Genomic DNA, 60,948 nt, shown 5'->3' on the forward strand with positions numbered 1-60,948 from the left:
AACCACAATGAGGTATCACCTCACACCTGTTAGAATGGCTACTATCAAAATAACAAGAAATAGCAAGTGTTGGGAAGGATGTAGAGAAAAGGGAACGCTTGTACACTGTTGGTGGGAATGTAAATTGGTGCAGCCACTATGGAAAACAATATGGAGATTCTTCAAAAAATTAAAAGTAGAACTACCAATATGACCCAGCAATCCCACTCTGGGCATTTATCTGAAGAAAATGAAAAACTAATTTAAAAAGATATCTGCAGAACTACCCTGGTGGTGCAGTGGTTAAGAATCCGCCTGCCAATGCAGGGGACATGGGTTCGAGCCCTGATCCGGGAAGGTCCCACATGCCGCAGAGCAACTGAGCCCATGTGCCACAACTACTGAAGCCCGCACGCCTAGAGCCCATGCTCCACAAAAAGAGAAGCCACCACAATGAGAAGCCCGCGCACTGCAACAAAGAGTAGCCCCTGCTCACGGCAACTAGAGAAAGCCAGCTCACAGCAGCAAAAACCCAACGCAGCCAAAAAAAAAAAAAACCCCCCCCCACACACATATCTGCACCCCCATGTTCACTGTAGCAGTGTTTATAATAGCCAAGACATACAAACAATCTGAGTGCCCACCAAAAGGTGAATGGGTAAAGAAAATATTATTCAGCCATAGAAAAGAATGAAATCTTGCCATTTGTGACAACGTGGATGGTCCTTGAGGGCATTATGCTAAGTGAAATAAGTCAGACAAAGACAAATACTGTATGATCTCACTTATATGTGGAATCTTAAAAAAGAAATAAGAACTCATAGATACAGAGAACAGGTGGTTTCGGGGGGTGGGAGTGTGGAGGGCAGGAAAAATGGGTGAAGAGGGTCAAAAAGTACAAACTTCCAGTTGTAAAATAAATTAGTCCTGGGGTTCTGATGCACAGCACCATGACTCTGGTTAATAATACTGTGTCGCATATTTGAAAGTTGCTAAGAGTAAATTCTAAAAGTTTTCATGAGACAAAAAAATTAGTAACTGTGTGTTGAAAGATGTGAACTAGACTTAAGAGTGGTGATCATTTTGCAATATATACTAATATCAAATCATTATGTTGTACACCTGAAAATAATGTTATGTGTCAATTACACCTCAATTTTTAAAAAATAGAAAAAAATGGATATGATAATAGTACTACCTCATAGAATGATCAGGAGGGTTAGAGACTGCATTTAGCACGGTCCCAAACAGCAAGAGATCAATTAATGCTCTTTCACTACTATAATGATGATTATAGTTCCCTGCTCTTTATTTCATAGACATGATATTTTTCTATATTGCAGCAATGACCATTGTTCTGGTGTAAATTAAATGTTTCAAATAATATTATCTGACTCTGCTTTGATGATACTAGAGACAGATAAGGAACTTCTACGTAATCTGAGAGCCCAGGTACCAGGTGGAGTCAGCCTTATCCCTCTGCCAGATTCTGTTCACCTGCTCCTGATTGTTCCCAAGTCTATTCTCCAGTCAGATCCTCCACACCTGGCCAGCCTTGGCGTTTCACCCACCAATTCTGCTTTCCTCCACCAAGCTCTGGGCCTGCGACCCGCCTAATCCGGCGGTTTCACCGTCCAGTCCTGAGGCCTCTGCCTGGCAAATGCCCTGAGTAAGCAAAAACTCACCTCCAACCAGCGCACCCCACCCTGGACCAGAGGGTCGGAGTCAAGGATTATCCTTGGAACGCAGTGTCCACATAAATGCCCCCCAAAATATACTTAAAACTTCCAGCAGCGACCCTTAACAATACAGTACTCACGGCCTTTGAACAAGGCCATTCCAGCTGGCTTTGAAGCCTCAAGGTGACAGATGAGGAAGGACCGGGGCCACAGCGAGCCAGCGCGGCCAGCACAGCAGCGGTGGGAACCGCTCCCCCGACGGCCGCCCCCTCCATCATTTGGGCCGGGAGGCGCTCGCATCCCATGTCACGAAGGAGGAAGGCGAGACGCGAGGGACAAACGCTTGCCCAGCAAGGAGCGGCAGGGCGGGGACAAGCCCAGATCCCGAAGCCTGGGTCCCTCCCGCCCCACCGCGGGCGCCTGCAAGCGGGAACCTTCCACGGGAGAGGTGTGTCCGAGGAACACAGGTTTGGGCAGAGAGAAAGAAACTAGCACCGAGGAGAAAGAAGATTTTTAAAAAGGAAAAAAGTTCCAGCCGGGGTCCACCTGCCAAACCAGAACACACAAAGCGCTCCTGTTTGGGTCTGCGGCGGTCCGGCTGCCTCACCTGACACCGGACGATTCCGCCGAATGGGTCACCTCCCGGGGCCGGATGAGCGCGGCCGCCGCACAAAGCCGGCTGTTCCCTGCGGCCCGCGGCCCCGCGGCCCCGCGCCTGCCGCCCGCACCGCCCTCTCAGCGCTGGCCCGCCTGCCCAGCCCCGCGAGGTCCAGGTGGAACCTCTTCAAGGAGAAGCCTCTGGACGCTGGCACCCGAGGAGGCCGGTTTAAGCACCGCAAAGCCGTCCCACCTGCCCTTCCCCGGAGTTGCAGAGCCCGACTTGCCCGTCTCCTAGCCCACCTTAGCCACAGGTGGGCCTTCTGGAGGATTCCCCAGGCTGATGCCCCCTCCCCCCGACTGTGAATAACAAGTGCCGTCTTCAAAAACCAAGCCTTCTGCAACTAACACAACATTGTTAATCACCTATACTCCAATATAAAATAAAAAAAGCTTTAAAAAAAAGGATGAGGTAATCTCTATATATTGACTAAGATTCCCAAGATGTATTAAGCTAAAAATAAATAAATATTGCAAATAAAAGAAGCAACACACACACGCCTCCGCAGGAGTCTTGGAAGAAACACTGGGAAAATATTTCAATGGATCTTTTCCTCTTTCAAGCTGGAAAAAAATGTTAAGAAACCTGCAGCTTCTTTGCAGAAGGCCAGGACGCTCTGGTTTCTTAGATAAAGTCCCTTTTCAGGGTCATTTCGGGTTGGGGGAATCCCATTTAGATCAGCTATAGGGGTTATTATGGTGTTATCTACACCATGTGGGAATTTGTTTACTCAGCCTTTTTTTTTTTAATTGAATGAAAGTCTTTAAATTCTATAGTGCTTTACAATTTTCAAAAGTTTCACACACATGATTTCATATAATCACATAATAACCCGTTTTTAATCCCCTATCCCTATATTGCCCCTCCCCCTTCCCTCTCCCCACTGGTAACCACTAGTTCGTTCTCTATATCTGTGAGTCTGCTTCTTTTTTGTTTAATTCACTAGTTTGTTGTGTTTTTTAGATTCCATATATAAGCGATATCATACAGTTTGTCACTCAGCCTCTTTTATTCTAACTAGTTGAGCTGGCTGCAAGGAAGGAACGAGATTCCTAATTCTTATGTAAGCAGCACTATAATACTATCTAGTAAATATAGATATATAGATATAACAAAGGAAAATCAGACACTGTCCCAGTAGATCACACTTTCGATTTTCAGTTTTCTTTGCTTATTCCCATATAATTCTCCAATAGGTGTGAGCACAGTATGGTTTTGTTTTGTTCTCCTGCTGAACTGTATGTGTAAGTTTCCTTTGTACTACTCAGTCTTAATAATTCTCTGTTTTAAATCTGCATAACTTTCCATCTCTCAAATAGATGTATACAAATATACTTAAAACATTTCCTATTCTTGGGTGTGCTCTGGGGGAATAAGGGTTTCTATGACTGGCAGGAAGGGGTAATTTTGGGCACTGCTTCCCAAGGGCAGCTCTGGGTGGGACAAGGGGATGTAGAAGAGAGTGGAGATAAGGATGGAGGAAGTAGACAAACGTGTCCTGGTTTTGCAGTTAGCCATCTGCATTCCTCAGGTTTAGATCAGACTTTCTTAACCTGGGTTCATGATTGGGCTTGGAGATCCATAACACCGTGACATTGTACACAGAATGTTTGTACATATGCAAATATGTGCAATTTTGTGGACACAGATGCATAACTTTCATCAGAGTCCCAAATAACATAATGATTTTTAAAAGATTTTAAGAACCACTGGTTTTGAGAGAAAAGATTCAAAGGGCCAAGCTCCTTTGAATCGCTAAGCTTCTGCCATCCCCAAAGATGCATCTGAAGGAGAGCATTGGGGGATGACACGTTGGTGTGTGCCTTGGGGACTGGACATCACAGGCAGCTTGTAATAATAATACACCTCCATAATTATGACACATTTAAGAAACTGAAAAGTGCTATGACTGGGGCATGTGAATAAAATTAGATTGGCATTCAGAGGAGAAAAGATTCCTTCAGATAGAGGGGAAAAGAGAAACAAGGGAGGCAGTCTTGCTGGGAGAGATGAAGCCTCAAAGATACTTTTAGGGAAGCATGTGGGGTGTGGTTTGATGTGGTGAGATGTGGAGGGCAGATCAAGTAAATGGGGGAGTGTGGAATAAAGAGGGGAGGTAGGTCGGGGCCAGGGAGTTTAAGATGTATCACTTAAAAACAAAACCCCAATGAAGGACTTCCCTGGTGGTGCAGTGGTTGAGAATCTGCCTGCCAGTGTAGGGGACACGGGTTTGAGCCCTGGTCGGGGAAGATCCCACATGCCGCAGAGCAGCTAAGTCCGTGCGCCACAACTACTGATCCTGAGCTCTACAGCCTGTGAGCCACAACTACTGAGCCCACGTGCCACAACTACTGAAGCCCGTGCCTAGATCCTGTGCTCCGCACTAAGAGAAGCCACCACAGTGAGAAGCTCACACATCACAAAGACCCAATGCAGCCCAAAAAACAAAAAATACCCACGACATTGTAAATCAACTATATTTCCAAAAAATTATTAAAAAAAAAAAAAGAACGAAACTGCTACCTCTGTGGCTTCACCTGTAGCTTCATCACCTCCTGCGTGATTGTTGTTTACGTAGTCGTGTTCTCCTCCTGCATTTTAGAAGAGACATCTGTTTATATCCTGCGCACAGAGATTTTTAGAGAGAGGAATCATATCGGAGAACTGCTTAGACGGAGCTGGCTAAAAATGCTTTTGGCCACAGAAAGATTCCGCTTAAATAATGGTCTCCTTCCCTTCCCTGCCTTAGACGGCTGTAGTTATAAATCAGGCTGAAAGGGAGAGGGGAGGGCACAGAGCCACGAGCAGTTCTTGGGTCTGGTTGGAGAGCAGAGGTCTTGGGCCTTGGGGTGGGGGCGGCTCATGCCTGTGGAAGACAGACCCCAGAGAAATTAGGGAATTTAAACGTCATCAAAGGCAGCGGGGTGCCATGGAATGGTTTCCAGCATATTCTGAAGAAAAGCACAGGTTAGCACATGAAAAAAAGGGTTCTTCACTGGGAGCCCTGTGACCAAATGGCACATCTTCCTAAAGAATTGCTATTTTTCCAAGCAGGTCATAGCACAGCTGTGAAACAGATTAATCGTGACGTCTGTCCCTCCCACCTCCTCTTCAGACCTCCTTTCTGGCTGCCCCCTGGTTCTTATCAGTGCTCACCTCCAGCCCCAGCAGCATCTCCTGGATGAAGTTTTAGGACCTTGACCTCACCATCTGTTAAATGCCTACTGAAGTTACATATATTCCTCATCTCAGCCATTTGAAACTCACTTCCTGGGTTTTGTGAAATTCAAGTATCACTTTAATGGTTATTTACACAATATTTTTCTTTAAATAAATTAATTTGTTTTACATAGATACTTCTTTATTTTTTATCTTTATTGAGGTATAATTTGTATACAGTAAGATGCACCCATTTTAATCGTGCTGTTCAAGGAGTTTTGACAAATGTATACATATATGAAATCACAACCAAGATGTAGAATTGTCCCATCACCACATAAAGTTCCTTCATGGCCCTTTGCACAGTCCCCCTTCCTTAACCCCCATTCTGTGCAACTGCAGATCTGCTTCTATTATCATAGATTAGTTTTCTCTTTTCTAGAATTTCATGTAAATGAAATCATACTTTTTGTACACTGCTGTATCTGGATTCTTTTTTTCATCATTGTTCTTGAGATTCATTCATGTTGTTGCGTCTATTAGTAGTTTTTCCCTTTTATTCCCAAGTAACTTTCCAAAAATACATTCTTCAAGAAAACTTTACATCTCCAGTAAAATTGGAAAATCAATATCAATTTCCATAAGTAAAAGGAACCATAAATATGAATACTATGGAAACAAAGTAATGTTTTAAAATTCTAGTGAGATACTGTTGCAGCAAGAGGTACTTTCCTTTTGCTTAAAAAATAAGCTTAGCAAATGCGAGGTATTAGTGACATATCATCAGACGAAGATTTTCCCTCCTTGATGTAATCATAAGGATTGAAAGAAAGTTGGAAAGAAATAACTTTTCTCATTAGAGGGGTCAGTGCTATTTAAGTCCGTGTACAGTGCTACCTAAAGTTTCTCATACCTCACCATGATCTGGTGATATATATCCCATGCTTTGGGTATCCTGTTTCTACCAGTTAGGAATGTGTTGAGCTGCATGTAACAGGAAAGCCAAATAACAGTGGCTTGAACCCATGCAGACTTATTGTCGTCAGATCACAAGAAGTGTGGAGCTAGGCAGTGTCCAGGGCTGGAGCAATGCCCCACCATGTCATCAATACTCCAAGATCTTTTCTCTTTATCTTATGCCATCCTTTGGGAGGGCCTCTGTACTCAAGGTTTCAGGATGGCTTTTCCCACTCCAGATACCAGTCCCCATTCCAGGCAAGAGGAAGGGGTGAAGTGTGTCTTCTCTCTCTTCTCTTTCCCCCTTTTCTGTTGTTTCACGCTAGTTTTAGTGGGATTAGAGAAGGAATTCAGACAAATGCATGTGTTCAGGCTACCATGTTAAATAGAAGTTGAATGCTTATATGTTGGTAAGAGATGTCTGAGACCAGAATGACCTTCCATCCAAATGAACTGAAGAATCTTTCAAATGTGGGAGAGATGAAAGTAATTTTGGACTGGTCAGGCTTCCAGGAAATCCCAACTAGCCTACTTTGGCAAGTGGTCCCAATCACAGCCTGAGAGATTATAAAGACGAGGATAGAGACTGTATCTTCTCTCTATTCTTCATCCTCCAGAAGGCTCAGCCCTTCACTTCTCTCAGCCCCAGATCCCAAGGAAATTTCATAATTCTTATTCCAATTACTTAAAAGAGCTTTCTGTTACTGACTAAGCTCAATGAAGATGAAGTCAGCAAATGTTATGCCTTACAAAGTGGCATTTCCTAAGCATCCATATTAATCATAATCTTCACACGTTTTCTTCCATCCCTGAAAATTTCAATTCATTTTAACATTTAATATTTTAAACTACAAATGATTTAAAGCAGGAAAATTAAGATTTGACAGGCAAAGATAATAACTAAGATTTATTGATCATTTTCTAATCATTTTCATTCATTTTCTTCTGATTAATGTGGAATTTCTTACCTGGATTTTGGTGAGGGTGCTTATATCTAATCATCGAGTGGGATTTGGCCCCAACAACAAAACCATTGGCAAAAGACCATTTTCAGCATTTTATGGCAACTTCTACATCACAGCAGCAGTCTTTCTTAAAGGTGAAGGATATGGTCATATTAAACTTGGCCTAACTATTTAACTTATTATAACTATAAGGGATTATTAAGAAAAGAAGAAGTCTAGAATATAACAAGTATGAACATTAAATGTATTCGTGGACAAACTGGGAGATTGGGATTGACATGTATACACTAATATGTATAAAATGGATAACAAATAAGAACCTGCTGTCTAAAAAAATAAATAAAATAAAATTAAAAAATTAAAAAAAAACAATATGTATTCGTGGACGAGAAGTTCTCTAGTCAAAGCTCTAGATGGAAAGTGAATCTTCTGTGTAGTACTGCCCTCTGCTGCTGCCCTGAGTCAGGAAGGCATTTTGCAGATCATAGACAGAAAGACGATTAAAAAAAAAAAAATCAAAGCTCATTTTGTTGACATTAATTTTTTTTTTTGACTAAACATTTGGCACAAATATGTTCATTATTCTTTTTTTCTGTGATCCCTGGATGTCCTAAAATATTTGTGAAGGACAAGAGGCTTCCATCTGGTAATTTGTTTCTATTTCCCATCATGCAACTATATTCATTTTGAATATCAGTTTGTGTTAAGCTGTTTAAAATCTAGGGAAAATCATCAGGAAATGCATTGCTTTCTGTAGCACTATATTGTATGGCTCATATAACATTAAAACTTTTTGAAAATTATTAAAACAACTCATCCTAAGTTATTTAGAGTAGCTACTTAAGAGATTTATATAATGAAAGTGAAAGTGGTTCTCTTGGCTGGTCCGATGGTAGTGGGTTACCAGAACTTATTAACGTTAGTGTCACTAAAGTTGGTATACAACCCCCCACTGCTAAATTTGACTAGCTTTTTACCTTTTGAGTTTGTATCCAATTAAAAAAAATAACTTTGCAAAATATTCATTTTTGAGGAAAAACAATCTTTAAAAAGTGCACTTATAACAACTAGGAACAATACCGTTCTTTTTCTAAGTTTCATAACAAGTGCATTTTTTTTTTTTTTTTTACCGGAAATGGACTTTTGCAGGTTTGAGCCTTTCATTTGTACTTAACCTGAATGGCAGTTTCCTATGGCTTTTGGGTCGGAGCACACTTCTCGTGTAGTAGCCCGTGGAGATGGGGCAGGTGCAGTGTTACTGCCAAGGGTTAAGCTTCCCTGGCAGCATGTCCAGGGTGCCTTTTTGCTCAGAAGGGAGGAGTTTTCAAGGGACCCGGTACAATCAGATCTGATTGTCTCCTCTGAGGACCAAGGCTCTCCTTGCCGTCATGGTTATCTATTGTTTGAGCTGCAAACCCTTGTCAACGATGAAGCTCTGTAAGCATCTCTCAGTAGCTCAGGCCTAACCACTGTGTTCAGAGGAATTTAGGGATAAGAGCTAAGGTGCAGGGCAAAAAGGAGAAATCCACAATTCTTTCCTTGACCCTTTCTATTATATTTGCTTTAGTTCAAAATAGTAATGATCATTTTTTTAAAATAATAAAACCAGCATAATCTGTCCTTTCTAGAGAATGAGACTGGCCATCAGAGCAAAGCGAAGAAAATAACAAGGGTGATATCATTCCCCAAAGCTCCTGATTATGGAGGAAATAGTACATATATCTTTTTCTTTTTTCTGCAGTGGGGAAGAAGGGCGATGGTTGGCGGTTGAGTCACTGAAACAGAAATAGCCTGAGTCTCCAGAAACACCCCTTTAGATGATCTCTAGTCCAAACCCCATCATGATTTCAACTGATAGACAAAGTTACAGGAAACAAAGAATTAAAGCAAATACGGATAATTGAGGCAGCTTTCCCATTGCTCCCCCAACCCTTTGCCCCTTGTATCCGACTAGTGTTTTCTCAGTTGCCTGGATCATGGCCTCTGCTCCTGGGTGTGTGGGTGTGTGTGTAGGATGAGCGTCCCAGAGACCAGCGCAGCAAGAGCGGTGTGCATGCCTCCGGGACCTGGGGTGAAGTGTGACCGTAGCAGCCACAGTGCTTCTCCTCTGCATGGTCCATTGAGGACTAATAATTGTGTTGACCTGGATATCAAATGTCTTGCTCTCCAGGGGCAGAATGGAAATTGATCCCTTGGAGAGACTATGCCTGTAGGGCCCACCTCTCTGATTCCCCTGCCCCATCTCTAAGCCCCTACCCACTGCCTTTGGCAAAAAACGCCCTACCTTCCCCTCCAGGCAGAGTCCCCCATGCTGCCTTCATGCAGCTACTATTGCCTCGTATTCTCATTTTCCATCCCCTTTTCTGGCTCCCCAACTAGAGAGGGAGAGTGTCCTGAGTTCTTTCATCCGTGCCTTCCTTCTGCCTAGCACACAAGCCCCCTCTTCACAGGTACACAATGAGTGTTTTGGGAATGACTGAAAAGTTGAGTGAATAAGCATTTATTTAAAATTACTGACTGTAATATACAAAATTTTCCAGGCCTTGGTCTAGAAGTCAGTTTATTCCTAATGGGTGGGCGAAGTAAGTGGAAGGGCCCCTCTGGGAGCTGGAGCAGGTGGTAGAAGGTGTTGGCGAATAATGAGATTTAGGGGCTGGCAAGGAAAGGACAGAACGGAAACTGATGCTGCTGAAGACAACGCACTGGGGATGCCTGGTGCTCTCTCCCCAGGCTTTGGGGCTGTAGCGATCAGAGGTGTGTTCACAAAGCCCTCCTCCTGACCCCACGCTAATCAACAGCAGTGCAGAAGCACCTTCACCGGTTCTTCCCACCTTCTGGAAGCGGGTGGCAGGCCCCGACACTGTTTCCTATCGGCCCAGAGCCTCAGTCAGGGGCCATTTCCAGAAAGACGCCCCTGTTCACGCTGTGAGCTGCACCTTTCCACAGAGGGGTTCATTCAACAGCCCTGTGTCCACCGCTCTCACATTTACTCATTATATGCATTGCACTTTATCTCCAGAATAAAAGCCACTCAGAAAGTTTGTGTGTGTTTTAATTTTCAGCTCTGCTGTTCCATGGAGGCTCTGCAGGACACTTCTCAGTTAAGCTCTCAACAGCCTTCTTTCAGAATCAGTTCTTTTCCTTCTTTGCTTCTGTCTCTACAGAACGGAATCGTTTGCTTCCCAGCGCACCAAGGAGTTAACAACAGAGGTTGCACTGGAAAGAGATAAAGGTGGCTCCAGAAAGCTGGATTCTTCTGTCCCGGCCCCAGGGGACAGAGGACACCTCCCCAGGAGCTGGGAGCAGGCCCAATCATGGTCACCACTAAAAAAGATCCCGAGACAGTAGCCTGAAGAACATTTGATTGGCTCTGTGTAGCCGCGACCAGCCCCCTAGCCCCACCCCACAGCAGACCAATCCTGTTTCATCCATTCATCCATCCCAGGATTTCATCCAATACTGTTTCATCCATTCCCTCCTCGGATTATTTTGAAGCAAATCCCAGACATCATATTTTCTTCAACTGCAAATATTTCAACATAAAATTACAAAGGAAAATGACTCTTTCGAAAACTCTTTTTAAAAACATAACCACAATACTATCACTTACCTAAAAACTTAACAATAATTCCTTAATGTCATCAAATATGCAGCCTTGGTATTTTCCTGATTGTCTCATAATTTTTTCCAGCTTGTATTTTGAATTTGGATCCAAATAAGATCCATACACCTTAATGGGTTAGCATGTCTCTTAATTCTCTGTAAAATTTTTTTTTAATTAAGATATAATTCACATAAGATTCAACTTCCTAAAGTACACAATTGAGTCCTTTTTAGCATATTCACAAGGTTATGCAACCATCACTGCTATCAAATACCAGAACATTTTCTTCACCCCATATCCATGAACAAACACTCCCATTTTTCCCCTCCCACCTCGGTCCCCGGCAACCACTCATCTACCTTCTGTCTCTTAATTCTCTTTTAATCTGTAGGTTTCTCCTCTTTCCATCTTATGCAATTTACTTGTTGAGGAAACTGGGTCATTCGACTTCAGAGTTTGCACAGGTTGGATTTCCCAGACTGCCTCCCTGGGGTGTAGTTTACAGAGTTCCTTTGTTCTGTATCTCCTGTAAATGGATAGTGAGGTCTGGAGTCTTGATCAGATTTAAGTCGGATTGGGGAGGCATTCCTGGTGTTGTGAACGTCTGTAAAGAAGCACATCATGTAGGATTCTCTCTTTTCGCGGCGTTAACAGCTGTTGGTAACTGTTGCCCAGATCCATTGATTCATCCGAGGTCGCACAACGGTGCGGTTTTAACTCAATCTTCCCTTCTCTTCTGTGAGTTGGCATGACTCTACGAAGAGAAACTTTCCTTCAGCAACTATGAGTTACTCTGAGGTGCAGCGTATTGAGTAAAAGCAGGATAAATGTTTGAGTCTTTTCCTCTATTTACAGTTTTGAAAATAATGAGTTTGTTCGCAAGCGTTCTCCATTCTGATCAGTGAGAGTTGGTTGGTTGGGTTTTTTTTTCTTTTTTGTTTTTTGTTTTTGTAGCATAATTATAAACTATGCATTTAAAAATCTACTATAAATGTGGGAAAGGTAGAATGGGTCCAGATTCTGGAGGACCTTAAAATCTGGCAGAAGGGCATAAATTATGGCATTCAGAGAGCATTGTTAATTTCTGATTGAGGTGTTATTTGGTGAAATGGTGTTGAAGGAATAAGATTAGAAACGGCAACAGAGGAGAGGATGTGGAGAAAACCGAACTCTCCTACACTGTGGGTGGGAATGTAAGTTGGTGCAGCCACTATGGAAAACAGTATGGAAGTTCCTCAGAAAACTAAAAATAGAATTACCATATGATCCAGTAATCCCACTCCTGGGCATATAGCCAGACAAAACTCTAATTCAAAAAGATACATGCACCCCTGTGTTCATAGCAGCACTATTCACAATAGCAAAGTCATGGAAACAACCTAAAAGTCCATCGACAGATGAATGGATAAAGATGTGATACATATATACAATGGAATACTACTCGGCCATAAAAAGGAACAAACTAATGCCATTTGCAGCAACATGGATGCAACTAGAGATTATCATACTAAGTGAAGTAAGTCAGAAAGAGGACAAATTCCATATGATATCACTTATATGTGGAATCTAAAATATGACACAAATAAACCTATCTATGAAACAGAAACAGACCCACGGGCATAGAGAACAGACTTGTGGCTGCCAAGGGGGAGGGGGTCAGGGGAGGGATGGAGTGGGAGGTCGGGGTTAGCAGATGTAAGCTTTTATATGTAGGATGGATAAACAACAAGGTCCTACTGTACAGCACAGTGAACTATATTCAATACCTATGATAAACCATAATGGAAAAGAGTATGAAAAAGAATATATATATATATGTATAACTGAATCACTTTGCTGTACAGCAGAAGGTAACACAACATGGTAAGTCAACTCTACTTCAATTAAAAAAAAAGATATTGAGAAGGCAGCAGATGTCAGGACAGACTCAGGGTGAGGGCAGGGGATAAATAAACAAGAGTCACAAAGATCAGAAAGGATCTGTGGCTACAATTTGATGAGAGAGAATCAGCTGAACATGATTAGAAATGAGGAATAAAGGACACATTTTGAAGAACAATTCAGATACTGCAAGTGATTGACAGGGTGTGGGAAACATGAACTCTCAAGGTTCAAACCAGGGGCAGAGAGAATGGTCATTCCTTGGCTAAAAACAGGGAAGCTGGATGAGGGAGACAGTTCTGAAGAGAGAAGATCAGGATGAGGGGGTGGGGGCCGGGAAGGTTGTTTGAGGTTAGAGTGAGACCTCTGTGTGGGAGTATCCAGGCATCGCAGGCGGGCATGGCTGAAGCCGGGAGTATGAAGAGAAGGATGTGAAGAGATTTGTCAGGGGAGAGACAGATACTCAAAGGGCTGGAGGAGGGAATAGGAAAGGATGGAGGGGGAGTTAAGGCAGGCAGCCCAGAGCCAGGGAGGATGAGGAGGGAGTCCCGGCTAAAGGTGCCACACAAGTGGGTTGGGTTACAGAGAGTAAGAATTGAGACAGCCATTGGATTTGTCAAGACAAGGAACTGGAGACCCCAGAGAGAGGAGGGGGGTTTGGAGAAAGTTAAGGAGGGAATCTGTCCTGGATTTTATCTAGTGACGGGCAGTCAGTGCACATTTCCATCCCTCTTCTATCTCACTCCAGTACCACCAAGGCTGGGCACCTGGAAAGCGCACTTCACAGCCTCCTATGCCAGCAGTGGTCCAGGTGTAGTTTGGTTTCTGCCTGAGATGGACTGGAATGGGATCTGGAAATCATACAGGAGGTAGAAGCTCTTTTCCTCCTGCAAAGGGGGTAGCAAACGCCAAGTTGGACGGCTGTGCTTTGAGCAGCCACGCCCTGACCTCTAGGTAGCTTGGCATTCCTGGCTTTCTGGATCACGGCTATGGCCGTGAACCTGAAGGCAGCAGTGGTCCCACTCCCTTCCTGTGCTGTCCAGACCTTCCCAGCTCCCTCGGCTAAAGTCCTTCTGCTTGAAATTCCTAGTGTGGCCTGTCTCCAAGTGTCAGAGGTTAGGCGGTGAGGTGAGGGATTTAGGAATCAGCCTGTGGAGTTGGGAGGACCCAAGGCGATCGTCATTTTTCAAGATGGGGAAGACCATGCGTGTCTGCCGGTGGCAGGGGTGGGGGGAGGTTGAGGACGCACACAGGTGGGGGGTAAGTGGGGGGACCCATGGAGTCAGGGACCACCTCGCTACAAATGCAAGGGAAATACACTTGAAACATACCTCCCACCAAGAAATAAGATATTTGTGGGAGTTTTCTGATTACAAAAACAATACACATACATTATAGAAAAAAAAATAAACTGGAAAGGTGTTTGTTTTAAGTAAAAACAAACAAAAAATCATGCACAATCAAGCTCAAAGTCTTTGGCATCTTTCATCCTGGTTTCTTTTCTTGGCACGTTACTCCTGGTTGGGGCTGAGTGAAAGCACTGGTGAGGCTGCTGTGTTGGCGGAAAAGCTCAGGTTTTCCTCTTGACTTCACCACAGCCCAGGGCTGTTTTTCATCCTCACAGGTTCAGGAACATTTTTGTCAGTCCCCGGAGAGGAAAGCAATAACGGTGCTCCCTGAGCCGGGCCTGTGAGCCAGAATGCCAAGAGTTCCATCAACCATGGGAACTCCAGAGGTCACTCGGACCAGAACGCCATTAACTATCACAGCAACACCAAAATGATACACTCGTGGTGAGTGCACTAGTCTCCTAGGGCTGCCATCAAAGTGCCACACACGGGGTGCACTAAAACAACAGAAATTTACTGTCTCAAAAGTTCTGGAGACTGGAAGTCCAGAAGATGTCAGCAGGGCTGGGCTCCCGATAAGTCCCATAGAGGAGGGTCCTTCCTCGCCTCTTCCTGGCTTCTGGTGCTGGTTGGTCAGCTGACCTTGGCCTTCCCTGCCTGCAGCTGCCCCTCTCCAGTCTCTGCCTGTCATTGCATGGTGGCCGCCCCGTGTGTGTCTGGTCTTCATAGGGTGTTGTCCCCACTTCTTATCAGGACACCAGTCAAATTGGATTAAGGGCCAACCCAACTCCAGTTCGACCTCATCTTAACTTGACTAATTACATCTTCAATGACCCTGTTTGCAAATAAGGTCACATTCACAGGTACTGGGGTTAGGACTTCAACATATTATTTGTGGGGGGGACACATTTCAACCCATAACGGGGAGCCAGGAGCCCCAAGCAAGTAAAGTTGCTGAATGACAAATACAGAGGTCTGGTGGCCAGGCGTCCTCTGCTGGTCAGCCCTTGGAGATTCACTGCCCACTCTGGGCTCCTCTGTTAGGCTCTGATCCAATCACAGTCTTTCCCCAAACAAGGAAGAGGACAGAGGCACAAGATTCCACTCAGCTCATTATAACCACAGCCTGGTTCTGCTGCCCTAAGTGGACACTCGAATTTTTCCATCATACTATAAGATAGTTCCTTAGTTTATGCTAATTGATGGGTTAATTTCTAATTGGGTGATTTTCTCTGACTTCCCTCCTTCCAAGAGTTTAGAAGACACCTCACTGTTACCCCTAGGTACCACTGACATCCATAACTCTAGAATACAGTTGACAGACGGAAGATCAGTGTCAATGTCACATGCATGGCGAATGGCTGGCTTTTTCAAGGAAACCAGCTTTGCAGCCAGGACCCTGCGGACAACGAGCTTTATCGTCTTTGTTCCGGTTGAAACTCTGAGCAAATCCCTTATTCAAAATGCCTTGGTTTCTTAACTGCAAGAGGATGACTTGTGCGATACGCACTCACAAGTCATTTTATACCGAAAGTGGTCAACTTTGAGTGGGCCTGTTTTTTTGTTTGTTTCTTTGTTTTAAATAAAGAGATGAACTTTTTAGAACAGTTTGAGATTTACAGACCTATTGTGAAGATAGTACAGAGAGTTTCCAGATACCCCGCACCCAGGGTCCCCTATTATTAACATCTTACATTGGTAGGGTACAGGTGTCACAATTAGTGAACCAATATTGATACATTCTTATCGACTAAAGCTCCTACATTACTCAGTTTTCCCCTAACACCCTTCTTCTGGTCCGGGGTTCCATCCAGGACACCCCATTACATGTAATCGTCATGTCTCCTTAGGCTTCCCTTGGCTGTAACAGTTTCTCAGTGTCCCTGTTTTTGATGACCTCAGCAGATTTGAGGATTGCTGAGCAGGTGTTTTGTAGAATGTCCCTTCATTGGGATTTGTCTGATGTTTTTCTCATAATTAGATCAGGGTTACGAGTTTTTGGAGAAAGACCTCAGAAGTGATGTGCCGTCATTACATTGTATCACGGTCACGTACTATCACTATGACTTATCACTGTTGATTTAACCTTGATCACTTGATGGAGGTCAGGTTTGTCAGGTGTCTCCATGGGAAAGTTACTCTTTCTTCCTCTCCCTTTCCATACTGTCCTCTCCGGTGGAAAATCGAGTGGGCACATTTCTGAATGCTGTTTATATTTTAATCCTTGCATCGCCCTGGCAGCCTGACTTCCCTTGGTGATAACAACCCACGTCTGCACACACAGAGCACCTCCCACCCACACCCTCTCTGTTTGATGCCGCAGACACCTCTTCCATGCTCTTTCTCCTTTCCTGTGCACAGCTTGCTCTTGCGTCTTGCCAGTAAGTCTGTATTGCACTTTCAATGAATATCCTCATGACGCAAGGTCATGGCAAGTTTCCGCGACCTGGGGTCATGAGGCTGTGAGTTGCTGAGGAAGGTTTGTTTGGTTTGTTTAGTGCTATCAGCTGTGACACATGTAGCAGCTAATTAGCACATCAATCGTCTGCAGCGTAATTATCACCTCAGTTAAAACATCAGAGCCTGCTAGCAAGTATCATTAAGTTTAAATTGGATCCCTGGGCAATGTTCTAATTACAATATTTGAATTTTTTAAATGAACTTGTAGAAAGATTAGTTTCATGCTGTACTTAGTGATTTCCTCCTTTTGGACAGGAATATGTTCAATGTACCCTTGAAGTAAATGATCATTCTTTCCTTGTAGCACTAAGGGGGGCTTATGAGTATGATTAATTAAAGTAATTACATCTTGCTTCTTACTAGAATATATTAGATTCTAATTATTATGTAGTATAATACATATAATATCTAATATATAATAATATATTCATAAATATATTTAAATATTTATACATTTATAGATAAGTATATTATATAGAATATATTTTGTTATGTTTCATATTATATCTTATATTCTATATAATCTATTATAACATTCTATATTCTATATTATATTATACATTCTTAGTGGAAAATATATATACATGCATATACATATATACAATATCGTCTTGGTTGAAAATCTGAAAGTGAGGAATGGCAAGATGTCATTTCAGAGCAAGGTTAGATTACACTATGCAAAGGAGCAAAGGTACATAGGATATGAAAGAAATCAGACTACAGGGAAGTCATATTTTAATTAAAATACAAAATGTAACCCTTGGTATTGGCCCTATGCTTTTTAGGTTCTTGCTGTGCAGGCATGGCAAACAGGGAGAGCCCATTGAGAATGCGAGCCTTTCCAGGATGACCTTCCCCATGGCCACAGTGTATGGCTGGGCAGGCTGTGCACTGCACAACTCCAGGGGGTGCCATTCATACAGAGACTATAGTATAGACTATACTGAGATGCTCCAGGAGTTATACTATGAGGCTCTGGATCTCCCATAAATTGTGCATGAAACAGGGAGTTTTTCTGAACACTTTCCTCATTCTCTCTTCCTTTTTTCGATTCATGGTACTCATGGGTTATTAAATTTTAATGATTTACCCATCTGGTATGGACTCTATTTGGATCATCCACACCTGAGGAGGGCAGTCTGACCATTTACCATCATTTGATTCTTTTGCACTACATCTTTGTTTTCAATCAGTCAACAAATAGGTATCAGTATTTCAGTCTATGCCTCCCCGTGGGCTATCCTTCTCTTATTTTGAAGAGCAGACGTGGAGAATCTTTTATCTCCTGCAATCTACTGACCCACAAAGCATATCAAGGTCTGCCAAAATAAAGAACCACTTAAATTCACACTGGAAACTTCTACGTAGGTGTTCACAGCAGTATTAGTATAACAGTAAAACCCAAATGTCCATCAACTGCTGAATACAGAAACAAAATGCGGTATGTCCATACAGTGGAATATCATTCTGCCATAGAAAGGAACGGATTGCCAATGCCTGATACAGCATGGCAGAGCCCTGAAAACAGTGAAAGAAGCCAGACACAAAAGCCTACATATTGTATTATTACATTTATATGAATGTTCAGAATAGGCAAATCTATAGAGACAGTAGATTCATGGTTGCCAGGGAGTAGGGGGAAGGGGATGAGGAGTGACCACTAGTAAATATGGGGGGTTTTGGAGGGAGGGTGGATAATGATGTGTTCTAAAATTAGATAGTGGCGATGTTGCATAACTCCATGAATACACTACAATGGCCTGAATGTACACGTTAAAAGGATGAATTTTATGGTGTGCGAATATGTCAGTAAAGCCATAATGAAGACTTTTAAATCATATCGGAATCACATAACTTTAGAGATGCATTTTAGAGGGCTCTAGACCAATTCCTCCTTTTACATTTAGAGGAAAATAAGGTTCTAAAGCAGTTGATTGATTGCCAACAGTCACAATATGTTGATTGCTGCCTTGTGATTAAATTGTTAGGGAGAAGGTGTTTTTGTGAGGGTCCCAATTACATATAAGTGGCTACCGGTGTATCCCGGAGATGGTCCTCACAGCAAATTACATTTCACAATTTAAAGTGCAGTTTTAATATACTCTTGAAGTTCGCCATATTTATCACAGTTATATACCCCCATCTCCCAGGAAGTTAGGATATTAAGTTGTTAGAATGTAAAACCCATCAGCTGGCTCCCTTCCGATATTCTCTCCAGTAACTACACCGGCTCACTGGTTAGAGATAAATGTAAGACCTTCAGCTCATGCACTTTAAAAAGAATAAATCGTCAGAAACACAGAACTGTATTAAATTAATCAATACCATAAACATGTTAAAGGATACTTTAATCCCATTTCTAGGCCAGTAAAGACAAAGTTACAGAAAAAGGAGAGGCCGAAGGAGGGAAATGAGGAGACAAGAAAGACCACCAGGCGCAGTGGTTAAGAATCTGCCTGCCAGTACAGGGAACGTGGGTTCGAGCCTCGGTCCGGGAAGATCCCACATGCGGGAGCAACTAAGCCCCTGCGCCACAACTACTGAGCCTGCACTCTAAAGCCCGCGAGCCACAACTACTGAAGCCTGTGCTCCAAAGCCCGTGCTCCACAAACAAGAGATGCCACCGCAAGGAAGAGCAGCCCCCGCTCGCCGCAACTAGAGAAAGTGCGCGCAGCAACCAACGCAGCCAAAAATAAATAAATTCATTAAAAAAAAAAAACCCACCAAAGATGGGGATAAAGAAAAGGGTCTCCTGCCTTTCAAAACCTCCTCCCCCTTCTGTTGAAGGAGCAACAGCTTTGAAACCCCTGCAGTGGCCCACCCCTCACCCCATGACACGGGAGGTCTGGCCCAAGGTCACCTGGACCAATCCTCCTCCGCAGACCCAGGGGCCGTGACCTGCACCTTTGGCGATTTCTCTACTGTTGCTGCTGGGAGCATCGGAAGCTGAGCTGGAATGCCAGGGGAATCACTGAGGCAATTAACCCTGGAAATTGGGATTTATGGAGAGAACGCTCTTCCAGCTAAAATGGCACTGATTTTGTTAACCTTGGAGCAATCTTCTCCAAGGCCTCCCCAGTTCTAAAATTCCTTTCATCTAGAATCTTAAGAGTGGAAGGCAAGAGCAAACCACCACTTCATTGAGGAAAACTTGCTACAGGTTAGATAAGATTACAAGGCTCCCTGAGGACCTGAGGACCTTATCTCCACAAGGGCATAACATTTGTTTTTGGCATTGTTTTTTTTAACTTTTTATTTCATATTGGAGTATAGATGATTAACAATGTTGTGATAGTTTCAGGTGTACAGCAAAGTGATTCAGTTATATGTATACATGTATCTATTAAGGGCCTAACATTTGAGTCCAATAATCAAGGAGTCTATACTGGACACCTGCTGCGGGCCAGGCGGGGAAACTCATTGTTTACACTGATTTCAAAATATCTGAATAAACAAAAGGCTGGCATAGGGTGGGGTGTAGGGGAGAGAAGATGTTCCTATTAGGATTGTGAGGTGGTTTTGTGGATGCCCCAGGTTATCAGTTTCGCCTCCCCCACCCCTGCCCTTGTCCCTAACAGAGACCTCACTCAGCTCTCCATGTCTCCCTCACTGGAGCCCACTCACCTGGGGAAAGCAGCGCCCTCCCAGCTTTAGGGTTGACTTTATTTAGACCACTCCAATATGGTAATTCCAACTCCCTTACCAGGAACTGGTTCAGGGTCTCAGACCATCAGTGCGTGGCCTTGACCTGGGTCTGGTGTTGATTGTGAGCTGGGCCCATGATCCCATCCTATTGACAAGAAAGATTTCTGCCCCATGGCCAGGGGAGGCACCTCCCTCCTGCCGGATGGGAACAAGTAAGCCTGTTGTCCCAGTAGCCAAAGAGGGAAGCCTGCCTGAGGACAAGGCCGACACATGAAGCAGAACTAAGAAAATTCCAGAGAAACTGAGCAAGGGCCCTGCCCAGACCATACCTGGAACCTATTCTAGTCTCTAGACATCCTGTCACACGCATTTCTTTACTTCTTTGTTTTTTGTTTTTTTTTAAATTGTGGTAAGATATACATAGGTTAACTATTTTTAAGTGTACAGTTGAGTAGTGTTACCTATATTCACATTGTTGTGCAACCAATCGTGCAAAACTGAAACTCCATACCCATTAAACAACAACCTCTCATTTCCCTCTCCCCCAAGCCCCTGGCAACCACCATTCTACTTTCTGTCTCTATGATTTTGACGACTCTAGGGACCTCGTGTAAGTGGAATCATACAGTATCATCCTTTTGTGACTGGCTTATTTCACTCAGCAGATTGTCCTCAAGGTTCATGCATATTGTAACGTGTCAGAATTTCCTTCCTTTCTGATCATTATTCCGCTGTACATATATACCACATTTTGTTTATCCATTCATCCATCAAAGGATACTTGAGGGGTTTCCACCCTCTGGCTATTGCGAATAATGCAGCTATGAACAGGGTGTACAAATATCTATTCAAGTATTCCTTTACTTTTAAAGATTTAATATTAGTTTGACTCTGATGGGCACGATTTGCTCCAGAGCTCAGTACTTGCTTGCTGGCTGTTGGGTCTGTATTGTAGTTCAAGTTCTCCCTCTACCCAATCCTGTTCTCTCCCTTTCCTTTCACGAGTATTGATTCCTAATAAATATCTCACACCCCAACTTCTTTGGAAATGCCCCAGATGAACATTTCCCTGCCTCTGTCCACCTCCCCCAATCTTACGCTGGCACTATGTTTGTGGGCATTGCGCACACGGGGCTTTCGTCAATTCTCCATCTGAAGCTTCCAGGGACTGTCTCCTATGACTTTCTCAGAGTCTCTGAGAGAGGCAGGTGTTGGCACAACCAAGGCCAGCCCACAGCTTGTTTTGGCTGAATCAGCTCCTGTAGACCAGGGGTCCCCAATCCCCGGTCCACCTGGTCCGAGGCCTGTTAGGAACCGGACCATACAGCAGGAGGTGAGTAGCGGGAGAGCGAGCTCTGCCGCTCTCCATTGCTCCCCATCACTTACATTACTGCCTGAACCACCCCCTCCCCCATCCATGGAAAAACTGTCTTCCATGAAACCGGTCCCTGGTGCCAAAAAGGTTGGGGACTGCTGCTGTAGACTTCCCATGTGAGAGCCAAAGCTTTTGACTCTACTTCCAACAGATGACATTAGAGGTCAAGAGGTCATTCCATCCATCCTTCTAGTCCACTGATGGCTGCCATGGCCCTTGTTTTAAGTGGTTTTTTTTTTAAGCTTTTATTTATTTATTTTGGCCACCTCACAGGCCAGGTGGGAGCTTAGGTGAGACGGAGGGAAAGCAGTGTTTAGAGGGAAATTTATAGCATTGAATGTATATATTAGAAAAGAAGAAAGATCTAAAATCAATCAACTAAGCTTCCACCTTAGGAAACTAAAAAAAGAAGAGTAAATTAAATCCAAAGTAAGCAAAAGAAAAGAAATAATAAATACTAAAGCAGAAATCACTGAAATTGAAAATAGGAAATCAATAGAGAATATCAGCAAAACCAAAAGCTGGTTCTTTGAAAAGATCAATAAAATCAATAAGCCTTTAGCAAGGCTAACTAAGAAAAAAAGAGAGGAGATGTAAATTACTTGTATCAAAAATGAAACAGGGGACATCATTACAGAGCCTACGGACATTAAAAGGAGTATTGTAAACAACTCTATGTCCACAGTTTGATAACCTAGATGAAATGGACCAATTCCTTCAAAGACACAATCTGCCAAAACTCATACAAGAAACAGACAATCTGAATAGGCCTATATCTTTTAAAGAAATTGAATCAATAATTAGTAACCTTTTGAAACAGAAAGCACCAGGCCCAAATGGGTTCACTGGTGAATTCTACCAAACATTTAAAGAAGAAATTACACCAATTCTCTATAATCTCTTCCAGAAGATAGAAGTAGAGAGAATACTTTGTAAGTCATTCTATGAGACCAGCATTGCCCTAATACCAAAACCAAAGATATCACAAGAAGAGAAAACTACAAACCAACATCTCTTATGAACACAGATACAAAATACTTCAACAAAATATTAGCAGACTGAATCCAACAATGTATAAAAATAATTAAACACCATGACCAAGTGGGATTTATTCTATGTATGAGAGGCTGGTTCAACATTTGAAAATCAGTTAACGTAATCTTAGGCTAAAGAAGAAAAGTCACATGATTATATCAATAGATGCAGAAAAAGCATTTAACAAAATCCATCATCGATTCATGATAAAAACTTTCAGCAATCTAGAAATAGAGGGGGATTTCATCAACTTGATAAAGAACAGCTACAAGAAACGTACAGTTAACATCATACTTAATGGTGAGAAACTTGAAGCTTTCCTGCTAAGATCAGGAACAAAACAAGGATGTTACCTCTCACTAGTCCTTTTTTTTTTTTTTAATTTATTTATTTTCATTATTTTTGGTTGTGTTGGGTCTTTGTTGCTGTGCCTGCTGTGCCCGGGCTTTCTCTAGTTGTAGGCAGCGGGGGCTTCTCACTGCGGTGCCTCCTTTTGTTGCGGAGCACGGGCTCAAGGCGCGCGGGCTCAGTAACTGTGGCTCGGGGGCTCTAAAGCACAGGCTCAGTAGTTGTGGCACACGGCCTTAGTTGCTCCGCGGCACGTGGGATTTTCCTGGACCAGGGCTCGAACCCGTGTCCCCTGCATTGGCAGGCGGATTCTTAATCACTGGACCACTAGGGAAGCCCTCATTAGTCCTTTTAAATATTATAGTGGGAGTCCTAATACAATAAGACAAGAAAAGAAATAAAACATACAGATTGGGAAAAAAGAAATAAAATTGCCTTTGTTCACAGATTATATGATCATCTATGTAGAAAATCTGAAAGAATCAACAAAAAAACTCCTGGAACAAATAAGCAATTTTAGAAAGGTTGCAGGATACCAAGTTAATATACAGAAGTCAATCACTTTCCTATTTATCAGCAATGAATAAGTGGAATTTGAAATTAAAAACATAATACCATTTACATTAGCACCCCCCAAAATTAAATACTTAGTTATAAATATAACAAAGTATGTACAATATCTATATGAAGAAAACTATAAAACTCTGATGAAAGAAATCAAAGAACTAAATAAATGGAAAGATATTTTATGTTCATGGATAGGAAGACCCAGTATTGCCAAGATGTCAGTTCTTTACAACTTGATATACAGATTTAACACAATCCCATGAAAATTGCAGCCAGTTATTTTGTGGATATAAACAAACTAACTCTAAAGTTTATTTAGAGAGGCAGAAGACCCAGAATAGCCAACATAATATTAAAGGAGGAGAACAAAGTCAGAACTGACACTACCTGACTTCAAGACTTACTATAAAGCTGTAGTAATCAAGATAGTGTGATAGTGGCAAAAGAATAAACAAATAGATCAATGGAACAGAATAGAGAGCCCAGAAATAGATCCACATAAATATAGTCAACAGATTTTTGAATAAGGAGCAAAGGCAATACAATAGAGAAAAACAGCCTTTTTAACAAACGGTACTGGGACAACTGGACATCCATCCATATGCGAAAAAATAAATCTAGACACAGTTTATGCCCTTCACAAAAATTAGCACAAAATGGATCCTAGATGGACCTAGAGATGATCATACTAAGTGAAGACAGAGAAAGACAAATATCATATGATATCACTTATATGTGGAGCCTAAAAAAACTGATACAAATGAACTATTTACAAAACAGAAACAGACTCACAGACATAGAAAACAAACTTATGGTTACCAAAGGGGAAAGTGGGGTGAGGGACAAATAAGGAGTTTGGGATTAGCAGATACATACTACTATATATAAAAGATAAACAACAAGGTCCTACTGTATAGCACAGGGAACTGTATTCAATACCTTGTAATAAATAATAATGGAAAAGAATCTAATATATATATGAATCACTTTGCTGTATACCAGAAACTAACACAACATTGTAAATCAACTACACTTCAATTTTTTAAAGAAAGGATCATAGAGCTAAATGTAAAATGCAAAACTATAAAACTCCTAGAAGATAACACAGGAAAAAAATCTAGGTGACCTTAAGGATGGTGATGACTTTTTAGACACAACATCAAAGGCATGATCCATGAAACAAATCATTGATAAGCTGGACTTCATTAAAATTAAAAACTTCTGCTCTGGGAAAGACACTATCAAGAGAATGAGGAGACCAACCATAGGCTAGGAGAAAATATTTGCAAAAGACATTCATCTGAGAAAGGACTGCTATCCAAAGTCCAACTCTTAAAGTGCAACAATAAGAAAGCAAACAATTCAATTTTTAAATGGGCAAAAGACCCAAACAGACACCTCACCAAAGAAGATATACACATGGCAAATAAGCATATATGAAAAGATGTTCAACATCATACGTCATTAGAGAACTGCAAATTAAAACAGCAAGACACTACTACACACCTGTTAGAATGGTCCAAATCCAAAACACTGACAACACCAAATGCTGGTGAGGATGTGAAGCAACGGGAACTCTCATTCACTGCTGGTGGGAATGCAAAATGGTACATCAACTTTGGAAGAGTTTGGCAATTTCTTACAAAAATAAACTTACTCTAATTATGTGACCCAACATCATGTTCCTTGGTATTTACCCAAAGGAGCTGAAAACTTATGTCCACACAAAAACCTGCACACAGAAGTTTATAGCAGCTTTATTCATAATTGCCAAAACTTGGAAAACGTCCCTCTGTAGGTAAATGGATAAACTGTGGCATATTCAAACAATGAAATATTAGTCAGCACTAAAAAGAAATAAGCTATCAAGCCATGAAAAGCCATGGAAGAAACTTAAAGGCATATTACTAAGTGAGAGAAGCCAATGTGAAAGTCTATATGCTGTATAATTCCAACTATATGTCATTCTGGAAAGGCAAGACTATGGAGACAGTAAAAGGATCACTGGTTGCCAGGAGTTAGGCGGGAGGGAGGGATGAATACTGGAGCACAGAGGATTTTTAGGGCAGTGAAACGACTCTGTATATTATAATGATTGATACATGTCATTAAACATTTATCCCAACCCATAGAACATACAACACCCAGACTGAACCCTAATGCAAACTATGGACCATGGGCGATAATGATGTGTAAATTTGTGGGTTGTAACAAATGTACCACTCTGGTGCAGGATGTTGATAGTGCTGGGAGGCTGTACCTATGTGGTCGCAGCCAGTCCATGGGAAATCTCTGTATATACTGCTCAATGTTGCTGTGAACTTAAAACTGCCCTAAAAATAGAGTCTATTTTAAAAAGGGGGAAAAAACCCCAAAACACCAGAGAACAGTGATTCTTCAGAAAAAAATACATTACTTGAGTTACTTCATTGTATATCACCACTTGGAATTTTCATTTATTTAAAGTTTAATTGAAAATTAAATTAATTTAAATAAATTTTAAAGTTTAATTTCAAATAAATTGATTTAAATTGGTTTTAAATTTGAATTTGTTTAATATAAAATTTTAAACACACTATTTAAAACAGGGACACAGCGGGAACTGCACCGTATAATATTTGCATTTGGTAAGTGCAAATGTTAATTCATACATGAACTTATCTTACTGAATTTGGCAAAATCTTTAAAATGGACATTTCTTCCTTTTTTCAAATTGTTAATTGCTTGTTTTACAACTAAAGGACGAATAGAGGAAACAGTGATTAATACTGATTATTACATGAGTATTACTGAAAATAATTTTGACGCACAGAGAGAAGTGTTCAAAATGACCCGCTCCGGGGGGTCCAGTAGTTGGTCCCTGATACTGAACCTGACAGTGACTTGCCCCAAAGCTGCCCTGCGCGCCCAGCTCTCACTGTGCGCTTCTGTACGACAAGACCCCCTCCCGCCCTCCTCAAAGCTACGGGGAAAAGGACTTGCACTTTGAAAAGACCGTGCAGCCAGTGGTGCGGGGCTGGAGGTCCAGGACCCTGGGGCCGCTCTGCGGGAGAAAAGCCAGGCAAGTTCCCAGCCCCGGTCTTCCGCCCGCAGTTACCACGCGCCGTATTTCTCCCAGGCATCATTTTTTAAAACTCACTGCTAATTAAACACATTTTTTGTTTTAGCCGCCAGGGACGAAATTCACTGTTGCCCTTTCTGTGAGGACAGGGAGGACCCTCCTCTCCCTCCAGGAGAGCAGACAGTCCCCAGTTCTAAAAACAAAAGCGCTTGCGGAGAACAGGAGGCAATGACCACGGAGACTGCGGGGCGCAGCGCGCCGGGAGCTCCCCGCCGCCCGGGCAGGAGGTCGGGAGCCCGGGGCGGCTCGGCTTCCTGGCCGAAGACCCCGGCTCGGGAGGGTGAAGCCCCGCAGCGCGTCCCGGGCGATTTCCCTGTATCCCAGCCCGAGACGCCGGGCGTGGGGTCCGGGAAGAGGACCGGGTCCGCGGCGTGGGGTCCGGGAACCCCACGCGAGGCCGCCCCACGCAAACGCCCCGGCCCTTTGAGACTTAAGACAAACCGGGGAGCTCCCCACGCTTCACAGACCCGCCAGGACCCACCTTCGCGGTTCGGCGCCTTGGCCGCGGCTCGTTTTGCATGCAAATCACCCACAATGCTCTAGCAGGGCCGCCTGGAGCTGTTTGCATTCCACTGAAGAGGAAAAGCCTCCTTTCTTGACAAAGTTCATATGCTTAATGGTTTTATATTTTAAATATACGGTTGATATATGAGGTGTATGTTTGTGCGTTTAAAAAGAAACCCCCGCCTATAGGTAATCACCGTAAGCGTAGAAGAGATGGAATTCTAGAGCTTTATATAAGCAGCGGTGTGGTGTTTTACTTCGGCTGGTCCGCGTGCAGTGGTGTTTACAATTAATTGATCACAGCCAGTTACAGATTTCTTTGTTCCTTCTCCACTCCCACTGCTTCACTTGACTAGCCTTTTACCGCCTGGGGGAAATGGAGAATTCGTCTTAAAAGATTTTCTTTTTCTCTTTGTTTTTTTACCCTACAAGACAGCTAAGTACTAAGTCCGTTTCTTAAACACACCAGAAAATGCACTGTGCACGCCCCCCTGCCGGCGAGGATGACTACTGGACCGCAGCAGATGCCCCGTTCATGAGTCTGCACGGAGGACGCCGGAAAGGAGGTCCCCTTGTCTCCGGATTGTTCCTTGAGAAAAAGGAGAGCCAGAGGTTTGGGTGCCCTAGGTGTGAAGGAGAGAGAGCAAGAGGTTCATTGTACGGGCTTAAGCCCTGGCTCCACTAAGCTTTGCTTTTCTAATAAAACGTAAAGATTTGGGTATTGTGGGGGGGGGGGAAATGCGGGCTTTTGCAAATCAAGGATATTTTGGCTTCAAACTGTGGTGTCTGCAATGATAGCAGGATATACCTTGCAATACTGGGGGTATACTTATATACTAAGACCTGTTATCTGAAATTCAAATTTGACTAGGCATCTTGTATTTTATCTGGCAACCCTATCTTAGTCACACAAGTCTTACGAAAGAACTAACCCCAAACTCTTTCTTTTCTCGAGTTATTGTATGAATCTAGGCTGGCCTCATTGTTTTGTTGGCCATTCATTATTGCTTTGCAGTTATTATCACCTGGTTAGGAATCTCCTGGAGACAGGATACATATGTCATCAAGACTGATGGGATTGTGGAGTCCCCTCACCTGTGGAATGAGAGCTTCCTAAGGTCGGAGGAACTGACTCTGCTCTTAAGTTTCTTAGTTTCTCAATGTCCATGTCACACTATTCCATCAAGTACTTATCTCTCTCCCTCTCTCCTCGTCCGTCTGTCTCATTTATCATCTGTCCATCTATCTACCTATCTTTTTTTTAATTTTTCATTTTTTTGCAGTGCTTCTATTGACCAGGACACCACAGCAATTGGTTTCATGGATTTATTGCCATTGTTTTGTTGTCCGTTTTTCATCATGCGGTAGCGGGGAGAACTCTTGAAGAAGAAAGATAGGATTTTCTGGTCCTGCAAGTCATGAACTATGAACTCTGGCTGACCTTGAGCTGCCCGTGTGACCGCTCAGAAATTCAGTTTCCTCATTTGTAAAATGATAATGTCTGCCATCCTCTCCTGACTGGGTTGAAAAGAATATTAAATAAAACAAATAATATTTGAAAATACCTTGCACCTTATAAAATACAAAACAAACGTAAGGGTTTTCTTTGGCACATACAGAACATTGACTGTGGCCAACGGCTGTTATTCTCTTGCAGGATCGCTTATTATCATTATTCCTCAGATACAACAGTCGTGTGTCAACTTCTGGTGTATGATCATAGAATCATCAATTGGCTTGAACAGTCCACTGTGATGAAGGTGGTTCGCCTTCTAAGGGTATGCCCATTACCGAGGAAGCAGTCGGGTGCACAAGAAAGGGCACAGGATACAGACTGAGAACCCACACAGGGAACCCTGGCTTCCTGACGGTGGTACTCCTAACACCGCCTTATCTCTCTGTGAGGTCAACTAAACAAGACGGTTTTAGTGGACGCGCCAGGGAAATCCAAGGTGTTCTCAAAGCACCTTGGGTCGCCTGCACCTATAAGGACAAACCAAATAGTCTCCTTTATTATACACACATCTGTGACAGTTACACAGTACTACGCCTTGCTTCCGATGCTGTTAGGAATTTACATTTCCATCTAGCAAAGGGCTAGGAAGATCACTGTTATGACCCCCAGTTTCAGATGCAAGAAGCTGGCTGAATGGCTTTCTCAAGGTTACACGAGAGAGTAAAGACAGAACCAAGATGAGAAAGTGGCTCCAAGGCCCCACCCAGGAGTCCCACAATATACTCTGCCCTTCTCCCATTCTCTTCTCTATTTCCAGACTCTTGGACTTGGTTTTTCCTCCTCCAACATGTTTTGAGAATGTTCATATCTCTATCTTCAGAACTTAAAAGTATTGTTGACTTTGAAATGTCTCCTAATTTTGTCTATTAAGTGTTGTATTATCAAATATTAATCTCTCATCCTGTTGATATTCAAAACATTTAAAAATCCTTACATATCTTTAAAGATGATTTCCTTTTTTTTTTTGCAAATGATTTAAAGAATGTAAAAATTAAATAAAACCCCACCCCACTAAAAAGTGGGAAAAATAAAATCCTTATTCACTCCCCACCCCATTACCCCATTTCCTTTCCTTGACCTCTTAGAATATATACTATCTTTACCATATCTATATATGTGTGTGTGTTGGGGCAGAGGAGGATTCTGTGATGGGTTTCCCCAAATTTATTGTTAGCTTCTGGAGAGAAAGGGCTATTCTAAAATTCTTTTTTTTGTATTTGTAGCTCTTATCTCAGTGATAGGATAGTGTTAACTTTCAAATTTTTCACATTAAGATAAAAACAAGAGCAACGTATTTAATACCTATAAGGGGGGCAGCTCTACAAAAGACTAGTCAAGTGCAGTAGTGAGAAGGGGGGAAAGAGTAGAACGAGGAGTTCGATCTGTAACTGACTGTGAACAATCAATTGAGATAACTCACTACCTTCGGACCAGCCAAGACTAAAAGCAGCTGCGTACAGTATTTATAGCTCACGTATTTGTTCATTTTTACCTTACAGTGATATTCCACTTGGCGTTTATGAATGACAACATTTACAGTATGTATGACATGCATCCTCTAACGATTCCCCCCCAGGCATCTATTTATCAATAAATAGCATAAATGTATTTAACAAGAATCAGAAGCACTGCTGAGCATCCTGGGAAAGGGACATGCAAAATTAGCAACTCGTCACTAGGGCGTCTCTCCTCAGTCCGGTTTGTCTGGAGAGGCTCCGCAGGGGCAGGATCCGGGAGAGCTGTCCGTTCAGCGCTGACCTCCTTTGTCTATTTACCACATGTGACCCTCGAGACAGCTCAGTGAGGTCTGGAGAAAACCCTGTGAGCTAGAGCAGATAAAGTCTTGTGCTTCTCCACATCTGTAAACCCCGGCAGAGCCCCACACCCTGGAAGCTGCGCTCTCACATCTTGGAGTCTGCTCCCTTCAGAAGGGCAGAGGTGCCTCCTCATTGCTCAAGATCTTCTCCTCCTCCTTAAATCCCAACTGATAAAAAACAGAACCCACCACAGGAACGGGAAGATGAGTCATCTGAAACACTCAAACATCTTGGATGCTTCTGAGAATTTCAAAATTTAAAGAGACAAAAGACAGAAGCCGGAAGTCAGAAAGGAAGGTGACTTTAAGTGAAGGCAAGAGGAACAGATTTCTGTAAAAGCATCAGAGAGACAAAGCTCAGAGAGACCTGAGGTTCACCCCCAATGCAAAGAATAGCAAAAGGACTGCAGGGCTGTGTCTGGGGCAGCCAGGTCAGGAATATTCCGGGGCAGAGGGGCAGCAGAGTTCTCAGCAGGAAGTCCACAGCAGGAGGGCAGGCAGCTGCCCCTTTGGGAGTTCACATCTCCAGGCGCAGACCAAACACACCTGTTACCCGTGATGTGAAAGCAGAATTGCTGGCTGCCTGACTCCCCCTCGTGCCTAGCCCAGTGCCTGGCACATGGCAGGTGCTCAATAAATGTGTTGAGTGAATGAGTGAGTGAGTGAGTGAAAGAGATGAAGGAAAATGAACAATCCCAGAAAACCAGACACAAGCAAATGTCCTAATTTTCAAGAGGGGAAAAATGAGAGTAAAATGTTCATAAATTACAATCTCTAAATAGATGTTGCTCTCCAGTAAAATTCTAGAATGGGTTATTTAGGAGGTGGATGTATACTGGGAGCCAATTTGAAATTAACAAGAAAAAGTCACACATCAAAATAATTTAATTTCTTTTTGTTTCTAATTGCAGGGCTTGACTTGACTAAATTGTTCCCATCTCTTCTTCTGCCTTTACGTGGGCTGGAAGTCCACTCAACAACAGGCTCAGAGGCTGCTGCCGGGGACTGAGGCCATCCTGGGAGAGGGGGGGGTCTCTGGTGCTGTCCCATGGGGCTGTTTCTTGGCCAGACCCTGTCTAACCTGTTTTCATCATTCACATGAATGAAACACCAAAGGAAGCTATTCAGCTTTACTGAGGACACATTAGGTGATATGCTGTAAGAATCAGGAAGGCACCAGAGATTGACAGCGTGGGCTCATATCACATTATCTGGGCTTGAGTCCTAGTTTTCACCACCTACTAGCCATGTGTCTTTGGGCAAGTTGCTTACCTTGCTTGAGCATCAGTTTCTCCACCTTTAAAATGGGCATAATCAGAGTATCTGTCTTGTAGGAGGTTGGGAGGATAAGTGAGAAGCCATGGAGAGAGTTCACTCTGGCACATTAAAAAGTCCTGTAAGAAGGTTAGCTCTCAGTGTTCAGAAACATTTTCCCAGGCTGAACAGATACAATCTAATGAGAAACTAATAGATACAAACTAACAAGACAACAGATACAAATTAACAGATGAAGTTTCCCTTTTCAGTTAAAAACGAAAAGAAAATCTGAGCAGGTACCAGATAAGAGAATCTCACATGGTAAAAATGCAAATCAGAGTGTCCCCCTGAGGTATGCTCTGGTCAGGTGGTACCCAGAGCCTAGGGCTCATTTTTTTTTAACTTAATTTTTATTGTTTAAATTGAAGTATATTTGATGTACAATATTATATGTTACAGGTGTACAGTATAGTGATTCACAATTTTTAAAGGTTATACTCCATTGATATTTATTATAAAATATTGGCTATATTCCCCCTGTTGTACAGTATATCCTTGTAGCTTATTTTATACCTAATAATTTGTACCTCTTAATCCCAGGGCTCTGTTTTTAAAAAGACATTGGCAAACTAGAGTGTACCCAGGGGAAAGTGACCGAGGTGGTGACATACATTTCCTCACACTTTCTTGACTTTGCAAAAATGCTTTCAACTAACAGTATCCCATTAGCTTTGGTCTTCGTGACAATCCTGTGAAGGGAGTAGGATTGACAATATTTTTCCTAGTTTTATAGCTGAGAAAAATGGGGCTGGAAGTGGATAGGGAGTTTGCCCTGTTAGTAAGCTCAGTGGTCCCACACAAGTCTGGAGAGGGGGAGTCTCCGATTCCAGGGCCAGCTCGACCCCCAATGTCCATCGTACTCCCTGCTTCCTGTCACCCCAGTGTCGAGGGGACCCTGGCTCCCCTGGCCCAGCTGGCTCAGAACCCTCCCCTGGGGCTCCCGTGGCCCTGGCGGACAGCCCTGCAGAAGGCGGAGGCGGCTTGGGGGCTGTCTGCCAAGGTTCGTGCCCCCTTAACCCTGGGACTTGTGGGCCTGGTCAACCACATGAGGTGCACACAATGCAGCCTGCAGGCCCTTCCTTCCCAGGAGGCCGTGTCCACGGGCTGGACCAGGGAGGGCCCACCTGCAGGGGCGCATCCGCGAGGGTGATGCAGGGTTGCTTCTTAATGTTAAAGTAGACAATGGAGGTACTTTGTTGAAAACCTTTTTGACTGTGTCTGTCTTGAAGTTCTAATCAATTAAGTTATGGCAAAGAGAAGAGAGTTTGCCCTGATTTTATCAGAGATGCCTCTCCAAACAGTCCTAAAGTGCTTTATGAAAGCAGGATTTTCCCTTTTTCCTGTCTTTTTTTCTTTTCTTTTTTTCCCCATCTGTGTGCCCTCCCAGGCCAGGTGAATTCTCTCAAACTTTTCTTCCCTCCCTTCACTCAAAATCTATCTGTGGTGGGTCCCATCTTTGCCACATCTCTTTCCCTCCCCCCTCATTTCCCAAGATGGGGCCCAACATCCAGAAAGATTATTTGTCCCAACAGGCAAGTAGTCGGGAGCCTGTGGTCACCACCACACACCTTCCCAGGTTCCTGGTTTTTCAAAGCCCCAAACCTGGGGCACGGAGGTCAGGAGACCTCCCTCACCGGGCCTCAGAGTTCAGGGAGGGCACAGCATCGACCCTCGTGTCTGAGCTGCTCTCACCCTGCTCACATGTTACAGCCCTGGATCATAGGGAAATAGACAGGGAACCAGAACAAACAAACAAACAAACAAACCTGTGGAAATGACACAAAATTGTATGAATACCAGAAACTTGAGTAGAGAGAAATCATGTGTCTCCTGACTCACCGATATTCACCTGGGGAGTTAGCTGAAAATCAAACGTCTCCCTTCTTTAGCCCCTCCTGCCTTTGAATTGTGAAAATAAAACTAAATAACAATTTTTAAAAAATGAAATAGAAGACACCCCAGGCAGGGTTTCCACAGTCCCATGGGGGGGTCCGTCTGACTTTGCACCCATCTGATGAGCTCCTGGGGTCTGAGTGGCCCACTGCACGAGGATTGTGCACAGTCAGACCAATAATACTGGTTGTCTTAGTTGGCTCAGGAGCTATAAGAAAACACCACAGCCTGGGTGCTTAAACAACAGACAGGTATGACTCACAGTCTGGAGGCTGGAGGTCCAAGATCAAAGTGCTAACCAATTCAGTTCTTGGTGAGGACTCCCTTCCTGGCTTGTAGACGGCCACCTTCTTGCTATGTCCTTACGTGGCCTTTCCTTGGTGAGCGCACATGGAGAGGAGGCTCTGGCCTCTCTTTCTCTTCTTATGAGGACACTAATCCCACCATGGAGGCCACACCCTCAGGACCACATCTAAACCTAATTACCTCCCAAAGGCCCCACTCCCAAATGCCATCACATTGGGAGGTAGGGTTTCAACATATAGATGTCGGTGGGAAACATTCAATCCGTAACACCGGTATCCGCTTGGATTTGCTTTTTCTGTCCAGATAGCTGTAAAGGCTGGCGTGGTCCCAGGAGTGGGGATGGGCCCATCCGGGTGCTCCCTGCTCAGGCCCCTGAGATTGCAACCCTCAGCCCCTCAGGGCACGTAACTGACACTCCCAGGCTAGAGCTGGAGCACTGGGTCCCCACCAGGGGGCCCTTCCTCCCCGAGAATCTGTGTCCATGGCTTGGCAGCTTTCCTCTTAATCCCTCAAAACATGAAGGGCCTGCTTTCCCCCCAGTCCTACTCAAGGTGCTGCCACCTGCCAACCTGGTGACACTGGTGCGCATGGGGATAGGAATTTTCAGCGACTTCAGTGACTCCCTGGTGCTCCCTAGGACGCTGTACCCCCCCCCCCTCCATCTCAGGCAGCCCTTCCTAACTCACACCGGAGAATTAAAAACCCATAAAAATAGCCCTCCTTAGACTTCTCCGGGATTTGAATGGACTCGGGCTGGCCTTAAACACCTCCTTTTCACAACCCCGGCTTCTGAGTCTTCTCTCCCTCACCCGTTTCATCCTTTTCATAGGAAGGCCCTCTCCTTTGTCCCCGCATGTCTTCCTTAAAAACAGAGCCTCATAAGCCGGAGGGAAGGGCCACAGGTGCCAGCCTGGATGAACAGGGCCCCCTTGAGAGGTTCATGGGAGGTCACTGCCCTCCCTCCAGCCTGGCCCTGCCCATACCATCTCGCCTCCATTGGGGAAGTTTTCTCAAAGCCTTTCCGAAGAGCCAGGCCCACCTTTCTCTGACCTCCTATGTGGCAAGTGTGATTGTAAAAGCCCCTTTCTGAAAGCAACAGGCTCCTTCTTCACACCTGTGGTTTTCAAACCCAGAGGAGGGGAGCCAGGAAGGAGGGGCTGAGGGGGAGGCGGAGACCCCAGTCTGATCAGATCCTTCAGTCTGCAGGGCCCCATGAGGGGGCGGAGCCTGGCAGCCACGAGGTCAGAGCATCCGGAGCCTGAGACTGTGCTAATTCAGCGATGACATCGCAAGGCGTTGAAACAGAATCACTGACGGTAGCTCCGGACCCTTCGCAGTTTTGAATGATTGGAAGTGCCCTAGGCCAGGCCCGCCTCTTCTCTGGGCCTCAGTTTCCTAAAAAGGCAGGAGTTAGAAGTGCCAAGGCTCTGGTAGGAACAGCAGTTGTGGGTGGGCTTGCCTCCAGCTAACCCCGCCCCCAGGGACCTTCCCTGACCTCAATCAGCCTTGGGGTGACCAAAAGGCAGTCGGATGTGCTCCCAGGGCGGGTCAGAGAAATAATAGGAAGGACTTTGACAAGTACAGCTGCACTGGGCACGTGCTGAGGTAACCCATGAAAGGGAGCACTTCTGCCCGGCCAGGTGGCCACTCTCATGTTCAAATGCCGTTGAAGCACAGACCATGTTGTGCGCCTGGCAATCCACCCAAACCCTAAGAACTCGGCCCAAATTCCAACACCAGACTCAACTCTTCAGCTTTTCTAAAAGAACTCAATTTTTAAGGCTTTGTTACACTCAGGGCATCCTCCGTGCTAGTGATTTCTTGTGATTATAAAACAATCAGGAAAAAAAAAGTGTGTGGGGGGTAGGATTTATTTAGATCTGCAGTTTCTAACCAAGCCCAGCCCTCAGATGCCTTTTCTTTGGCCCACACAGTATTGATACAATAATCTGAATTAGATTCGACACTTAAAAATTAGGGGATTTCACGTTTAAAATGTCTGGCTTTTCTTGAAAAATCAGAATAGCAACACCAGGCCCAGAGTCCTACAGGCAGCAAGTGCCCCCTTCAGGTGAGACACAGGCTCTCAGGTGTGCCCTGATCACCACCACTCCCTATCGCCCGCATCCAGCCGCTTCATGCACGTAACTTATCACCCAGGGCCCTTGAACACTGGACTTTTCAACCTCTGAGCTTGAAGGCCTTTTAAGTCTCTAGAGGCATCAGTTTTCAATCCAGCCTGAGCTGAGCTCACACTTCTTTTTTTGAGAAAAGCCAGAAGGAAGAGACAGAAGCTCGTTTTCCACATTTCTTCTCCAAGCCACAGCCCCTGCTTTCTAAAAGGCCCTCTCTCAGTCTTTGCCAACAAGTGGTCCTTTGTCCTCCTCTCTCTGCCCCAGTATCTCCGTAACCTTAGGTGGGAACACGACGAATGTGAGAACCGTGCTCATTCTGTCTGGGGCTGAGCCACGTGAAGAGTGCAGTGAGTGGTGGCAGCTGAGGGGGACTCCGAAGGGGGAGGTAAGGGCAGCGGAGCCCTTCCCTGCCCGGCCCTCAAGCCTGTGGACCCAAGGATCTGAGGTTCTCCACCGGTTCATTCAAATGGTGTTTCATTCTGTGCTCGGCCCTGGGGGCTCCCAAATCTCACTTCAGCTTTCCCAAGTCCGGCGCTTAGCACAGCTGGCCAAGTGCCATGTGGGTAACAGGACAGACTTACAGTAGGAGTGATGTTTTACCTTAGTACAGGTGCCAGAGAATGCATTTTCAATACCTCTGATTCATCATAATAGGAATCAAGGAGTCACAGTAACGTGCCCCTCAGGGTTTAATTCCTTTGCTCCAGCTGAAGGCTCTTCTGAAGACGGGAGAAATACACCTGTAACGTTGCTACTGAAGTGCACCGAGATGGGCTCAAGGATCAGGCTTGTCCTTGGGCTCCTGGAGCACTTCCTGGCCCACATCCCCCACCCTAGGGCGGGTCCACATTGAGGGGGATGGATACAGAAGAGAAGGAAGGCACCAGTACTTCCTCGGGGCCTGGGGAAGGAGCCAAGGGCTCATGTGTTCTTCCAAAATGCACTAACGAGGCTTGGCACCAGGAGAGCGCGTCATGGTGGGGCCCTGAGGATGCGCGCAGGAGAGAAGCCAGGGCAAGTCCCGTCTGCTCCTGGAGTCTCCAGCACGCTGGTGCCTTACAGGCTCCAAGCTTCTTCAACAAGAACCCCATTGAAGCATCTTTTAGTTCCAGTATTTCCCAAGCCAAATTACCAACAGAATCCAATGTTAATGAAGCATGTATTAGTCTCCTTTATGAGTGTTCTGCCAACACATCTTGAGGGATGCTGGTGCTGTAGAAACAACACTGGTTCTGAGTTCTCATTCTGGCTTCTCAATTTACTGTGTGACTTTGGGCAAATCATTGTCTCTCTGATCTCCACTTCCTTTATTATGTGATCGAGGTCGTAATACCTGACCTGCCTATACTTCAGGTGAAATGTGATCATATTTGGAAGTTTTTGAAATCAGAAAGTATGCAGCAACCCTGCCGATCTGATTCCCTAGGCCAGAATTAGGGTTCAGGAGTCTGTTTTATACACACACAGATCCACACCCTCCATTTGGGGTCTACCTGTGTCTGATCTATGGCTCCATCCTGGCCCATCAGAATAGGCGGGAGAGACAAAGAGATAAGCAGTCGCAACAAAAAGGGGAGAGGCCTCAGATTCAGCATTTCAGGGTGGCTGATATTCTGTGCGGAAACCCGTGCACACATTATGGCATTGGATCCTTACGAATACCCTGCGAAGGAGGCTGTGTCTCTACCTTACAGTCAGGAAAACAAACTCTGAGAGGAGTTAAGTAACTTATGCAAAGCCACACAGCCTGAGAGTAGAGTCAGCCTGGGTTGCAGCTTTGATGACTCAGAATGGATGCTGGGTCCCGGGCACCTAGCAGGCACACGGCGAAGGCACCGATCATCAGTCTTATAAGACTTGCTACTGTTTCCTCTGTCCGGACCTCGCCAGTTTCCACACCTACTACACACACCACCAAGACAGCGACCATCGAACATTCCTCAAACTCGTGCAAAACACAAGTGACCCAAGAGATCTCTCGTTTTTTTTTTTTTTTTCCTGAAACTGGGACAGTTGTGGGGGAAAAAGAGGTGACAGAACTGCTCTAGCTGAGATTTAAGAGACAAAACTAAAAGGCAGGCAGTGCTGATGATTCAAACGGACCAACTGCAAAATGATGTTTGAGAAAGTTGGGGGATCTGGACTGGGTACTAGATGAATTACGGCTTATTTTGGTGGCTGTGAAAAGGCACTGAGGCCCTGTAGGACAATGCGTTCTCCAGGCAGGGGTGAAACGACATCTTGGCTGTCATTGTGGGGGGGGCGGGACATGAGGGACTTCCCCAGCGGTCCAGTGTTTTAAGACTCTGTGCTTCTAATGCAGGGGACACAGGTTCGATCCCTGGTTGGGGAACTAAGACCCCACATGCAGTGGGTGTGGCCAAAAAAGGGGGGGATACGAAAATGTAGCAAAATTTTGGTAATTGTTTTCGGTAAATGATGAGTAAAGGGCATCGAGTAGCCAATTCTCTCCGTTTTTGTGGATGCTTGAGATGTTTCATAATTAAATAACAAAAAGTTGATTCAGACACTGGATGTGATGATACCAGTCTTCTTGCATCCACTCACCCACCCCCAACCTCCCATCAGCACCGGCTGCTGCAGACCCCTTAACTGCTAAAGCCCACTCAGTACTCAAAATGCAGCCCACCCTCCTTGCAGCCAGCCCTGGCTCCCCTGCTTCTAGACTGGGTTGTCTACAAGGGAGATGCAATGGCACAACTGGGGTGGGGGGGAAGCACACCCCAGCTTCGCATTTGCAGACACGTGCCCCCTTCCTTTCTTCAGCTGTAAAGTGAGCACGAGAGCACCTACCTTGCAGATCACTTACACTGGGATAATCGGGCAAACTGCTGGACACAGGGTCTGGCTTTTGCTAAATGCCCAATAAATGTTACCTGTTACTCCCATTATTAATCTTTCAATCTGATCACAGCACTTCCCTGCTTAAAACCGTCAGTGGTTCCCTGCAAAGTTCTAGAACAAGGTCAAACTCCTGACTCAGGGCACCCACCTCTTCCAGCCCCTGCTCCACCTCCTTTCGCATCACTGCTTCCCTCCCTCGCCTCTGTCCCTTTGCACCTGCTATGCCTCAACCTGGAAAGTTCACCTCCTCCTTGTGGCTCCCAGGTCAGCCTCTCTGAAGGGCTGCCCAGGCTCCCAGGCTGGGCCAGTGCCTGCTCTCTGGGCTCCCATGGCGGGCACATCTTCACCCTGGCACTGATCGCACTGGACTGCCATCGGCTGACTCACCTGTCTCCTTTAGCAGCCTATCATCTCCCTAACCAGCCTGGGGTAGATCCTCTCCCAGGGGCCTACTCTCTACAGTCAATATAGGGTGAGTTTACCTGACACTCCATTGGGCAACTTGGTTTCCAGACTGTATTTCATAAGAGGATATATTTTGACTTCTGCTTCAGGGCCTTTGCATTCACTAGGCATGAGTCTCCTGGGATCTTCTTAAAATGCATTCTGACTCAGCAGGTCTGGGGCCCAGCCCGAGATCGTGCATTTCTGACAAACATCCAAGTAGTGTCAACGCCGCAGGTCCCGGGACACACTGAGAAATGACTCACACCCAACCTCAGCCGGGCTCCAGCCAACTCATCCTTGGGTCTCAGCTCAAACATCACTTCAAAAAGGGCTTTCCCGACACCTCACTTCCAATGAGACCACACTGATCCCCTCCTAGAGCCCAGGCCTCACGTGTGCTGCGTGAGGTCTCCCAGACCAGCACGGGAGCCCCAGGCGGTGCTGGAGGAGTGCGCCTCTGGGTTGAAAAAAAAGCCTCCAAGCCCCACACCCACATTTACTCCTGTGAGCTTCTGACACAAAGTCTCTGACGGGGGCCTGCTTGTCCTCTGGAGGGAAGCGGGCATCCAGGAGGGTGCAGAGGACTTCCTGCCACACTGGGGATTCTGAGGACTTACCAGACACCCCCGCCCACCCTGGCCAGACTCAACTTGAAAGCAGATCATCTAGAAAGGCCCACCCCGGCTGCCCCTTCCCGTGGGGCTGCTTCTTGCCCCCCGCAACCCCTGCAGCAAACCCACCAGCCACTGCTCGAAGAGATGCTCCCAGCTCACGATTTCTGTTTCAGCAAAATTAGGAACAGTCGAGCGGGGACGGCACATCTTGGTGAATGAACTCCCGGAATGAAGCTCACATCACACAAAACGCCCAGAACCCTGAGGGCCGGTCCAGCTTCCCGTCCTGTCCTGTCCCCTCCTCCCAGCCCCCAGAAGTGCTCAGGGCCTTGCCCTCCATCCCTGCCCCCTCCCGACAGAACGCACCACTGCCCACCCACAAACAACCAAGAGCAGAGCCCATCGATGCCCCTACCCGGGTCGGGATGCCACCCCACCCCTGGGTGTTCGGGGTGGAGTGAGGCCACCTGCACTCTGCAGGCCGGGCAGGGAGCCTCCCCTCCAGGCCCGGCCTCTCCATCTCCAGCACGCTGAGGCTCCAGGGCGGGACCATGTGCTCTAGGACGGTGATGGGGGTTCATTTTCAATCCTTTCTTTATTCCATCACAACAGCCTACCCTATCCCCCTATCACCCTAAAGTCTCCACTTGTGCCCTAGCTCGTCTCTCCTCGGCCATGGCGGTTCTGAAGAGGCGGGCGGCCTCCCGGAGGCTGAGCCTCGGAACCTGGCTCCAAGGGTCTGGGAGCACCTGGGAAACGCTCCCGCCTGCGGTCCTCGCTTTGGGAGGAGAAGGCACGGTGACGCCCAGGCCTGCAGAGATGCCGCTTCTCCCTGGACCGGGTGGCGGATCAGAGTCGGGCTGAAATGACGTCCTCGGCAGGGTGCTTGGCGACAGTTCTCACTTTGTGCCACAACAGGAAGAATAAAAACCAAACACCAACAGTCCCGTCTTCAGCTAACCATTCCTCAGATGACAATAAAATAAAAAGGAAAAGCCGACGTGATTTGGCAAAGGCTTCTTAAATTTTAAATTAAAAAAAGAAAAAAAATTCACACAGAAGAGATTCAACTTGTCTGCTTTGAAGAAATATATTAAAGAAGGTGAAAGGTTAAAAAAAAAAAAATCAAACCCCAAATAATGATAAAAATAGACGTATCCTCTGTAAAATTCTGGACTAATCTACTGAGTCATTCATATCTAATTCAGTATTCAGAGCATGAGGTGAAATACCAAAGTATAAAAAATTAAAACACAAGACAAACCAAAAACACCTTGAGAGACTGCCTTTGAGCAAGCCCACCGGGCTCGCAGCTGGCTCAGGCTCCACTGCCGAGTGCTGGAAGCTTCGCTGTCTGGTCCCTGCCGCACTTGCCCTGAGCAGATCCTCAAGGCCCTCAAAGTTCTTCCCTGGCCCTGCTCAGTTTTGTGGCATGTTCTTCTATAAACTTGCTCAAATGCTCCAGATCTCTGTTTCCGTCCTCAAATTTAATTGGGTTCTTTTTGTCCCCGCTGGGGGAGAAGTAGATGGTGGGGAAGCCCTCGACTTTGTAGCGGTCGTTGGTGACATCGTTGGCCGTGGCGTCCATCTTGGCGATGACCAGATTCTTGTGTCCCTTGTACTTCTTGCCCAGGGCTGTGTACACGGGCTCCAGCTGCTTGCAATGTCCGCACCAGGGCGCGTAGAACTCGATGAGGACGTCCTTCTTAGGGTCCATCACGATGGAGTCGAAGGTCTTCCCCACCACGACCTTGACCGGCCCCTTGTTGTTCTTGGGCACCGGCTGGGATTTGACAACTGGCTTCAGTTTTCCTGCCGAGGAAAGCAAGCAGAAGAGGAGCGTGAGAGCCGAAAGGCCCGGACCCTGGCGGCTCTGACTGGACCAGGCAGTGAGGCTGGCCTGACGTGCAGGACAGGGCAAGTCAGACACTGCCAGGGCCAGGCAGGGCCTTGTCTCCAGAAGCCCACCCCCAGTTCTCTGACATCCTCTACTTTCCCAGTCCCTGCAAAGGCCAGAGAGGGTGCAGGTGGTGCCCCACAAGGCCTAGCAGACACTGGGTCCTGTTCAGTGAGGCCGTCACAAGAGATGCTGCCGATGCAGAGGGGTTACTAGGAGGGTGGGCGCCGCGGGCTGGAAGCCACGGCGGGGAGCAGACTGAGCAGGGACGGACAAGGAGGTCTGCCCGCCAGCCGCCAGCGCTGGGGACCTGCGGCCACGTGCTCAGCCAGATCCGAAAGACACTCGGCTTGATGCCAAAGCAAGTTTCCCTCGTACGGGAAACTTACGTCTAAGTCCAAAAGCCTGTTGTACTTTACATATTTTAAAAATAAGGCTTCTTGAGATTTCCAAGACACCTGCCTTTTTTTCTATTACGAAAAAAAAAAAAAGAGAGAGAGAGAAAGCAAAAGAACGGGGATTCTCCATCCCCATCTTCCCATCCCTCGGGTCCAGGAGGAAGCCTGGGCCAGGCCCCCGACAACAAGCCGGCAGGGCCGCGGAGGTGGAGGATGTGGGGGATGGGATGGGGGGCCCACCTTTCTTGAAGGCGCTGACGAAGGCGCGGAGGGCGTCGGCGTCGAAGTCGTCAGGCTCCATGGCGAACCTGCGGCCGCCCTCGTCCAGGATGGCCGCGTTCACCTCCTCCCCACTCTCACTCAGCCCCAGGTCCTTCACCTCTGTGGCGAAGTCGTCCTCGTCGGCCACGGCAAAGGTGTACTCGGGGAAGTCCTTGGCCACCTCCAGGACCTTGTTCCGCCAGAACTGAGTGGCTGAAAGGGCACCGAGGGCTGTGAGCCAGGCCGCAGCGGCTGAGGCTCCAGATGCTGGGCGCAGATCTCGGACCAGCCTCGGGCCGCAGCCCAGGGCCCCCTGCCCACAGGCGGGTCGGGGTTGGGGGCTGGTCTCGCCCGATCGCCCCCGCGTCTCTAATCTAAGAGGGCCCAACTTGACTCGAAGCTCCCCTCCTGCTCAAGCAGAGAGGGAAGGGGGGAGCGACACAGCCCGGGAGGAAAAAGCCCCTGAAGCCATAAGTAACCACACACCCCAGCCGCCAACCCGGGCCTCACCGACGCGGTAGTCGAAGCTGAAGTCCACGCCGTAGTACACGACCACCAGGGGGCGCCGTGAGTAGCGCTTGGCCTCGTTGGAAGACTTGCGGTGGCCGACAAGGGGCAGCGTGTGCCTCAACACGTGCTCCTTGATGGCCGAGCTCTCCGTGGAGTCCTGCAAAAGGGGGCAGGTGAGGTGCAGCTGTCCGTTGCTGTCGACGGGAAAAGAAATCTGCTCCAAGAGACGGGCACAGGGGCCCCACTCCAGTCCACCCAGTGATGCTGGGGCCCCTCCTCAGGGAACCCGAAGTGAGCCTCTCGGGCAACCGCAGAGGCCACGTCCCCTTCCCTCTGGGTGGGGGCTTGCGGTTCAGGTCAATCAGGTTCTGCTGGGGGAAGGCCCAGCTCCCAGATGACAGCGGCGCTAACATGGGCTAAACTGGGCGCAGGGTCCCACCTTCCCCTGGTCTGATCCTCACAGCAGCCTGTCAGGGACACTGCACGGACGAGAAACACGGTGCCGTGATGTGAACTGCCGCCTGGGCTCCGAGCTCCACCTGGAGAAAGCCTGCCCCTGACTAGCCGCTACACCGAAGCCGGGGGCAGGGGTGCGGGCAGTGTCTCTCAGGAAGACCATGGGGCCGCACAGCTGCACGTGGGCGGCACGGCCACCCACTCTACAGGTGAGGAAACCGAGGTCCAACGAGGTGAGGCTGCCTGCCCAGCAGGAAGTGATAGATAACCACTGCTCTCTCCCCCTAGGGCCCATGTCCCATCTGCAGGGATGGTCAGGGAGGTGCCCCAGGTGGCGCTGAAAAATGGCAGGCCGGGCCAGGTGGGAGGAGGCAGCAGGGACAAGGCAGAGGGCAGCCGGGCTGTGGGGTGTCTTTCATCTGGACGGGCCCTGGACCAACCGTCACTCAGGAGGTGAGCTCAAAGCCGAGGGACCCAGGACGAATGTGCTCCCGAGCTGAGCACCTGGCACCTGCAGGCCCGAATCTGAACTCAAGGCCAGAGCCCTCCTCGCTTACGTCTGCAGCAAGCAGGCTATCCCCTCAGCACAGTGCTGCTTGTGCTGATTTTACACCTGGCTTCATCTTACCTGTCCTGCCCTTGTCTTCCCTTTGTCCTAATTTTTAAATCCATTTTTTTAAAATTGCATTTTATCTGTTGTGTCGATTTTTTACAAAGCAGCCTGAAATAATTTCTGCAACAAAGATGGTATATAAATAATACCAAAAGAGCAAAGTAGCAGTGATGTGTACAACAGACTGTGGATCTCAACCTTTTCAGGTCAAGGACCCCTTCAAGAATCTACTGAAAGCTGCAGACAGCACCCTTCCCCAGGAGCACGCACACCACACAGAACTGTGCCATCAGGGCCCCTCTGTGGGCCCAGAGTCAGTATCTCCGGATGCTAAAAAGAGAAGCTGGAGGTCAGGGGGCGAGATGAGACCACCCCCATGTGTCCTGGCTGGGGACGGAGCACACCTGCATTTTCCCCTTAGTCTGCTCCTAACTGGTTGTGGGACCTCCAGCCTGTTAGCTCACTTCTCTGCATCTTTCTATCAAATAAAATATTTGGATTCAAGATGTAAGGTTTTTCCCAAACCTGAAGATCCGTTCAGTGGAGTGCGGGGCCCCTGTGAAGCACTTGGAACACCGAGCTGGACCCAGGCTCACCCTGGGCTGGGAACTCCCTCTGCCCCTCTAGAGGTGAGTGTGTCACCCCCTGAGGAAGACCGAGAGTGGGGGGAACACAGAGGAAAGAAAGGCCAAGTCCACATGCCATGTCCCACAGCTTCACCCAGTGAACAGAGAGGCCCGTCATCACTTCGTAGGCCTCAGCGCCCAAGCCCCCTGGCGGCAAGTGAGGCTTGGCTCAGACCCAGCAGCCAGCACGTCCCCGCCAGGAGCCACACCAGCCACGCAGGCGGTGCTGGCCTTCCAGGAGCTATGAAGACCGGGGGAACCCTTCTGGCAAAAGCAGGTGGAGCTTTGCCAGGGGCCAAGGCCCCAAGACCCACCAGGTATGTGAGACCCCATCCCCCGACCACCGTCCCTCCCGCGAACCCTTACCAAGAGACCTTCATGCCGATCGGATGCCCCGGGGCTGGCATCCCTCACCCACCTGGATGTCCATCACGTGGCTCTTGGGCTCATATTTGGACTGGAATTTCTCAGGCTGCATGATGACCAACTTCCCCGGGGAGACTTTCAAGAACTTTGCTATTTCAGTGCTGAAAGTGTGGTGGAACTTGTAATCCTCTCTCAGGTTGTTAGCTGAAAAATTAACACAACAACAAATACACAATTTACTAAATTGCTTAAATGATCTAGATTCAACTCACTACCCACATCAGTCAAAGCAAACGCCCAGAAAATAGTGTTATTAACCACGAACGCTGTGTGGACAATACCCAGAGCTTAAACACTTGAAAGGAGTCTGGATTTTAAAACTTGGTATAGATTTAATGCCTTAAAATCTGTATATCTTGGAATTTATTTTAAAAATAAACAATCTTCACAGAAAAACTTAGAGCTAATTTGTCAGGTGCTACGGTCGACTGTGGCCTCTGATGCTGAGAAGCACATAACCCTAGACAGACAGCCCAAATCCTCCTGTGTCCGTCACAAGAACCCTCCATCCCCACAGGGAGTTTTCACACCCAGCACCCTTCACAGGGGTTTGACTGCTCCTCCTCGAGTTGCTGGGTGGCCTGTTTGTGGGCTGCGGTTCTTCTGCTATACGTACTTTAAATCTTGGGAAACTCCCAAATGCAACCCCACTGTCTGAGGATACTCTAGAACAGGGGCTGGCAATCTTTCATGGAAAGGACCAGACAGGAACTATCTTGGCTTTGTGGACCCCACGGTCATGACGACTCAGCTCTGTGCTGATCAGCGTGCAAACCATCCAGTGTGCTGTGTTCTAACGGAACTTACAAAACCAGGTGAGGACCGGATCTGGCCCGTGGGCCAGCTTGTCAACCCCTGCCCTGGACCCCACAGGGGGACCACCTCAGTCCCTCTGCTCTGTCCTCGCTGAGGCATCCAGACCCACCCTGAGCGGAGGGTGTGGTCCCAGCACTGGGTGAGGTGTCACCCCACCCCTGAGGGCAGCCTCCGACTGGTTATAGGAACAGGCGGCTGAGGGTACAGCGCGTGTCTTGCAGGAGGCAGGGGGCAACCTGGACAAGCTCACAGCTTTTGGAATCTAAGACAGACTTAGACTGAAATCGTAATTTTCGACCTGCCAACTGCGTAACTTCAGGCCTGCCACTTACTCACCTCCCCGAGCCCCAGTCCCTCCTCTGTAGAAACAGGACAGGGCACCTCTCAGACCACTGTAAGAATGAAACAAGGTGGCCCACCCAGAAGGCACACCCGTGCTAAGCCGCCAGGCGCCCCGGGGTGTTTGTTATCAGGTGGCCCTGGGTGGAGAGACAGAATCGACTCAAGAACTTCCTGCCCGCCCTCCACGCTCACAGACCCCTTCCTCCCGCCAGCCTCCCCCCTGCTCCTGCCCCATCAGCTTCCCCGTCGTCCGCGCTGCATCCCCAGGACTGTCTCTGGCTCCTTCCCCGCAGTCTACACCCGAGGCCCAGTGCCCATCACCCCTGCCTGGGCCTAACCCGACCGGCCACGTGGAGTCACACCTACGTCGGACTGGAAGTGAGGCAGCTGGACAGGCAGCACCCGGGCCCACCCAGATGTACAGCACCAGAACCCACATTCTGACAAGATCCCCGGGGACCTGCATGCACACACATGTGTAGGTTTGGGGACTCCGTGGCTGCCTGTGGCCCTGGGTGGGCGAGGGGACCCCTCTGCAAGTTTCTAGCACAACTGGGTGACAAGGTTACTGACAGAATCAGTGAAGACTGAGGAAGCACAAACAGAGTTTAGCTCTACTGTAAGTTTTACAACGTTAATCTGCATTTGACAAATGCACAACCGTGACTACGCAGCAGAGATTAGCACTAAGTGGCAAGCAGATCATGATTACTCCTTCGAAGCAGAAACCCAAACTGTTTTGGCGTGTGCGACGTGGGGTGAGGGGTGGAGGGCACTCAGGAGGAGCTGATGCGGACCGGGAGGATCCTGACCGTCCCTGGAGAACCATCTTTTGTTCGTGACCCAGGGAGCATCCGGGGAGCGAGGACGCCGGCCCCCACGGGACACCACTGACAGCTGCTGGGGATAAACTTTGCCTCCCAGACCAGCAAGACCAGCATTCACTGTGCGATCAGCATCCCCAGGCACTTTGCTAAGCGCTTCCTCCACTTTATCTCAACTAACGTAACAACCTTCCACGTAGGACAGGTCACCGTGCTGGATGGGAGATCTCCGAGCTGATCAAGTCACTGACTGTGGTCACGGTGTTCTAACCACTGGCGGAGCCAGGACTCGAACCCAGGTCTGATGCAGAAACCCTCGCTTTCCGGTCAAGACCCTACCCCTGGCAGAGGGACTGGCTCTGGGAAGGGGCCCTGGGAAGGGGCCCTGGGAAGGGGCGGGAGGTAGACAATGACCTTGGATGAACTTGACTGTGCCCCTCCCCTCCTCTCAGAGGCCAGGAGGGGGACTGCGCAGCCCTCTCATCTATTTAGTAAGAGAACATATCACCCACGTGCAATTAAAGCAACAGGGAACCAACCCCCAAGCCCAGAAAGGAAAGCCTGTTCCCACATATGCAATCTCAATTCTTCCATCAAGCCACCCCCTAAATCAATGCCCAGGAGTTTTACACAAAAGCAGCAGACTCCCCAGCAACCTCAGACGGCCCAGGCACGGGCACTCTGCCCCGCCCAGAGGGCCACTCCTTACCGGCGTCCTGGTACTTCTGGTAGGCTGGGTCGCTCTCCGCCTTAAAGACCCCAACGATGATGACGTCGTCTCCATCCTTCAGGAACTCCTGGACCTGCTTCAGGGCCAGGATCTGCTTGGAGGGCGGCCCGGACTGCTCGATCATGTAGTCGACGATCCCTGGGAGCAGAGCACACGCCTGAGGGGCCGCTGGGGGCTGCAGGGCGCTGCCCCCACGGCTCTGCCGGCGCCCACACGCCAGGAGCTTCCCTCCCCACTGAGGCCAGAGGCGGCGGCAGTACCGTATTTTTCCCGTGGGCCGTTGTAATCAAAGGGCTTTCCCTTGCGGAAGATTTTCAGGGTGGGATAGCCGGAGATGTCGAACCTCTTGGCCAGGTCTGTCTCTGCGGTGGCGTCGACCTTCGCCAGAGGGATCGGGGGAGAGCGCTTGCTCAGCTCCTTGGCGGCCTTCTCGTACTCGGGGGCCAGTTTCTTGCAGTGTCCACACCTGCGAGAGGAAGCAGTTCTGTCAGGGGCCTGTTCTGGTGTGGATGCCACCTGCCAGGTAAGTGAAGCGCAGAAACCCAGCCTGCGCTCCCGGGTGACTGGAGAGATCCGGCCAACCTCGGGATGCCCCCGGGTGAGGGCGGGGCCCAGGCCTTCCCCAGGGGCCAGCAGGATGTGGCCTCCTCCTTCATGGGGGTGGGGAGACGCACACAACACACACACACGACATATGGGCGGACAAGGGCATAACCGTGACGTGGGGTAAGTCATGGAAAAGGCAAGACAATTTTCTTGGTTGGAGAGCTGGGGCAGGTAAGGATACCAGTCAGTGGTGACTTCACACAGGAAGTGAGGGTGAGCTGGGACATGAGGGATGGGCAGGAAGTGGATGCAAGCCTGTGAAGGGGGGGTGAGGGGAGGGGACAAAAGGCAGGAAACTGTAGGGACCCTGGGGCTCCGGCACAAGAAGGGAACACGTCTTGAGTGTAAAGCAAGGGTCAGGGTCAACTTCCAAGATTCACTCCAGAACAGTCGAGGGCAGAGACGAAGACAGAGAAAACCAAGGTTCAAACACCTCAGGAGGGAGGCAGCGAGGCTCGGGGGACAGCGGGCACTGCCCGGCGCACGGCCGTGTCCTCCAGCTCCCAGGGGCCCCAGATCGTTGGGTGGCCCCCCTATGTGGCCCACGTGGCTTACTCTCCCCTGCAAGCTCCACGCTTCAGGTCTACATTTTAGCCTCATCCTATCCCCCAGGAAAGACTCTGTGAAACCACCTCTCTCGGAACACGCAGCGCGCCACTCTGCCCACTTGTGCACAGCGGGGACTTTGCACCCGCCTGCTCTTCGGCTAGCCCTGCCTCACGTGCGGGGGTCTGTCCCTGCCACCCCCGGCCTGTGCCTGTACCGAATACAGGACGGGCCTGACCAGTACCCGATAACAGGAGAGAGACACCATCTTACCACGGGGCATAAAACTCCACCAGAATGATGTCCGACTCATTCACCACCTCATCGAAGTTATCTTTGGTCAGCACGAGCGTGACTTCTGGTGGAGGTGTCCAGGTGGGCTGGGAGATCTCTTTGACCTTGGCCACAATTTCTGGAAGAAACAACACAAGACTGAGCACATGCAGGTCCCCGCTCCAGGGGTGGCAGGTGGTGAGGAGCGAAGAGAGAGAGCAGGGCCACAGAACAGGACCCATCTGATTTCCTGAAATCCAATCACGTCTACAGCCAGCACCACTCTGCACAATTAAGAGCCAGAGGCCCACTGTCTCCAACAGCCATCCGTCCCATGTCCACTGGCACACGCACCCCCTGCAGACTGCTCGAGACAGGCCAAGCCCAACCCAACGAACGAGACTTCCGCTCCTACCACGCCGGGGTTCTAACTGCACTCGAACCCCGAGAGGCCATCTCCCAGTGTTTGACCACACATGCCTATTAATGGTTTTGGGGGCATCTTCTTAACTCGTACAAATACATATGTATTTAGACATGCACATCTAGCACTGGCACGTTACACGCATCATAAAATGTAGCCAAACTGGAGAAAAATGAAAAGAGGAGCAGCGGCTCCCACGCCGCTCAGGCTGCACAGACCGCAAAAGGCCCATCTGTGGCCTGCTTCCCCGGAGATGGATTCAACGCCAGGCCTCGGACACTGAATATATTCTCGCAAAGCACTTTCCAAGTGGTTCTTAGGAGCAGCGACTGCAAACTTCTTCTCTACTTTTTTGCCATAGACTCTACCAAGGAGCCAGGTCTGAGACCCACGGCCGCAAAGCACGAGCTTTCAGACTGAAGCGCGCACAGCAGCACCTGCCGGTGCAGGCAGAGCCGAGGCCCTGGGGCCATCAGCGCGGGCGAGCCCCATTATTAAGACGCGCTGGGAGGGCTGGTGCCTGGGGAGGCCACTTAGGCAAACCCTGCTCTCAAGATTCCAAACTGGGCCACATCCCTAGCTGTCAGGTGTCAAGCGCAGACCTCCAAATATACAAGTCTGTCACGGGACAGACTCTCGTACCAATTCAAAGGGAACCTTGAGATCAAGTCCACATGACCTCACACTCCGTGATGAGGAGCCCAAGGCCCAGCAAGGGAGGCCCTTGTGGGGGGACACAGGGCTACATGATGGCAATAAAGACCCCAAACCTATTCAATGATATTTCTACTATGCTACACTGGGAATGGAAAATGCAGCACAAAGCAATCTTTTTTTCTTAAGTGATTAAGAGATATGCTAAAGGCTACCACAATGTTATTTCCTCATTCATTTAATGAAACTTATTTAGTGTCTGATGTGAGCCAGGCAGGGATCCCTCGGGCCTGGTTTTAGAAACACTGGCTGGCTCCGCACACCAGTGGTTCCAATGTGGGGCTATGGACCCGCAGGTTCGGCAAGCCCTTGGCGCTCACAAGAAACGCAGGTTATTGGGCCAGACCTGAAACTTAGTGAATCAGAAGCTCTGGGCTGGGGCTCGACAGTCTGTCTTAACGAGCCCCCTCAACCCCACCCCACCCCATCCCAACCCCCGTGAGTCGGATGCAAGCTAGACATTCAGAAGCACTGCTCCAGCACACTACCAAGACCCATGACCTGTAACACACCGGCTCCAGACCTTGAGTTTCATGGTCATCAATGGAAGAAGATACCCCCTCCCGTGCGAGGACAAGTTTATGTTAATCCAAGTTTCCGCGAACATTCCATCAGGGATCACTCCCCGTCCACTCAGCTTGGCTTCCTTTCTAATATCCAAATTCCCCTCCCATCACCCCCTCCACTTTCCCTTCCAGGGGGAGGGAACCCTGGCCCCGACTTCCACCAGCAGCTCAGGAGCCGCTCACCTTCCTGGGTCCTGGAGCCCTCGTAGTCGACAGCCTGCCCCTTCTTAAGGATCTTGATGGTGGGATAGCCACTCACGTCAAACCTGCTGGCCAGCGCCGATTCCGAAGTCGCGTCGATCTTGGCGACAGCAATGGGAGGGTCATTCTCCTTCAAGGTAGTGGCGATTTTTTCATATTCTGGAGCAAACTGCTTGCAATGCCCGCACCTGAGAATTAGATTTTGGGAAGAAGCAGCAGGTTAACTGTGCCCATGGAGACTTAAATCCAGCAACGCACACACAAACGGGGGCACTGGGACCAGAAATGTTTGCAGTTAACGAGAAACACACAACAGGGGAGGCCAAGGCGGCTGAAAGTCAAACAGATCCAGGTTCGAAACCCAGCTCTGCTGAGGGAACATGCTTTCAACATCTCTACACCCCAGTGTGAGGAGAAAACTCTTCCTGAAAGATGCTGTCTTTTCCACTCCTCTCAGAAGCATATGGTGGGGTTTTCCAGAGGCTACGTGACCGACGATGATGTCAGCATTCCGATGTTAACATGTAAGAAGGCTACTGTTATTTAAAGATGGCTTTTTCTACTTCTCAGTTTTAACTTCCGATATGGTAACTACTGATAAACGTGACCCACATAACCAGCTATTTGAGATCCTCAGTTTTTAAGTGTTAAGGGGTCCTGAGAACAAAATGTTTGAGAACGGCTGATCTATAAACCAGGAATGATGTAACCTCACAGGCCTGTCCTAAGGACTGTTTAGATACTTTTACGAAGCATCTCACACTATGCTAGACAAACAACATAAGAATATCTTGACTATTTTGACTATTTTGTCTCCGAAGTGAACCAAGGAGGGCAGGAGAAAGGGGAAAAAGAAGACGGGATTATGAGATGGAAAAAACAGCAGAAGAGAGGTGGGGGGAAGGAGCCCAAGAGTCATGACTGGCTGCACCGTGAGGGTGAAAGATGGGAAAAGAGGGGTTGCTCCCCCAGGGCCCATGCACCTTTCCTATGGGAGGCCCCAGGGGCTGCACTGGGCAGCTGCCAGACTCCAGGCAGGAGAAGGGGGTGGAGGGCTGAATCTGTAACGAGGGATGCGTCTATCACCCACACAGGTCTCTGTGTCATCACAGCTCGTTAGCCGCCCCCAGCTGTAACTAGCAGAGGACGTGTTCACATTTTTAAGCACTGGATCTGAAACGAGCGGGGCCCGCGGTCCGCGAGGGCTGGCTCGTTGGACGCTCGATGCAAACTGGCAGAATGCTGAGCTCCTGGCGCTCCCGAACCAGGAGTCTGGGTTCCTGCCCCCGGACACTCCCACCCTGCGGGGTCTGGATGACTCCGAGGGATCAAGCCTGGGACACAGAGGAACCCCTGGTCCACCTGGCTGAGGGGGGCGGAGCGTGGGGCCTCACCACGGAGCGTAGAACTCCAGCAGCACCGTGTCTTTGTCAGCCACAAAGTTATCAAAGTTTGCGTCATTTAGAACCAAGACACCGTTTTCTTCCTTAACTTCCAAGTCGTCGCCGTCCTCCTCCTCCTCCTCGTCTTCCTCCTCCTCGTCTTCCTCCTCAATGGCATCCTCTTTATTAGAAGAATCTGTGCAGAAAATACCCAGACTGGTTAGGAAACTGGTGACCCGCCTCCTTAAAAATCTTCCTAGAGGGACTTCCCTGGTGGCACAGTGGTTAAGAATCCGCCTGCCGATGCAGGGGACATGGGTTCGAGCCCTGGTCCGGGAAGATCCCACAGGCCGTGGAGCAACTAAGCCCATGCACCACAACTACTGAGCCTGTGCTCTAGAGTCCGAGAGCCACAACTACTGGAGTCCACGCACCTAGAGCCCGTGCTCCGCAACAAGAGAAGCCACTGCAATGAGAAGCCCGCGCACCGCCATGAAGAGTAGCCCCCGCTCACCGCAACTAGAGAAAGCCCACGCGCAGCAACGAAGACCCAACGCGGCCATAAACAAATAAATAAATAACTTCATTTAAAAAAAAAAACCAAAAAACTCCCTAGAACCGAAAACCCTCAAAATGGTCGTGAGTCCTGCGTGGTCCCTGGGGGCCACCACCACGCGACCTCGGGCCTCCCCGACCCCAGGAATTTGCATATTGGGTGGCCACTTAAGATTTCACTTAAAGGGAGGTCATGCCTAAAAGATGGTTGAAAACTAACTACAGGCCTAGAATTTAAAGTCTAAAAACTGCAGCAGGACTCGGGGGGCAGGACCAGCCCCCTCTCCAGATGAAGCACTCCCTCCGCAGCCTTGCTCTGCACGCCTCCAGCGCAGGCACAGAGAACCGTCCCTCCTGCTCCCCACGCACAGATCTGACCCACCGCTCGGGGCCGCCCCGCGGCAAGGCTCCTCACCCACATCCACGCCGTGCGTCTCAGGCTCCTCACGCTGTGGGTCCCCCATGTCTGTGCTCAAGGGCCAGGCTACTTTCACAGACGAGTTCCTCTTCCTCACCCTCTCTGCTTCCACAGGCAGGAAGGACTGCATCTAATCCCAACCCGCCCCCCGGAATGAATGAATGACTGCCTGGGCCCGAGATCAGTACTAACAGGAAACAAGTACTGCTTCTCAACTTTTCCACCCTGGAGGTTACTCGGGCTGACTTTATAAGTGAAATATGATGATTCCCCACACTCTTCCCTTCACATTTCAACCTTTTGCTGAAGGATTATATCACCTGTGGGGCTATTTTTTATGCGTATGAGGTAAAAATGCCACCCCTTTCAGAAACGGATTAGGATTCCACCCTCCAGAATGAAAAGTTGAGAACCAGTACTTGTTTCCTGTTCGTACCTTTGTAGGACACGCTGCCTGGAAGCAAAGTACTCTTTCCAGAACGCAAGAATATGAGCACATCTTGTTATCAAGGTTCAACTGAATTTGTTGCTGAACTACAGGTACCAGAAATCCTGAACGGCAGTTCTCGTTACCCAGGTTCCCCAGCTGCTACCAAGTCAGCAAACAGAAGTGCAGCCAGCACGATTTCATCAACTCCAAAGGCAGAATGTTTCAGGGCCAATTATTTATTTTTTGGAGATGCTTCCCAGGAGAGAAACCAACACTGACAGCAGGACTGAGGTCAGGGCTTGAAAACCTGCCCTCGGGACCCAGGAACCCCCGGGACTTGCCCAATCTTAGCTGCCCCTGAACTGATCCAGTGCTGGCTCTGCAGCTGCTCAGAAAAGCCAGGAGCTGGTCTGGGCAGGGTGGCAGCTTTGCTCGTTATCATGAAAATCTACCAATCTGCACACTAATTGTCAAAAGCAAACCAAAAACCCACCCCACCCCGCTGAGCTCCACTTTCCTCCACACTTGTCCCTTCAAACACCCACTGCTTTTTCCTTTCACATCCCCCTCTCCAACTTAAGGCAGAAGTCCCTTCATTGCGCGGGCAGGAGAAACGGCTCTAAAATCCAAAAAGAACACCCAGCAATTTGAGGAGTACATACCCAGCAGGCTCCCATGTTTCTTGGGGCAGGTTACCGGCCCTGCCCGTGGTTTTCCTCCCACCCTCCCTGAGCTCCCCAGCCACCTCGCCACCTCCCTGCTCCACGTCAGGGACCCTGCAGGGTGGGAGGGCCTGCAGAAGCCCCAGGCCCCCAGCACAGTCAGCAGGAGGCTTGGGGAGAGCGGTGAGAACCAGGCTCCCTGGACGTGGAGGGGGCAGGACCCAGAAGAAGACAACCTGGGCTCAACCCCAATGCCGCCTCTCAGGGCTGTGGCCTCAGCTCGTTTCCTTACACTCACGTCACACTGAAACCCCTTCCACTGGTGACTGGCAGCCAACACTGTACACGCAGGTCCTCGGGAAGCCTAGGACCTAACGCTTGAGAACCTCCGGGTTTACACCGGCCGGCTAGGGGCTCCCGGTACTTCTAGGAACATTGCCTACAACAAACTTGCAGGACAAGTACTAGCTGACCCATGCCGGCCTGCAGAACCCTGGTCACAGTGGCTTTCAAAAGGCTAGTCTGACCGCCCCTCACTTGAAAGTCCCACCCAAAATGACCCACATCGGGGCTGCAAACCCGGGGGCTTAATGTGGGGATGTCGTGCAGGTTCTCTGCTCCTGTCGGGGGCCTAGGAAACGCCACACGCCTTGCCCCAGGTCTGGCTGCTCCCACGGCCCGGAAGGCCTGCTGTGGGCAGGTGGGTAGGCCCCAGGCAGGGCATCTCCACTCTCACCGCCTGCCTGCTCGGCTCAATCCAGGAATCAAGTTCACTTGCGGGCAGACGGAAAGACTGGAGGAAGGTTGGGAAGAAGGCTCGGGAGAGCTTCATGCTCTCTTCAGGCTAGGAAACACAGCTCGGGGAGGAAGCGGGACTCGGCTGTCTGCTCAATGCACAGGGATAAGGTGAATTTTACAAAACGGAAACGCAGAGATGCTTTCCTACCTACATCCAGCCCGAAGTGGTCTGTAAGCACTACTCGTGACGGGCTCTCACGATTAAATGGGGGTCCATGAGTTATCCTGGGACAGAGCTCCTAACAGGGAACTCATTTCTTGATAATTTTTAAAAAACTGACTTTGAGTTTATATTTTTAAGGATCAACAAAATGGCAGAACATTCCCTACATAATTAAGGATCCTCAACAGCATTAAGGCGTGGCCCCCCCTTTCCATTCCTCCCCAAGTTGCAGACAATCCCCAGGGTTGACTCCTCTGCAGTTGGAGAAGGTGTTGGCTCTATATTCTCACGGACTAAAACCCCACACATCCGGACAAGGAAAATATCTCAGTTTAATGGTGAGACCACTCTTCACTGGGCTTCACTTTTAAAGTTGGACATTCTAGGATAGAAATATATCCAAAGCGTTCCAGCCCCTTCTGGAAGGGTGCCATCCTCCTCAGCGTGTAGTCAGTGAAGCCTCTTGCATCATCTCCACACACTGCTTAGCCCACCCAGTAAGGCCAGTCCTGAAATGTAGGCCCCTCCTCTAACCAGGTCACTGCAACCCCTGCCCACTCCCAACAGGACATCTGACAACACGGGATGCTGCCCAGGCTGGACACCAGCGGCTCCTACAGCACGTCCTCATCTGCCTCCTCAGCTGGCCGGTCTTCCAGTTCCCACCAGGGAGGTGCCCATAAAAGTGGGGTAAATCTTTTTTTTTTTTTTAAGTATTTATTTATTTATTTATTTATTTATGGCTGTGTTGGGTCTTCGTTTCTGTGTGAGGGCTTTCTCTAGTTGTGGCAAGCGGGGGCACTCTTCATCGCGGTGCGCGGGCCTCTCACTATCGCGGTCTCTCTTGTTGCAGAGCACAGGCTCCAGACGCACAGGCTCAGTAATTGTGGCTCACGGACCTAGCTGCTCTGCGGCATGTGGGATCCTCCCAGACCAGGGCTCGAACCCGTGTCCCCTGCATTGGCAGGCAGACTCCCAACCACTGCGCCACCAGGGAAGCCCAAAAGTTGGGTAAATCTTACCATTAGGTCAATACTGAATAGAAAAAGAGAAATTTGTTATCAGATATAACATCATTTAACTGATATTGTTTATGTGCCAGGCACCGTGCTGAGCACGTAAGCACACTATCTCAACCTCCGAGGGAAACATATTACATGCACTTTACAGAGGAAGAAACAGAGAGCTTTAGTCACCTGCCCAAAGGCACAAGGCTACTGAGTGGAGGGCCCTGACCGCTCAGCTGCTATGCCATGTTGACACATAGGATTTTCTTCCCAGGATGCCCCAAGTTTTACATGGACTCGTTTGATAATTACTTCCCAGAAACGAAAAGAGAGGGGCAACTGGACAGTTCCTCAGCACTGTACCCAAGTGAATTTCCACTCACTTTAAAATGGAAACCAATCCCAAATAAAAGCAAGCAAGGGACTTCCCTGGTGGTCCAGCGGTTAAGACTCTGCACTCCCAACGCAGGGGGCCCCGGGCTCCATCCCGCATGCTGCAACTAAGAGTCCACATGCCGCAACTACAAGAGCTCACAGGCCGCAACGAAGATCCCGCATGCTGCAACTAAGACCCGGTGCAGCCAAACAAACAAATAAATAATAAAATAACTAAGATCCCGCATGCCCCGCAGTGCGGCAAAAAAAAAAAAAAAGGTAAAAAGCACGAGAGGCAAAAAAGGGGGAAAACCCCCTAAGGACTGGGACCATCTGGGGTAGAGGGAAGTGTGGCCCTAAAATAAATCCACGGGATGGGTTATCTGTGATAGAAGCTGAACGTGAAGAGCCAGGGATGGGAAAGAGTCAAGGTAACTACTAGAAGCCCCACCCTACCCAACTGCAGAGATTCCCGGGCTCACCCCAGAGGCGACTGCTTCCCAGGGTCTCCAGTGCATTAGTGACCTGGGACCCAAATGACAGACTCACTCCTCCTAATAGCCCTTGGTGTCCACCCATGTTTGCCACCCTTCCAGGCCTCTTAAGAATCCCCGCAAAACAGAATCACTGGATCAGAACCAAGACAAAGCTAGTTTGCTCTTTGGCTACGTTCCAAAAACTACCCTCCATCTCCACTGGTCCTCAAACTTTAATGTGCCTCCCAAAGTTTACTTTGCCCACGAATCAATGAAATGTTTAACATGCAGATTCGAGGGCCCACCGCTGCAGTCCGCTTGGGTGTATTTTGGGACTCTGTATTTAAATAAGCACCAGGTGATTTGGATAAAGGTCCTAAGACACTTGTAGGTGACACTACTCTCTAGTTCCTGTTGGCAGGTAGGTGTTCTTCTCACCAATCGCTGGTTTTTAACTTCCCTTTCTATGTGGGTAAAGATTCTTGAATCACTGACTTGCATCAAAGTTACTCAAGCTGTTTAAAAGAGTATAAAGTTCACAGTTCCTTTACACACTAACATTAGAAAAAGGGGTTTATTTATATTGGAACAAACTCAACAGGAAAAAACTCTAGTCACCTAGAGAAAGGCCAGAGAGAAAAGTTTAAGACCAGTAATGCGATGCCTTGTTCTCTAGAAATTAGCATTCTTTTCTTGACTAAAACTTTCTAATTTTCCAAGTTCTCTTACACCATTTGTTTTTAGCTAGCCGATTTCAAAGAAAAATGCAGGAGTGATGACTAGTAGCTGCGAACCTTCCTCCCAGAGCGGGCGCTTTATGGGCAGGGGCCACACTCATCCTGAACGCCCACAACCCAGCGCAGTGACTGACACACACAGTAGGTGCTGAATAAATGCTCGCACAAGGAATGCTATCTCCGGTTTCCAAAAGATGCAAACCAAGCCATCCCTTTCTCCCTCAAACCAGAACCCTTGAGTTACTTATATCCAAACCTACAAACTACAGTTTTGAGACGTAAAATGCTTGCTGCTCGCGGTTGTCCCGAGAGCTCCTACTTGGGGCTTCATGCCCTCGCCCCTTCTCTAAAATCTGTTTTGAAACCAGAGGCCCCTCTCCCTTCACACTCCCTGGGCGTGTTAGCCTCAAATGCTGAACCAGTTCCCAAGCTCCCCTTCCCAGGAGCGGGCAGTCAGCCTGGACTCGAGGAAAATCTGAGCAGAATCAGGGCGAAGGAGCCAGCACGCAAAGAAGGCACTTTACATCCTCTCCGCGTTCAAGCCTCGGTGGCAGCCCCGGCCGCTTCGCCGCCCTCCTCTCCCGGATCTCCCAAGCGATCCTGTCCCCCGCTACCGCCCTCAAACTGCAGCACGTCGGCGGTCCGCGCGGCGCCCCCGGCCCACAGGCCCGGCCCGCCGCCGCTCACCTTCATCCGGGCCCTCGGCGCTCGCCGCTGCCAGCAGCTGCGCCAGGGCTAAGAGCAGAACGAGCAGCCAGGCTTTCCGGGGCCTCATCGCGACTGTGCGGAGCTTGGTCTCCTCGCGCCGGCGGCCGCTGGGCGATCCCGAACCTCAGGCTCCGGTCTCGCGAAGGGAAACGAGAGGTAAGGAAAGAAACCGCCCCTCCCGGAAGACCTAGCCAGCAATTGACTGGGGGCGGGGGAAGCCGCGGACCGGCCAATCCCAGCCCGACCGGGGGCGCGGGCCGCGTGCGCCGAAGTGCGCGTCCGAGCTCCGCAGCACCGAGCTCCGCAGCACCGAGCTCCGCAGCGCAGACCCTCCTCCCTGGCCTCCTCCGCAGGCCCCGCGGCTCCGGCGTTTAAAGATCAGAGCGCTAACGTGAGGTGCCCCCTTCTGATTGGCTGCGCCGCGGCCTCCAATCAGCGGCTGCCACTCGGTTTGCCTGGAGCGCACAGGCTGAGAGAGGGAGCGGGGGAGAACAAAGGCGGCGGGCAGGGGCCGGAGGGGCGGGGTCGGGCTACGCCTCGGGAGCGATTGGCCGGTGGAGCGGTGGGCGGGGCCTTGGAAATGGCGAGGCGGGAGGGGCTCCAGGCTGCTGATCTGGGCAGGAAGAACACGTGTCCTTAGCAGAACGCTGGTGAGAGGGTACGTGTGCGCAACCCTGGGGGACGCTGGTGGGGGCTCAAGAGCGAAGCGGCGGAGGGGCCCGAACTAGTCTGTTGGTGGGAAAGAGAGAGAACGGGACTCCCGACTCGGCTTCATGTTCGTGGTCTTTTTGGTTTCTGCCTGCGCGAATGAAAGTTGGCGTTTCTTTCCTGGATTAAAACACAAATTGGCCTTGGGGACGGGGGTCTCATGCAGTAAAAGTGAATCTAGAACTAGGATTTGGGGAAGCTTCTCTCTAGGGTTTCATCTGTGAGCAGGCCATCAGGTGCGTGTCTAAACTTTGCTTCATGTTATCAATTTCTCCTGATTTTCTGCAAAAGTGAAATATCAGGCAATCTAAAGGTTTACACAAGTCTAAATATAGGCTTGAGGTTTTCCCTCTTGACAATTTAGGAGGGAAAAAACTAGGTTAAGATAGATAAAGATTTTTGTACGTCAAGCCGTGATGTGTCTTAGGGTTTGAGATTTCTTTAACACCTGGGGATTCGTATGCCTAAAGAGCTACGGAAGACATATAGGTCAAATTAACAAAACTCGAGGGTCCAGAAGTATTTTTCTGTGTATACAGATTGTCAGGAAGAAAGAAAGCTAACTACTCACAGGCTTTAGTAATTAGAAAGTTTTTTATTTGATTTATTAAATTTAATAAATTTCTATTGAACTACTGAATCTGATGGTACTCCCCTCAGTTCTGTAGGGCAGGAAGACATTATTCAATTAACTGTAACGACAGGGTGAGTATGCACTAAGTGATTTATCAGAATGCTCTGAATGTAGAATATCAAACAGTTGAATATCATTTTAAGAAACTCTTCAAAAAGATAGTGTGCCCAGCCAAAATTTTTATCTTTCTTGGTAGTTTCCTCTGAATCCTTATTAAACTGAGGATTCAGAATACCATTTGCCCAGATGTGGGACAAATACAACCAATTTCACCAAGACCCTTTGTTGATCCAAGGTATGAGAGGAAACCTCTCAAAATGCAGTATATATGTATGTATACACACACATATATATGAAATCAGTATCATATTGTGAAATTAAAGTAATATTTTCTTTTTAAAAAACATTTAGAGCAATGAACAATGAATGAACAGTTCATTCAACAGCAAAACATTAGTTTATCAAGTTGAA

The 60,948-nt window shown here is 47.9% G+C and overlaps 1 protein-coding gene across 1 annotated transcript; it reads right to left on the reverse strand.

Annotated features, from left to right (window-relative positions):
• Positions 1 to 30,125: 30,125 nt before the first annotated feature.
• Positions 30,126 to 59,527, reverse strand: PDIA4 (protein disulfide isomerase family A member 4). The gene is made up of 10 exons (XM_082473692.1): positions 59,115 to 59,527; positions 52,819 to 53,002; positions 51,407 to 51,612; positions 49,520 to 49,658; positions 48,355 to 48,560; positions 48,074 to 48,232; positions 45,375 to 45,526; positions 43,262 to 43,418; positions 42,731 to 42,964; positions 30,126 to 42,007 (listed from the first exon to the last, which is right to left on the reverse strand). The coding sequence occupies exons 1-10, from the start codon at positions 59,200 to 59,202 to the stop codon at positions 41,592 to 41,594; spliced, it is 1,941 nt and encodes a 646-aa protein (XP_082329818.1). The 5' UTR covers positions 59,203 to 59,527; the 3' UTR covers positions 30,126 to 41,591.
• Positions 59,528 to 60,948: the final 1,421 nt, after the last annotated feature.

This window comes from Balaenoptera physalus (assembly GCF_965194825.1).
Source record: "Balaenoptera physalus genome assembly, chromosome: 8".
NCBI classification, from domain to species: Eukaryota; Metazoa; Chordata; class Mammalia; order Artiodactyla; family Balaenopteridae; genus Balaenoptera; species Balaenoptera physalus.

Bases quoted from the DNA above. Each gene is read 5' to 3' on its own strand.
- PDIA4 (XM_082473692.1), bottom strand. From the start codon at position 59,202: ATGAGGCCCCGGAAAGCCTGGCTGCTCGTTCTGCTCTTAGCCCTGGCG. The intron at 48,561-49,519 runs GTAAGATGGTGT...TTCCTCTCGCAG, and splicing joins GTGGAGTTTTATGCCCCGTG to GTGTGGACACTGCAAGAAAC. The intron at 48,233-48,354 runs GTACTGCCGCCG...CTCTGCTCCCAG, and splicing joins CGGCCCACGGGAAAAATACG to GGATCGTCGACTACATGATC.